This window comes from Manacus vitellinus, unplaced genomic scaffold (assembly GCF_001715985.3).
Source record: "Manacus vitellinus isolate BGI_N305 unplaced genomic scaffold, ASM171598v3 scaffold_57_pilon, whole genome shotgun sequence".
NCBI lineage: Eukaryota > Metazoa > Chordata > Aves > Passeriformes > Pipridae > Manacus > Manacus vitellinus.
In genome coordinates this window covers 1,295,356-1,367,444 of record NW_021940666.1, presented here as the reverse complement: position 1 = coordinate 1,367,444, position 72,089 = coordinate 1,295,356, and the positions used below count along the sequence as shown (strand labels likewise).

Sequence of the window (72,089 nt, the reverse complement as noted above, 5' to 3'; positions counted from 1 at the left end):
GTGATTTATCTGTGAAAGGAAAAATGGAAGTCAGAAAAATACATCCTGTCTTAAATTATCTTTGCTTTCTTTTATGTATATGGCAAGAATTCCAACTGTGACTTAAAAACAAAACAACACCACAAATTCTTACTGTGAAATATAAATTCTTAATTTGCATATTTTTCTTGTTGGCAGTGGCAAAGGAAAAGCCAAGGTTTAACTGAGAAATCAATCTAAAGGTGGCTAAAGTAGCTATCTGGAATATCTAAATGTAGGAATTAGCATTTTAATGATGGGAAAGTGAATGGATGCTGATAGCTTTCTCTGTATACATTCAAAACAAATTTCCTGTTTTATCCACAAGTAAAGAAAAGAACTTATTGCATTGCTTGCATATGTAAGAGTCCATTACTTATCTTTATCTAGGAAGAGAGATAAATGAGCAACTACCAGCTTTATGGAGTAATTTATAAAGTCTTGGTTCAGCAGAGTGGGAGTTCTAAATGTATGTTATTTTATATTTAAGAAAATGTCTTACAGATCAGAGGTTTTTATGCAGTTCTGGCACTTTCTTTATAGTAACAATGCACTCTGTCAAAGGAGTAGAAAAAAATTCTGCTATAAAAATGTCCATTATCAAGGGAACTCATAATTGGTTTTCATATCAGCTTTCCTTCTTAAAATACCCAAATGAACAAAGCAGATAATTGCAAAGTTCACAGAGCAGTGATTATATTCTGACTATGACAATCAAGATGCCGACAGACTAAAGACCTATTATATGCATAAAAGGCTGAATTTTGTTTACAGATGACAAGAAAGCTAACCTTTAAAAGATATTTATGCCACCCCTTAATGCATTCTACTGAGATTTACACATTTTGTTTGTGACATTTCAGCATTTTCTACACAATGGTTCCACAAGGTAAACAAACATGCATCTTACTGAAAGCAAGATAGTTCCATTGCCTTTTGTGGACCACAAAACACATCCTGATGCTCCTTGCTGAACTGTGCTGTATCTAACTCTTAACATGTCTTAATATCTTTCACTGTACCCTCTCATGTAATGGGAATTTGTCTGTAATTTCCTTTATGCAATTCCATTTAACTTAGATCATTCTTACCGTGCATTTCCATAGAGCTGTGTTATTTGCTCATAGCCCAAAAAGCTGTTTCCACTGGGCCACAATATACAAAATGGCCTTTGGTGAGGTTGTGTTCCAGCAGGATTGCTTGTCTCGTATGAAACCCAGAGTTCTGCCTCTGATTTCACCTTGCTATGTTTTGATAATGATGAGAAAAATGTTAATCCTTAAAAAAAAAAATCATTACTTTGCATTTAAAATTCATGAAGACAACACTACAATCCCTACTTTCTATTTTATATTTAGCATCAAAATATGTCATTCAGCTGCAATCTTCTGTCTTCTGCAGCTTTTGCTAAGAAACTAATACTTACTAAGTCTTGTTATTAAACTATGAACTTTGTCACTTCTTTTGGAAAGACGTTTTTCTAATTTTCAGCAACTTTCCTCATTTTCAAGGAACTTCTCTTTGGATCTTTAGTACCTTCCTTCCTATATTTTTCCAGGGACACATAAAGAATCAAAAATATGGAAAATGTAATATATCATACCAAATAAATATATCACACAAAAAAAACCAGTAAAAGACACAAAATAATTCTCAGACTTTACATTACCAAAACACCCAGACTATTCCGGCAGAAATGAGAAGTATTTCCCAGGCTGGAATCTACTCACTGAAAAGTCTGTAGAAAAAATTTCTGTGAATCTCATGGTAAAACAATGCCAAGCACAGCCCAAAAGGCAGGATTTAGAAACAGCATCTTCCAAATGAGGTGCTGAATGCAAACACAAGTGCCCAGTTCTTCTAAGAACATGTATCAGGAAGTCCTGGGGAGAAATCTTACCTTAATACATGTGGTGAGTTTTTCTTCTTGCAAGTAGTGAAAGAGGCTCCTGTTTTGCATAATTATACAGTTCTTTTAGTAAGTACTTTTTTTTTTTCTTTTCTAAATAAACTGTTTGCTTGTTTTCCATAATTAAGCTCTCTTTTTGTCCCTCTGGTAAAATGTAATCCCCTAAGGATATTAATCATGTAATGGTTGGACTCTTTTCACTCTCACCTGTCATCCTCAAATTATTCCTTGGTTACAAGCAAGTCTTCCTCCCTGTAGATCAGCCTGCTTCTAATGGTAAATCTCAATTTCATATTACCCATAACCAGAATTATACTCATGGTTTCTTTGATACATAGGAGATGCTGGAAATCTCCAGTTTGACTCCTACAGCCCCTTCGATGTATTAATTCTGCAATGTCTTGACAAGTAACAGCAAGCACAGGTAACATTTAACTGGTTTATTAAAGTCAAAGATGTTATTACCCTCTAAGTGGCACAATAATCAAGGCTATGTTACAATAGTCAAGCACAACATCCAAGTAAAGAGTAACACCAAATCAATTTTCATTTTTTATAACGTGTTTATAGTTAACTTACATAGAAAAAGTCATAGAGATGTTTCACACACCTTTGACATTCCAATGGATCTCAGTGAAAAGTAACTACAAACAGCAATCTCCATACTAACAAAGCAAATGAAGGCAGTTGAAACCTTTATCTGATAAAGTTCATCCTCACCCAAAGGATACTCTTGAGATCTCTTGTATTTGCAAAATACATTTACTGCACAGGACAGCAAACTGTGAGGAAGAAAAATACAGCTGTACAGACAAACAAATGCCACAGGGAAAATATGCCAAAGCTTCAGAACTTTTCCCAAGAAAATGTATTATAGTTCTTTGAAACCAGCATGGCAATGTAACAGAACCAGCAATAGAAACCAGCATGTGCAAACAGAAACTCTAGATTTCTCCTCTTACATGGATCATGTATTTTAAAATACAATGTAAGTTGCTTACTTGGCAAGTGACAGTACCAGTGACAATGCCAGCTGCCTTTGGAACCTCTTAATGGAGAATAAGGAGTGGAATCATAACTGCAAAAATCTCAAGAATAAGAGACTGTGAATGCACTATAAGGTCCCACATTCACACCAGATCTGTAAGTGGATGAGTCTTAAGGCTGTCAGTGAATAGGACTACAAGGAATGATAACTGCATGTTGTTTGTTTACAGAATGGATATTATTTTCATGAAGTTAAAGAATAGATACACTTTAAGTGAGGCACATTAAGCTGCACTAAGAGTTGCTTTATCATGAACTTTGATTGGAGCAGTGCAAGTCACTCCTGCATGGAAAGGTGAGTACTACCAATAGAAACAGCAGATTGCTTGCCTGAAAGGCACCTTAAAAAAAGGAATCCCTCCAAGTATTCACAGTAAGTATCAGCATAATTCCTGAATTAAGGAAATATTTTATTTTGCTCTTGCACTCAGCATTGTGAGTTTGTCCTCTGTGACTAATGTTTGGTTTCACTTTGAGTGACATTCCCAGGGCTTCATTTCCCAAAGGACTCACAGATTTGTCTTCCTTAGCTACAAAGTTAAGTTGTTCAAATATAGCACTTATGACAGATATGTTTTAGTATGTTTGACATGCTGACTCAAAAATAAACAGCCTTGGCTTCACAGCACAGTTCATTCATGGAAGAAACCAGCTCCCACCTCCTTGTTCTGCCCTCAACAGAAAGAAACAACCATAAAACCACACACCATTTGTGGCACCTACATTGTATCTGACACAGAGGTAGAACTTGTAGGGCACAGTAGTTTTGGCTTTTGTTCTACGTTTACTTGCAAGTTCACATAAATGGAGTCCTTTTCCTGCTGCCAACTTTGTCAACAAAATAAACAAAATACACAAATATTCCTCCCCAGTTCAACCCACCAAGTGCATATAGTCTAGCACCTCTTTCTTTAACCCAGGACTTAATTCTCTTCACATCTCTTACCTGAAATAGATTTACAATTCCAAATATTAGAGATTTCTCACATGCCAACAATATTCTGTTGCGTTGTTGTCTGCTACAGCCTTTGTGTGGTGGTCTAAGAATCTCAGTAAGGCAAGATTTATAATACTGAGGCAGTACCAGATAAAATAATTGAATCACATCTAGAAGAAAATGGGAAGTTTTAAAAAAACATATGCCTGTGAAAGATTTTATTTGTGTCTCTGTCTGGTTTTTCAAGCATTCCCTGACTTAATAAAATACGTTAATTGTCCCTGCAAATTTTAATGTACAAACAGTCTTTTGTACATTGGAGTGGATGTTTTTCTATTTCAGCCCCTATCCACAGTGATACTTCATTGCTTTGGTGTTTTGTTTTCCTTTTCTAGCTTGGGGCTATGTTATCCTCTTCCAGTTCACATTCTAAATATGAGGCTATATAATTCACAGATAGAGGCCATAAAAACACATATGTGTTGAGATACAATCTGAAGAGGACCAAAAAAGGTTTTGCTGGGAGAGCATTTTTTGTACTATTTTAGAAGAAGAAGATGAAGTATTACAGAAAGTCTTGAAGGAAATGTCACATGACCCTTCAGCACTTACTAATGTAGAGAAACATAGAGTGAGAGAAGCAGAAGAATTATGTGGTGAATATTAAAAAAATAAATCATGGATCGTGATGCCACAGAAAGCAATTCTGACTGTGGTCATGAACACAAGGAATGAAAATACAGGTTGGCTGTGGAGCATGAACCAGCAAAAAAAGGAGAGAAAGCAGTGATTCCAAAGATAATGGAATGAAACAGTTACCTCTGTATTCAGAAATTCAGCTGGGAGAGGGGAAGTCACCACGGACAACTCTGTATGCATGAAATGAGAAATGTCTGGGCCAAGTATGACTGGAGAAAAAAAAAGGAAATAATCAGAAATTTTGAGCCTGAGCCAAGCACAACAGTAAATTAACAGAAATCTGTTTTTTAGTGATGCACTTAGTAAAACCTGGCAGCAAATTGGCAATACAATTATAATCAACAGAAGCACTATCATAAGGCACCATTTTGACTTAGCTGGGGCTACAAGAAGCACATGTAACCAATACATCCAAGGATAATTGTTCCAACAATATTAATAGCAGATTTTCCAAAATTCCTATTTATTTTAGCCTTTAAAAGATCAGAACTTAGGCAGCATACTACAGACAGAAACAGGTTCAAAAGACAGATTGTACCTTCCTTATGTAGTGACATAAGGACAAGGGAATATTATTTTTATCCAGACTCTCATTCTGATTTTACAAACCTTGTGAAAGAATCAAGTTCCAGTTCTGAAGTCTTTGCATCACAGAAACTCCCACCATCATCTGAAGGACTTTTAGCAGATCACAAACACAAGACTCAGACTAAAACAAAGCAGTTTTAAAAAGAAAATTATTCTGTGAAATAATTATTATAGAAATTCTCTTTCACTATTTTTATGATTACTTAGAATACTGTGATATAGTACAAAAAAACACACAAATCCACAAAATTTAGGAGAATATAATTTTTAAAAATGAAATGCCTATTACTGGAAGCTTTTTTCCTTATCGAAGTAGCTTTTCACCATAAAGACTTCCCACTGATATTTCTTAAGAGGTCAGTTTTCAAAATGCAGCCATGTATCATACTCATACACCTGCTCATTTTAGTTGATTTGCCTGGAAGTTTGAATTAGACCCTTAGTGAAACTGTATTAGCTGTAGGCTTTCAGTTCTGTCTTTGTGATGTATACAGCCCCTTGTTCTTTTCTTACCTACTTTCTTCCTCCTCAATTTGCACTCTTTGCTTGATGAAGCCACTCCTTGCAGCTGAACTGAGGTGAGGGCACACATGAAAACTTTGTGTGTAAGTGGGCGTGTAGTTTGGTCACAAAATACAAAACCTCTCACAGGATGTTCACCAGGCAAGCACATACAATAGGAGACTCGAGATAATGAAGTTTAATAGTTTCCCATTGAGAATTAAAAGGTCATTACTTTGAACACAAGAACTGTTGGCATAAAAAGACTTTGGTGGTAGAGCATTGATAGGGTGACTCTTAGATATTCACATGGCATCTGCTGCTGTAATATATTGTAACGTCAAAAATATGAAAATATTTGTCTTTACAACGTTCCTCTGAGGTTAGGATATTCTACTGAACCTCATCTTACTGTGAGGAAATTCACTTACAGAGAAGCTAAGTGGCTTTCTGTAGTCCTACAGGAAGTTTTAACAACATAGACCTATGTCTTAATCAGAATGTTCACCTTTCACATAGTATGGCAGTCCCCCAACCATGGGGCCATTCACCTGCTTCAGCCACTGTGACAGGGAGCACAAAATGTGAAGTACAACAGGAACACGAACAGCACTTGGACTCCAACCTAGTCATAATTTATTACTGCGAGGACACAGAGCAAAATGAGATTAACAGTTCTCCTTAGCTTCTAACCTCGCAAAAATAAGCTACCAACATCCGAATGCACTGAGAAGTTTCTGTGAAATAAAGAGCAAACCGATCTGTGAAGGCATTTACAGCTTAATTAAAATTAAAATTTCAGCCTCTGGGTGCTGTCTTTCAAAGGCTGTAGATCAAGCCATCTTTGTGTATCTGTGATGTGCCCCAGATGGGATAATCCAATGTAGTACAAACTATTTAAAGGACAATAGCCTGTTGGGTTTTTTTATTCCCAAAGAAAAAAAACATGAAGAAACCACCTGGGGTAGAGTGAGCAGACTGCAGTGGTTTCCTCAGACCATTGCACTATTCAAAAATTCATTCACCTTTGAAGAAGAGCTGTCTGCCTTTCAAAATTACTTTCTCTGGTCTTGTAATCAGTTGCTTACAGACAGTAATGGAAGAACAAAATCTATATTAAAAACATATAAGGAGCCATATTTTCTCTCTCCCTGTGTGAAATGAGACTTGGAGGTGGTCTGAGTCCCACTCCTTCATGTGTACCACACAAATCAGATATGGCAGGTAAGCAGATGGTATGTAATTAACCACTTCATTGCTCTCTTAACCTTGTTCAGTAATTAGTTTGGCATTACTTGCAGGTTGCAGGAATACAGTTTATCATTTATGATTCAAGTAGCAAAATATTTGTCAGGTTCAAATCTAAATTTTAGCCAACCCTCCTCTTTGCATTGCATTCAGCAGTTATAAAATCTGTTATTCAAAACCCAAACCCAACAGCCAGAATTCCTGTGGGGAGTAAGTATCCTGAGTTTTCAGAACACCCTCCCTACCAACAAAGTCGTCTATCCATGTGTATTTTCATTTTTAGAAGAAAAAGAAAAATAAATAAGAGTCTTTTTTAATGATACAGTTCAAAAATTGCATTAAAAAATCCAAGTGCTTACTATCTGTGTATTTTTTGTAGTAACACTAGTTTTTTCAGAATAGGGCAAGCACAGGCCTGCAGTGGCACATGTAATTCCACTTCTCCAACAGCTGTGCCTGTTTCAGTACAGGCTGGAGTTTATTGGGAATCTGCAATATTCTGGGCATGAGTTTCACCTTCCATACCTTCTGAATTTTCACTTTCAAAGCACATACTCATGTAGGAGTTCAAACAAAACACAGAGGAAGAGAAGCAGGTTATCATGACATAAATGTGTTGTTACCACTGATTAGTTGGTTAAGTGCCACTATTTTTTCCTTTGATTCCTCCTTCTTTTTGTCTTGATCTTGAGCTGCCACAAAGCTACCACTATGCTTACCATCATCAATGACTAATTCTGCACAACCCAAGAGCAGTAATCCAAGACCAGGCATTGTCTTGTATAACATCAAAAAAAGGCTCACAATTCTTGTTCAGAAGCAAAACCTCAGAGAAACCAATGGGTGTACAAATATACGTGTTCACAGAGGTCAGTGCACAGTGCATGAGTGCAAGAACGAGGCATCACCAGCCTCAATTTCTGCCAGTGCCACACAGAATCAGACCTTGAGTGGGAGGATAGCAAGAGACCTGCCCATCCATCAACAGCTGTAAAACAGCCTGAGACCAAAACTCACAGAGTACCTTTAGCAGCAATGTGAATCTTCACTGCATCCAGAACGAGTGAAAATTTTGGATTCAGAGGGAACTTAATCCTCACATGAAAGGGGAAAATATGTTCACATATCCCCTAACACTCAAGATACGGGTCCTAAGAGAGCAAAAATATGCTAAATTGTTCTTTGAGAAAGAAATGTTTCCATTTAGATAAAAATGCTTCATGAAGGTTCTTGCTGTGGGAAAATGTTACCTTTTCCAATAAGGCATCTCTCTCTCTCCCATATGTACATTTTCATTCTCTTCCTGCCATCTTGAGATAGTCCAGGCAGTTTCCATATAGCCCACTAGACACTGTAAATCTCATAGAGGACTGGTTTTTATGACACATTTGTTTCTAAACTAATGCCAATGTCTGACCTGATCCCCTCCAGGCCCACTGATGAAACGAGATGACAGGACACGTGAGCTTTATACAAATCAGGAGTTTCCATGCGATAAAAACGATAACAAAATAAAACATTTTATGTGACACAAGCACCTCAAAACCTACTTTGACTATCAGGCACTGAAAGTGAAATGAAAAATGATGGATAATGCCACAAAGGGCTCACAAGGGCAATGTAATTGCAAAAACAACGCCATGTGGATGGAGTGGAGCAGAGCTGGAAGAGAAAAAGGACGTACCAGACAACAGTAAGACGACAATTAATTTGAAACATTAGAGGATACAAGCTGCCCAGTCATTATCAGATTTTCCTATTAGCCTGAGAATAGTAAATTTAAATAAAGCATATTAAATGCTATTTGGTTTCAGCAGTTTAAGATTATGCAACACCCTTCTGGGACATTACAAAAGGCAACAACAAACCTTTTTATGACCACAGAACTGGGCTTGTAGCTGCCACAGAAAAGCCATATATTACAGATTAATTTGGAAACCTGTAGATGTGTATAACATTTGTTAAAGCTGACACATTGAATGGAGTTACATAAATCTGTATTTCTAATACCAAATTCTAAGTAATGTTGTTTTGTAAAAGGGTTGACTTCATTACATGTTATTGTTACAGTGATGCTGAATTCACTTTCATATACATATCATGAAAGGAATGCAATTTACCTTGTGTTCACAAGTCAATTTTGCTGTGTTTTCTAGCTATAGATTAATTACTCCTTCACCAATGTTAGACAATATGTTTTTGTAATAGAACATGCATCATTACAAGACACAAATGGGAGCAAATGTGCAAGATAGAGGTTTAGATTGTAATTCAAAGTATACTTATTTTTTTCTGTGAGTGGAATACCAATTTAGGTTATTTTCAAGGTTAGATCATTAATGTGTCCTCAGCAAATCAATAAAGATAAAATCTGACTTCTACATCACATTAGCAAGTTGAGCACAAAGTCAAATGTTGCAGAAAGCATTTATTTCTGTTTACAGCTGCAGCTCATCGTTGAGCTCTAGTCCTTTTTTCCAGGTTTGTGACACAAACTTGAGAAGCTTTTTATAACATCCAGGGTTCTCCATCATCCTCGGAAATGGAAAAGTAGTGATATCTGCATGAAGCTGAAGAAGGGACCCTGTAAAGGCAAAGATGTCAGCACAGCAGACCCAGGAAAACTTGTGACCACTTCAATCAACCTGAAAACAAGTGACAAAGTGAGATGAACTGCAGTGCAACAAGGCTTTTTCCAAAGGATTAACTGAAACATTCCATTTGAACTCTCACTTAGAGACAGAACTATCTGAGAACTAACCAGTAAAAACAGTCAAACAAACTGGTAATTATGTCAAGATATTTATACAGGGGTCATTACACTGATAAGGCATAAACTCAGCAAGCAGAAGCAAAAAACTAATTAGATTAGTGCTCAACACATCCAAAATGGGCACAGAATTCAAGCTTTTTGACATTGTCTCCTGAGATGAACTGAAGACTGATTAGTTTACACAGCAAAGCCAATGTAAAAAAGATTAAAAATTTCAGCAGAGAGGTAGGTAGCAGGGACAAATCCTTGATAAAAAACAGCATTTAATCTTCTTTTAAAATAGAAATTGTTTGCCTATTACTTAAAAATTGCTTGCTTACTTCGCTTGTCTTGTTGCATTTCAAAGTTAAGAATAAATCAAAGATGTCCCTCTTATGCTACCTCTATTTGACCACACCTTAATCCTTTAAACTCCGTCTGTAAGATGTCACATATTCTTTATGATCAGAAAACTACTTTTTTGGGGGGGTTATATTTTGATAGATGCTCAGAATATATATATATATATATCACATTAATGTAGAGCCACAGTTTCCTTTTTTTCTGTCACAGTGGCTGAGTGTTTAAAAAAAAAAACAAAACAAAAACAACCAAGTTATAAGGAAATGCTACTAACAAAGAATCAAGGATATTCACTGTGATATCCACTGAAGTTTTCTGGGGAGACATGCACAAATTCTTCTTGGCTTTTCTCTCTACAGAGATTCATGCAGTTAAGTTTTACTGGCACGAATCTTCAAGAAAATTGAGTTTCAACATCACGGGGGTGCGTAATTGCAGGTATTTGCATTTATTCACATAAATAAGTTACAATAGAAATGATTTCTCCTATACTTAGGCACCTGTGAACTAATCAGAGTCAGAAGATGACTTGTATGTTATGAAATTTACCTCAAGAATCAATGTCAGCACAAGGCCTAAATAGCTCAAACTCCACTACTGCCTATATAAGGATAATTTCTTATGTAAGGTAATACTATTTTTGTCCTATATTTCCATTTAATGTGAAGGACAACCTAAGAGAAAACTGAAGCTGTAACTGGAAAAAAAGTAATTTTAAAGATAAAGGACTCCCTATCTTGGAAGTATATGATATATAAGCAACTGGTAGAATCTAAAAATTATACCATTCTTAATCTTTTCTCAAAATGCACTGGATTCTTCAGGTTGTGTATGGGGTGATCTATTTTCAAGCTAGGTTCTGTCAATCAAGCCTTTTGTATTGGTCAAACCTCTATAAATTTCAGTTAATTTAAATTAAAAATCCTTTAATAAAAACAAATATTTTGCAAAGATTTTTGAGGTGTCTGTTTATATTCAATTCAACCATTTATACTCAGGCTACTTCCTGTTTGAACTCCAACCACATAACAAAACATTCCATATTCATCTGATTTATTCTCAGATTGTTCCTGAACTAAACATAAAAAAGAAGTAGCAAGTGCTGAACTTGTAGCTTATAGCCCTGATAATTTATTTCATAGGCTCTGAATCAGATGCTGCAAATGCAAACCTCCAAGCATTTTCAAATTCCATTTGTGCTGAACAGCAGCGACGTGGACTCAGAATTCCAAAATACTTACAGGTCTTGCTCAGTACCAACTTTAATCATTTAGCTGACTCAAAATTCCTTTTCACCAATACAGATGCTGTGACAGACGAAATATTTAAATTTACAAAGCTAAGATTTTCCTTAGCTTAAAAATCCTGCTACTTCCCTCATAGCTACTATAATTTGGCTCAATAGCTATAGAACTGGCAAAATTTGTGATTTACTCTCTGGTTGCTTACAGGAACCTTTGAAATTATGTAATATGGTGGATTTTATTTCTTTTTTTAGATATGCCTCGTTTTCTGCTTCCCCCTCAGTTCTGCAGTACTGTTTTCTCACACCCAAATTATTCAATGCTATGTGGAACATGCAGCAATCGAAAAACAATGCTCAGTAACAGCATAATAAATTCAGCTCAGGGGTTCATTAATGAAAGCTTTCTCTACCCTTCCTCTCATATTGTTTTTGTGGTAAACCAAAAAGTATTAGTAAATATGTCTAATGTTTCCACTTTGGCACTGTCTCTGAAGAACAGGACTTGGTTCCAAATCTTCTAACATCAAATATTGATTTATCAATAAAAAATGACAATCAGAAGTAATGGAAAGATTTCCTTCAGAGGAAAAATGATGGTATTGTTTTTAAATGAAATGTTTTAATCTTATATGGTCAAGTAATCAGGTTTGTTCTTTAGAATTCTTGTGTGTTTCACAATAAGGCATCTAACAGAAGCTACCACAGTTTATAAAGATTAATAGTATAACCATTAAAAGAAAATCATCTAGGGAATTTTCATCATTGTCAGAAGGATACAAATGCATTCTGTAATAGAACTTTAAACTCATATATATTACCACTATAACCACAGAGAGCTAAACAGGAGTCTTGGTTATGATTTATGGTTTGTGCATAAAAACACAATTCAAAGGGCTTATCTAAGAATGGGCCCTAACTGTGCGCAAAAATAATTTTTAAAAAGTTGCTAGCACTCTGGAAAGGTGATTTTGCAAATGTAGACTTCTCTATCTAACAAAAAAAAAACAAAACAAAAAAACAAACCAACCAAAACAAACCTTTTTTTGACTAATAAGAATTAATTTCTTGGAAATCGATGGAACTATTTTCTTTGGAGAATCGTTTACTTCATGCAAAGAGATGAGTTGAACTTCAGATAAAATTGATAATTTATGATTTTGTGTTCAGAATGTTAATCAAAATGAAGAAAAAATTAAGGAAAACAGAGTGAACATTTTAAATTTCCACAGCTATCATCAAAAAGGACTCCTAGGGTTAAAGTATGAAATCTCTTGTTTCATTCTATTCAATGTCTTCACAGAAGAGCTGAAGTAGAATCAATGCATAAATCAGAGAAGAAAACAATACACCTCACATTGACCTTCCATTCAGATATTGTGGATTTCAAACGATGGAATACTGTGAAAATTGATACTTAAAAATAGATTCACTCATGTGAGCAGTCCCATTGTGTTAAGTAAACAAAATTCCCCTTTTTTAAAAAATTGGCCAAAGTCGCACAAACATTTTTAACCCTGTATTTTCCTTCAACTATGCCTACAAGTCAACAAAAAATGAGGATTTTTTTTTTGCAACAAGTCAAGCTCAGGGAGATCATCAACACAGTCAGAATTGAAGTATATCTCACGAAATAAAGATTGGTCTGGGTTGGACCATATTCATTCTGTGCTTCGGGCCTCCAACCTGCTGTCTTATGACACCACCATAGCATTTTATTTTCTAAATATTTGGACTAAATTTTTTTTTTTTTTCTAACAGAAATAGTGGAAAAATTCATGTTAGAATGTTTTTAATTACACTGTGGTAACTTTCAAAACCTCACACCCCTTTTGGGAGAATTTTTGAGTTTTAATGGGCACTAATCATGGAAGTGAGTCAGATTAGAATCTAGAACCTTACACACAAAGCCTGACCTTAGATCTATTTGTTTACATTCATATTTTACTTTGACTTTTAATTCTTTCAAATACTAAATTAAATGCTTACTTAGACAGAGAAAATGTTGTATTTCATATTCCTGATCGGAATAAGGGCACCTACTACTCTTCAATATTTGTGTACCTAGGCTTGTTTATACTGATTAATTGGAAAATCTGTTAAAAGAGCCTATTTTATCACGTTTTTCTTCATTATCACATCTTTTAAGCAAGAAAGCCTTGGAAATCTTGGAAAATAATCTGAAATAACTATTTCTTATCTAGCTCTAATTCTCCTTTAAAATGTTGTCATATTGCCTATGTTATGACTTGCAGTTTATGGAAAGTAATTCTGTTCCTTGATGTTCCACTAGACTCCATCACAGCTATTTGTGATTATGTGCTAATTGATGGAGTTGTTTTAGCTACAGACCAACAACATCAAGTCAGAGTGCTCTAGAACTGTGTGACTACAGACCTAAATTCTCATTCTGCTGACAGCAGATGCTTCTGTAAAATTCCAACACCTGGTAACATTAGAACTCATAGCTGAAAAAACTCGAGCAAGAGAGTGCAATGCAGAAAGCAATAGCAAACAGAACACATTTAATCTTTTCTTCTAAAGAATAAGCACCAAAAAAATGGCCTTTGAGGCTGAGAGTTTCCCAAAAATAATCTGCACTCAATATTAGACAGTTGTATGGGTCGGGTCTAATCATTTCTTCTTACTATGACTATTAGAAAACAAACAAACTCTTACAGTGTGTAAAATCATGATCTAAAGTTTCACAAGTGGCACAGATGATATAGAACCAGTGGACTATTAACAATGCAAAATAAGAAATCAGATGATCAAAGATTATGCCCTAATGGATCTGACATTCAGCAATCGTGTTAGGCACAATTTCTTTAGCTGTGGGAGGCTTTGTCAACATGAGAATAGACTGCTTTTCACATATAATGCTGTTCATTTTAGTCACAGAGGTAAAAATCCATCTTTTTCTGACCACTGATAACAAAAACAGATCTCAATATTCTTGTAATTTATTGCTATTTTTGGATGTCGGTGAAGAACTCTCTGAGTATAATTCTGAACTAAAACCTCAGAGTCACAAAATACTTTAGGTATATGGATTATATTACGTGAAAGACAATGTGTTCAATTTTCCTGAGCAAAATTTGGAAATGGAAGGTCCCAAAGTTAATTTTTGCCTCGTACAATGCAATCATAGTTAACGTTGGACACATAGTAATCTTGGACACGTTATGGTAACATCTAGGTAGGTATCTAACACACAAGTGAAGGCTGAAGGATTGGAGTGAATCTTGGCTCAAATAATAATTTAACAAACCCAGGCTGAGGTACTCACCTTGTAGCAAGGAGTGAGCAAAGGAAAGGAAATGCTCATTACAGTGAATCACACAGAATTACCCTTAAATAGCCATGCCTTTTCAGCAGTAGTCAAATATGACTATTATGAGGGAAATAATACCTCTCAAAGGCAACCATTGATTGCCTTTTCTAGATCACTGTCAGAGACTCCACTGAGCTGTCTGAAAGGCCTTCTCTTTGACTCAAGGCATAACAGAACTCACTGAAACAGGGGATGCAATTCACTGGAATAAACTGTCTCAAAATCAATCAGAAAGACTCATTCTGGGAGCTATGACTGAATATAGCACATTTGAAAGTTGAAAGAAATGCATCTCTAGTGTTTTGTTACCCACAATGAAATTCAGCCAGGTACTCATCCTGATTTTCCCTGGAAAATTCACTAGGAAAAGTGGACTCACAGAAAGAGAATCAATTTTATTCTTTGTCCTACTAATGGAAAAAATAAAAAAGTTTCATTCTTCAAAACTATTAAATCAGACATGCAGGCTGAAAACCTTAAAAAATAAAAATTTGATTTTTTTTTCTAAACCAAATTATTTTACACCCATATAGAGCCATGTTCTGTACTTGCAAGGTTTGATCTGACATTATATTCTGCAACTTGGAGGAGAACCAGGTTAAACCTGGTTTAGTGAAAATTTCACTCCCACCTTACAATTAGTTCGATCAATCATTTTGATTCCTCAATATTTAATGTAGTTCTTGCAGAATATACTAACATGAGAAGTCATTAAGTAACACAGGAGGTTTTATCAGTCATAGAATCATTAGGCTGGATGGAACCTGAAGAGCTGATGTAGTCCAGCCTCCTTCTCAAAGCTGAGTGAGACCAGGCCAGATTGCCTGGGGCTTGAAAATCTCCAGATGGGTCTTGGAAATCTCCAAAACTCCACAACCTCCCTGGCAAACCTGTTCCAATGATTAATTATCCTGTTTTTTTTTTTTCGATATACCTAATCCAAGCCACTCCTGTTTCCACCTATGAGCACTCTCCTTCTACCACCACTATGCACCTCAGTTAAGATCCTGGTTCCATTTTCCTGGTAACTTCTTAGGTGTTGACATTCTTTTTTGCCTGCTAATGGATGCAAAATTTGTATTTGCTCAGACTGCAAACAGAATAACTGTCGATGCCTATAAAGAGGGGAAATTACACTGCCTGAAATTTTACATTCTTATCCACTGATACTTCTAAATATTTTGTACAATCATATTTATATTTTAGAAATCATTTTTCAAGATACAAAAAAACCCCAAAAGATGGGGAGGAACAGCAAAATACTAATAATATTATTATAAAACATATAATAGAAATATTTATATTACATATTTTATAACATATAATAGACTATATTACAAATATTATTATTATAAATACAATAAAATATTGTTATTTAGTCTGAGTGGCAGATCACAACTAAAGACTAAAGAGCTTTCTTGTTACACATTCCCCTACCTGGTATCACCATCCCTACTTACATTACACCACCAGTAGCTGTGAAGAAAGGGAACACATCTTTAAACCTGGACAAAAATGAGGACCCTGGCAAAGCCTTGTCTTAAATGTCCCTGTAATTAAGACAAAAAGACAGAAACTATATGACAGATAGTAGAGAGATGGGTTTCTGAAAGGAACTGTCACAAACATTCTCAGTCAGCTATTGGAGAGGGTTCATCTCACAGCATCCATTCTGGGAACATTCCTTTCTCCATTATGTTGTAAAGAACACCTCAGGAGCATTGCTGGTCCTGGAGCAGCAGAGTATCTGAGGCAGATCTGAGCTTTGCCATCACCAGATACTGGGCTGCTGTTTTAATATTTCCATGCCTCGAAATTCAGTGCATTCACATTCCCCTGGCTAATTTCTTTGGGTTTATTAATTCTTCCTCCATTAATATTTTCTACTTGTTTTAATGAGTGAAAAGTATCCCTGAGCCTGCAGATAAAACTGAATGAATTTTTTTAAAATGTCAGAGCTCTGATAAAGGCCTGGTTCTTTAGCAGCCATTAAATAATTAAGAGGTTGCAGCAGCAGTTTCAAATGGCCCTTATCAACACTTGATAACTTATTATCACATCAAAACCATAAATCATGGGTAACCTGCATTTTTAGTGATGTTTTAGGATAGATTGTGAAGTTTAAGGCTGTTTTGAGGAAGACAAGGAAAATACATTGCATTAATAAAGAAGAAAAAGGAAAATCTTACTAAATTAGAATTAGATTCTACAACTGTAGGTTATTTCCATTTCATGCATCTTCCTTTACATTTGCCTACTATAATGAAAATCAAACTACTTTGTTAACATCAAACATGAATAGGCAGAGGCTTAAGAAACAGCATGTTTTGGTTTATCACCCCATATTCTTTCAACTCTTTTCTCAGGTACCACAGCCCAAAGCAGCCCAACTCCTGTGAAACTGGTGAATTTTACCCTTGGTAAGGGAAGGACAATGGATCATTTTGATACGTCTCTGTAGGCTCTGCGAGATAATAAGATGTGAGCCAGCAGAGGAGCAAGAACACCATTTACAAATTCAAGAACACACAACTCTTCGAGAATAATGGGAACTGTAAAGCTCTTCAGGGAAATGAATCCTTTCCCGTTCTGGTCTGTAAAAAAATTCTCAGTGTTCTAGTGTTTTCTCAATTCAGAGACTGAGAACAGCTTCTCCCTGGCTACAAAGCACTACCTTCATTTGTGCAAGTCGTCGGGATAACAGCACATCCACCGAGCCAGGGCATCCTCCACATCATGTCTTGTGTATTTGTGAGGCAAGAGCTCTGCAGGAAACCAGGAAACCCCCACCAAGGTCACAGACATCAGCAGGGGATCCTTCTTATGGCTGATGGCTGCACCCAGTGCTCCTCTGCCATTGTTCACCTATTGGGGTCAATGCAGCCAGCCTTCCCTTTTGGGAGAACATCCAATTACAAACAATACACTGGGAACTCCCAGAAACCCAACAGCAATTAGAACAGAACAAACAAACAACCCCCCCCCCCAAACATAATTATGTCACCTAGTTTGCACTAGTAGCCTTATGGCACTAGGAATGGGAAAGACCTTTCAGAAGCTCCGCGGTTTTTTGTTCACAAAATAGGACTTCCCTTCAGCTTTTGAGAATTTTGAATTAAAAGCATCCAGCTTTCCATCAGCTTTACAGTAAACCACAATTAGAGGAGGAACGGATTCAATAGTTTTCATTCTTGAGCCCTGGATGATATTTTTAGGTGTGAAAAACAGACCCACAATCCATCCAAATTTTATTCAGATTTTCAGTTATTCTGAAATAAGATTTTTTCGTAAAGAAAACCAGCTGTAACTATGACACAACTCTGCCTTTTCAGTCTTTTTAGCCAGTGAGGCCTAAATAATTTTTGCAGTAATCTTAAAAAACGCCATAAAGATTTGAAACAGAGCAAAACCCTTGTAGCTTTTTTCTTTGCTTCTCCCTAAGAACATGGTTAAAGATTCCCTGGCAAACGATGGTAAAGTCTAAATTCAAGTAGGGACATAGAAGTTCTGGAAACCAAAGTTGCTTGCTAAGAACCACCACAAACATAAAGCAATTGCCCATTCTTCTTTTCACCCTTAAGTAAGCACAGAAATCAAGGTCAGACTCTCAGGACTAAATGTTCAGCTACTGGCAGCCAGCAATTCCCTACATCCACACAGGCACGCTGGCTACCACGGCTGCCACCTCACTCCAGAGCTTAGGGAGTGTGGAGGCTGAGAAACCTTCAGATCAAGCAATGAAGAAAAAAAGTGAGAAAATAACATTGTTGTCTCCAAGCTTGCTAAATTGTTTTGTGCCCTTGCAGTCCTTTGAATTCCAGCCTTCTCAGTTGAAGAGAAACCCTGGTTGGATTACTACTGGTTATCGTAAGAGTACAAGCTGTACACTGCCCACAGCCACAAAGACATTCTTGTGCTAGAGAAAAATACTGCTGCAATGAGACTGAAATATGCACAATTTACCATGAAGAACTTGTAGAAACACTAATTACCAATTTTTCCTCTGAGCCAAAGCAGGTTTCACAGGGTATCAGAGTTGTACACAGATCAGGACAGCAACAAGTGCAATTTTAGCTCTGTAATTGAAAGAGGAGCAAGTCATTGCTAACAAGATAAGTCTGAGCTAAATTCATACCGTGCCCTCTATATACTCAAAACAAATTTTAATAGGAGAACCCAGTGTATCTCCAACAGGGAAAATGCCTTTCTGATATGAAAGAAATGTCTTATCTTCTCTTTCATTGTCTCAATTTTTTACTCATAAATATGAGGGAACATGAACCAAATGCCTTGTTTTAGAAGGAAAGAAAAAAAAAAATGTGTGTTACGTGATTTCCAGATGTGTTCATCACTAAAGGGCTTATCAGAATTTCTTCAGAGGAAAACTGTGACAGTGAAGGCAGATCCCACACCAAATAAAAAAAAAAAAAAAAAAAAGATCTCAAAATAGAACTAAGTTTAGGTGGCAATTATGATGAAAGGACAAGATGAGGAGGCTGGAGACAATGGAAAATAAATGATGAGTAGTCTGCAGACTTAGCACAGGGGAATTCAAGGGAACAGCACAAGATATCACTGTTAGAAGTCAGAAACAAAAAATGTATGCAGGAAGATCATCAGAAAGACATTAGAAGCAAAATATTCTAGAAACAACTGAAAGACTTGTCTTTGTAGTCTTGTGCACACAACCTCAGTGAAAAAAGTGCATTCACTGAAATTGCTGAAACAATAACTACATTTCTGATCAAAAGACTGTGATGTGTAAAATCCCCACAAACAAGGTGGAAGGCACTTGAGCTATAGTAAGAAATACAAACACCAAATCTACAACGTTCCTTAACTATTAGTCTTCCTGCACATAGAGGAAAGTGATGGCTATTCACAAGTTACTTGGTTTTTTGTCAGAGGAAATATTCCATCAGAAAAAAACAACCTGCACAATCTCCCTTTAAGGCAAAGAAAATTACTTCATCGTCAGCATTATAGTAAAAAACAAACTACGAAATAATAAAATTAGTGTGATTGGGGGACTGCCACTCTTCTGCCATTTTGCAGCTGCAATTAAAGAGATGAGACTGAAGGGACAGAGAGCTCTGCTGTGAAAGTCTCCCAGCTACACAGATTATTCCTCCTACTGTCTGAAAGCCACATGTAGGAGCATGACCCAAAGCCCAGAGACAAGTAGACACATCGTGGCACAATATCGCCCTAACTAACAAATGTATCATGCTGCTTCCTAAAGCCCAATGTTATTTCCAGGTTCAGTTCACTCATTAGCAGGTTTAGAGCTTAATTCAAGCATTTAGTCATCCTAATATGTGCTTTCCACCACATTTTTAGTGGGAAGGTGCATCTCTTTCAACCTTACTTTGTTGGAAAGCAGTTTTCTTGGCCAGTGTCTAAACTGTCACATTATACAGTGTTCAAGACTAGCAATGCACAAGCCAGTTCTTACCCTACAGCCCTGATCTCTGTGAGCATATCACCCTGCCCATGCCAGTGAACTCCAGGCTAAGTTCTCCATTTCCCAGGCTCACCTGGGCATTGCTCCAGTTTCCCTTCACCTGATTTAGCTGACCTGTACTAAACACAGTCTCCACCTGAGGAGGTCTTATCAGTAACAAAAGCATTACTAATTACCTGAGCATCATGTTTACCATTTTCACTGCCATATCACTGCTGAAACATAATTATCTTGCAGCTGATTAATATACCCATGTGTTGCTTCTTACTCAGTGATAGCAGAAATTTTTGCAATTAGCCCCTAACCACATGACCTTGCAATTTCGTCCTGTTTCTATCAGGACACTTCAAATTCACTTAGCTGGTGTCACCCCATCTTTGAATGAAATTATGTTTTCCAGACTTAAAACATCAGTGCATTTACCCACCATTTACAACAGGGTGAAAATGAAGATAGATGCATAAGACTGATGCTCACACTATTTTGGAGTGTCTCCTTCAGACCACTAGATCTGATATCATTAGAATTTTCATCATGGCACTGAATTTTTCCTCACTTCACAATTTACCTGCTACATTGCTACGTGCCACCTCATTGCTTATGAGAGTCAAGATGAACAAGGTTATCAGGCTGATCTACCACAACCTGTCTAAATCACCTTGGTGTTGTTCCTTTATTATATCCCTTATGGTTTTATTTACCTTTTTGGTTGATAAGCTCACAATCCTTGCATACCATTAATTCAGACTCACGGGAACACAGTTGTGCTTTTAGGCTTTGTTTTGGGGTGTCTTTAATAGGTATGTTATGTACAGTATTCTCCCCTCCTTATATACCACTCCAGTTTTAGCAGACCAAGTACAGAATCCTTGCTAGTAGAAATTTCACATCCTGTTTTTCTACTGTAACAGAGTGAAGCCTGTTGAGCATGACCACTCTAAAGGTATGTTAGGAAGTTCTATCATAAAGCTTTTTTCCCCCCTAAGATAGTTGTATTAAAGTTGCCATTTATGGAAATGGGAGATTTTTTCAGCTAATTGTTGAGGTATTGCTTTGTTAGCTGAGAGATCATTCTTAACTTTGCTGAGATGCACAGAAACATGGCAAGCTTATGGGAAAAGTTTCTGAAGCACAGGAAAGATTTCCATTTTCCCTCACACATATATAGATATAGATAAATACAGAAAGAAATATGTAAAAAAGCATAGATTTGATTCAATGACAGTAACTCCATTTAGTTGTAGTTTACTACAGTTCATTGCAAGAGCAATGGATGTAATAAACTTTTTCACCTAAAGCTTGCAGCCATTTTTCTCACATAATTTATTTCATTATGATATAAAGTCTGTAATTTGCTTGAGAAGCAGAATCCAATTACTCTCTAATTAAGAAAATTCATGTCCTTTGTTTAACTGGAAGGGATCCAGACTCAAACAGTTGAACATTCTTTTTTGTCACCATTAACAAAAAAAGAGTTCTTTATGTTTTCAGGAAATAGCATCAATTATTTCTTCTAGATTTAATTCCTGGAAGATGACTCTTATCTCAGATCTGGATAGACTGAGCATCAGGGGCAGTTTTACAACATTGTACTAGTCTCAAACTACAGTATCTATACATCATAAATATTACAATTTGCATAAACATTAAAAAATAACATGCAGATTGTATATGCAATTGTAAAGTTGCACTTTTCAAAATAAAGTGTTGCAGAGAGATCCTTGAACACCACATGAAGGCCAGACTTCCAAAAATTTAACCTGATCTCAGTGTGGGGTGGGAGTTATGCATTGATATTAAAATCCTGATCTTCATATGCACACTGGAAAACAGGCATATCGTGCCATTTGCACGTCAAAGTTCATACAAGCCCTTGAAATTCTGAGTCTCAACTGCTGCTTTTTGGGAATGCACAGTTTCTTTCCAAAGCTTGTTTCCATCCCCATGGATTGGTACTTGAGAATATCTGGTAGACATTATTTCTAAGGCTGAAAAGCAAGGATTCCTCCTTTCCCCAGTCTTTCAGTAGCCATAATAGCTTTGACTTCAGTTTCCTTATAAAGGCTTCACAGATTATTTAGGGATCAATGTCTTAGAAAACTGTGTAATAATCTCTCACAATTTCTGTTTTATGCTAAAACGGGATAGGAGGGAAGAAATTCAGCAGGGGGGGGAAAAAAAAAAATCATCATTCAAAATTCAGAACAGCTAAATAGGTCATTCAAGTCTTATAATAATCTCCAGTATCCAGGAGCAGGTGATGACACTGGTAGTCAGGAACAGAAATTAAGAATACAGAATGCTGACATTTTTTGCAGAGTTTATAGGTCTCAAACACTGGATTGTCTCTAGCACACATGATGCTCTATGGGGCAACCCTGAAGTGCATTATCAAGTGTAAAAAGGCAAAAATACATATGAGAATATGCAGAACAACTCTACAGTCTTAAAATATCTGCATTTTAAGCCATTCGAATAAAGTGGCTTAAATACTGCTTAGAATCCTTTAAATAGTACTGAAGGTAATGACTAGTCCCCTCATTGTGGCAACCAGCCTTTCTCTGAACTCACTTTGCATCAGCCAGCACTGGCTAATGAGTCGTGGTCTCTTCAGTTCACCAGCCCAGGAATTCATGAAAAACCTTCTTCTCTCACAGGCTGCAGGAGGTGACTATCAGCTGATTTCCTTGGCAGCTTTGCTCTGCTCATAGAGGTCCCTGTGACCTCATCCAAAGCCATAAAAAGGTTGTCTATAATGGGAGAATGGTTGTGGACGTAGGATGGAACTTTTCTCGGCCGATTCCAAAAGTACCTACCAAGCCTTCTGCGTTTTCCAGTCCAAACAGATTGATACCCAAGGCCTGAGATCCAACCCCTCCACCTTTCCTGCACCCAGACCTCTGTGCAGATTGGAGTGTTCAAGACGCTGAAGGATCTGCCTCAAGCATTTTCCAAGTCTGCCATGAGCACAGCAGGATTCCATGGGCTGCAATGGACACACCCGCTCCCAGCTCTTCTTCCAAGTCTGCATCTGTGGCACTGTCACATAACAGCCTTTCCAGGTTATTTAGGAAAGGATGTTTTCTACAGCAGAAGTTATTTGTTTCCTTACACTCCCTTGCTTATCAGCTCTCTTCTGAAGATTTTATGTCCCCTGCCTATGGAAACTGAGATGTGAAGCAAAAACCTCTCTTTGGAGCTACTAAATCACATGTGGCCAGCAAATGTGAGATTTCATAGTATTACAGACACTCAGAAATTTTACCAGAGAGATGGATATATTGACAGTTTCCTCCAGGAGTATCATTATGTAAAAGTCATTCAAATAGAAATTAGAATTCAAGAAGAGACATATGACAAACATTTTTCTGAAAATGCTTGCTAATCTTCTGGATGCAATAAAAAGTGATAAAATGTTGTAGCAAAACAGAATGGTAAATAGTGGACAACACCAACGAAGCAGGAGGCTGCAAAACAACCATTTTAACACAACTGAAAGTTTCCTAGTTTTTGGGGATTGAAAGCAAAAATAAAGCCTACTAAAAAGCAGACTTCCATTAGCAATCTGCTGAAAGCATTACACTGGAACACAAGGAGTACCAGCTGGAACAAACGTTATTCTTTTTCAAGGCTGAGAGGATAGTAAGATGAGCAGGGACATAGAAAGACCTCTTGAAGTTAGGAGGAATGCCCCTCAGTGTACAAGCTCTGTAAGAGCAGGTGGAAATGAGATGGAGAGGACTGCTATACTCTTCTGTAAATCTTCTTTCCCTATCCCAAACAAGGCACATCAGAAGCAGAAGGACTGCACTCTCCCTAACCACTGTCAGAGCAGTTCTCTGGAATGATTATGCTTAAGGTTCCAGGGCTTACAAAGAAAGGAGAGAGAAAGGCATGTTTTCTTGAGCCCAGTTCTCCATGCCTCTCATGGAGGGGACAAGCAAAATGGCCCAACACAATCAATATAATTGCATTTCAAGACTGCTGTATTATCACCACTCTTGCAGCGAGATTTCGGAAACTTCTTTTTGCCCAAAGGCTTTACTAGAGCTGGAAAGGACTGAGCATGGCAGGAGTCTGGCCAATGGCCAGGAGGCTAAAATTGCTGTTTCAGTTCCAAATCCTTGCATTTTGGTTTTTCTTGCCGCAATGCTGTAAAATCTGCTTTAGCCGGGAAGTAACTTTCAGCAAAGTGGGAACTTTTACTCAAGAACCACGAGATGGCACCACAACAAGCCATAAAACCTGTTTAATTATCAGCAACTCTGATCTTGCTCGTTTATATAATTAATAAAGCAATTGAGTAGGGCTGTTTCTTTTTCAGGCAGTACTACAGAGATTACAAATGGATCTGTGCTCAGCGACTTTTCAATTCCTCTAAAGCTGAGCAGCCGTTGTTTAGACTGATCCATTTCAAACAGCTATTTAATGCTGTGCTGAGACAGACACAACATAAATCAATATTTAAAAAGGTGATCCGTGCCCACTGGTATCCAGTTTCAAGGTAATTCTAATCACATTTAGGAACACACGTTTCATAGGCTGGCTCATTCAGCCTGTCCTACATGATGCCCTGTTTTTAACTCCCACACCACCATTCAACTCATCTGCCCATCCCAGTGTCTGGAATCCCACGCTCTCCCATTCCCACGCAGAACTGCCTCCCAAGACAGGCTTCCCTGCCTGACACTTGCCATGGAGGTAGCAGGAGAGGGTCCCAATCTCCTAATGGGAGAGAGAAAAAATGAGTTTCTAGGGCCCTTGGCAAGATAAGAACAACTCCAGGATCCCAAAGAGAACGACGACCAGTATTTTCTGATGTCAATATGGGCCAAGACTCTGGCTTGAGGTTCCAGCCATCAAACATGTTTCCTTTTCTGCAGTAAGGAAGCTTTCCATTTGCTGACATCATGGCAGGTACAGGAGTATTTATCTGACAGGCTGAGCAGCCCACAGATCCCACCACAGCACAGTCTAGTGCAGTGCATGCTCTCAGACATGGAAGGCTCCTCCAGTCTATTGGACTCTCCCAGGTATTTTTATATGCCCTTAAGTAATGGAGTGCTCCTGGTCACTACAATTCACATCCCTCAGATTATAATGCTGTTTCACCTCCCTGTTTCCTATCAGGAAGAACATTTCTAGGTTTTTCCCCGTGGATTGGAGAAGGCATGAAAAGATATTACGGCATGGCACAAACTGCTTTGTGCACTTTTCTACTCAGCCTTCGATGATCACCAAGGAAACAACAGCAAATCCAGAACCCTTTAATAAAATACCTTAAATAACACACTTCCAAATAAGCTTTCTAAACATGCATTTATCTGAACAAATATTGTGCCTGTGCCTTGTCCCCCAAAATACGTTAAGCCCTCAGACAGTAAGAAGTTCCCAATACTCTGAATTAAATGAAACTGATCTTCTGACTGCTATCACATTCCAGGTGTTTTTTTTTTTTAATTCAGGAACATTAAGGTGATGAGACATTTATGTTTCAATTTCTCATCATTTGGGGATTTTTTTCCTGTAATAAATTGACGACATGGCAATGCCAGGTCAAGTCCTCTAGGAACGTGAGCCAAACTGAATTGTGGTATTCAGAACTAGGACACTGGAGTCTGAGAGCTCCTACCAGAAAAACAAAGAAACCTTGGGGTCATGGTCTGACTAATGCCAGGAAAATGCCTGGAGGGATGAGAGATAGTTATTTCTTCCACCAGAGGAATAACCCTAAACTCTCACTTGTCACACACACTTTGAGCTCTGTCATGAGCAAAAGGAGCACCAGGGCCATAGTTCTCTTCCCCTCCCTGGAATTCTGCTTGCCTGCCAGAGCTTGGTTTGTTTAAGAAGTAAGAACAGTGGCATTCCCACAGCACGGTTAGTGAGCAGAGAGTATCATATGAACAAAACAGGCAGAATGGGAGAGAAAGGAGAGAGCTGCATCTTTCCCTCAGAACAGCAAACAGAGATCCTGCTGACCACATTGTTGATTTGCTTCAACAGTGTTACACAAAGTAAACAAAAATTAAGACTTCAGCTTAAGCCTGAACCTGCCAAATTTATATGTACTTTATTTAAGAATAAAGCCTCTGGTTTAAATTATTGTAATTGTCTTAAAAAAATAAACTTTCATCAGGAGTTCAGCCAAATGCAATACTTGTTTTCTTATTTCATCATTCAGTTGATACAACCTAATGAATAAAATCTGGTTTTCATATTAAGCTATATACTAGGCTGATACCTGAAAAGTTTTTTCTTTAGGCTTCCAATCTGTTACCTCATTAAAGCTCTGCAGTACTGATTCCTGCAGCAGTTTCATGAAATGTCTTTGCAAATTTGCAATCTGATCACAATCAAACTCCTGCAGCTCACAGTGCAACTCCATCACCCCATATTCTGCACAAAAATGGCTCCCTGCCCCAAAATAAAGGGTCCAGAGGACAGCTGAAAAAAATATGTTGTTTAGAATCCTTAAAAGCAGTTAATATTTTAGCTGGAGTTGGTCAGATAAAATGTTAAAATCACAGCTGAAGGTGGCTATGGCTGTATGCATTCTTTTCAACCTATTTTTCTTCAGCACTTTGACCTAAAATTACTGCACTTGCAAAAAGAATATGGGTCAGATATCTTCTGCCTCAGACTTTATTTAGAAACCCAAATAAGGTGGGCTTTTCATCCATTCTCCAAGTGTGCTGAATCGTTCTGCAGCCACTCGATTTTGTTATCAATGCAGACTCTCAGCAAGATTCAGGCAAGCCTTATGCTGCATATTAGAGCTGTAGTTTGAAAACAATTAGCAGCTCTGTTTTATGTGTGTGAATAAGGCTCAGTCCTGCCATATTTACTGTTTTAGAAGAAATGGATGCTTTTTCTGAAGTCCTTCCTAAAGGCCATCATAGACAAATGCTTGCCCAGCTTCTTTGCTTGGTTACAGAACATAACAGAAATACTGATGAAATATTAAAGGGTCTGAAACACTGTCTTTTTTTTTTAAATTTCTAGCTTTAACAAAATACAGACATGACAGATCAGTGAAACAACCCACCTAGAAAACAAATGCAAACATTCCTCACACAAACTACTAATGGCAGCCTCTGTCCTTTGCACTCCAGTCATTCTTTAATATTTGGGTCTTGAAGTATTATTTACATAAAAGTCTTCTTAAAAAATAAATGTTGATACAATCTGTGGACATTTGTGGTGAACACTGACAAGAAAGAAAACCAGGACTCCTAGTTCATAAATTTCCAGGTTTTTCACTCAGCAAGTCATATCAATGAAGGTAAATACCTGTTTTCTCTCAAGCACTTACTTTTTGTACCAAAACACTCAAATGCACTCAAATTTGATTTGACTTTTCTAGTGAATATTTAGACATGTTTATTTTATTTTCTTTTTGGTTATCTTTCTCCTGTTATCAACAGCATAATGACAATTCCATACAGACCCAAGAACTGCTCTCGTAGCAAAAAGGAAACCCTGGCTAATTATGTATCAGTGGAATGTATAACCTTATATATTGTCCTTGTTTTTTCAACTCTTCTGTAATATGACTAATCTATTTTATATCCATTACAATGCTTTCTTGTTGAAAAACACTAGTCATACTCAGAAAGCTTAAAATAAAGCAGTAGTGCTCAAGGGCAGTCACAGAATCAGAACTACTACTTATTCACACACAGAGAAGCTACTCCTAGGAAATAAAAAATATTTTTCATTGGAAAATTAAAATAATCAGGAACCAAGTAATATGTTAAAATGAAAGCATGACCACAAAAAAAAAAAAAAGGAAGAAAAGAGCATTTCTATCAAACATATAATTTTTAACCTTGATCTAATCTTGAACAGAATCTTAAAGCACATTTCCTAACAGATACTACTGGAGTTATCAAATGACCTTATGTAAGGAGCCAAGATCACACTGTGATGTGGTTTTGCAATAGCAAACAGACTAAGATTGCATACAAAAATCATAAGAAAATGCAGCTGGTTTAAATATTTAGAAATGTGATATAAAAATGAGCCATGAACAAACTTATGTGAGACAAAAACTGCAGGAAAGATTATTCAATGACAACATAAGCATCTGTATTGTTCCTTGCACTGCTCTGTGTTTATTAAACACTTTCCAGAATCGTTAGTTTCTGCTGCTGTTGACTGCAAGCAGTATTTCCACAAGACTTAGAAGGACTAACAGCTTGTGTAGATATTTGAAAATACAGAATGTATATGCTTTGTTCCAAGTAATGGTAACTTGTATCTCAAAATCTTTCTAAAATCCTATGCTACTAAATACATAGTCAATGCATTCTAGCATTTTCTTTATTCTCCTGAGGGTCAAGTGTTCTGCTTGCATAGGGGTGCATATACAAATTCTTCATTAATAATTAAGTCTTTAGCTGACACTAATTAGTTTCAACTATCTAACTATGTGCTCAGCAGGCCTGACCTACTTCACAGTTCTGCATCATTAGTGCTGGGAAATTAAAACAATATCAGTAAAAATTATATTGACCAATAGTGACCAACCTCTCAATGCATTTACCACTAAAGCCAATGAGGGTCTCCCCACTGACTTTAGCAAAAATAACAGTAAATCCCAAAGGCATAGAGAGAGGTAATGCAATGAAAAAAGTCATCTCCCACCAGCAGTAAGCAGCAAAAACAACAACAAAAGGGAAAAACAAAACTCCAGTTAATTTGCTTAGCACAGGCCACTGCTGCTCTGCTGTGAAATACAGGGAGCACAGACTTAAGCAAAGACTCAGAAGCAATTTGCAGGCTGTGTACTTCAAGGATATCAATTTAGTCAATCACCTGGGAGCAGCAATATACCTCAGGTTCAATTTGGACCTGTGCAGAAAAACATGTGGCCAAATAAAAAAAAAAAAAAAAAAGGGGAGAGGGAGAGTGCTCAGTCAAGACAGGCTGTGGGCAAAAGAAACTCGAGACATCACACCTACTCAGTGTGATGGCACTGAAGTGCCCAACTCCAACTCTTCATTCGGTTCTAGCACATGGAATGTTAATTAAGCCACAGGTTTAAGCACCTTTGACATGCCTTGAGACACACTTTCAATGCAAACCAGCTTTCATATGCAGAAGCTATTATCCTCAGAAACATATCAATTTAACAAGGCCTAAAACATGCAACCACAACCATGAATGTAACAAACCTCAGACCATGTCCCTTGACACGTTTAAATTTAAGAATATATAAGAAGTATTTAAGAATATATTACAAGCTAAAGCTAGTCTGCAGCTGGAATAGTTTACAAGTAAGACCTGTCTTTTATATCAGACATGTTTTTTCCCACAAGAAGGTTCAATACAGTCTGATATTCCATTACAGCATTTACCAGATTTCTGCACTCACTCCAGCAGGAGTAGAGCAATCTCCCTTGACAGAGGTCCTGACCATTAAGTGCTCCCTTAGGACCCTCCCATTCCCAATTATAATATAATTACAGGGTTCTGTGGCAACTTGAGCCCTCTCATGGGTCTTGCTATAGCTTGGATTCTGCAAAATGAACCCACTAATAAGTTAATTCCAAAAAGGTGTAGAAAGAGCATAAGGCTGCTTTGCTAAGGCCATTTGCAAAGACATTCCAGACCTATGAATTGCAGAGCACACGCAGATCTGTCTGAATCTTTCTGTATAGACATAACGCAGTATTTTTTGTTTTCCTAGGCTGTACACATAAACCACCGGAGAATTCCAGGAATAGGGCTACAATAATTCTTCTCTGACAGTCTGGGCAACACCTAGCATCCAGCCTGGAAGCATAATGACAGCTGCTAAATCCTGGGTGGACAATACTGCTTGGGAACCGGATAGATAAAACCATTACATAAAAGTTACTGTGGTATGTGAAGTGTTCCTTCCTCTGATATTATTCCCTAAATTGAAATATAAACCATTTAAAATGGAAAGCATTACAATTTCTCAAATAGATACAAACTTCAGTAACACAGAACCTACACATAATGTTCACATATATGTGAAAATTATAGTTGTTTGGATAAGTAATTTTGCTATTCCCTTCAAAACTACCATAATCTTTTTAATCTAATGGGAATATAAACTTGAAGGAGTAAGATACAATTAGCATATAAACATTTCCCAGAGGTATGAATTAATAATCTTAGAAAAGCATGTACTTACATAGCATCTTGCCCTTCATGAGAAGTAGTTCCTTTTGTGTATCTTTCTAGCAAAAGGTGTGGGATCAAAATCAAAATTAACCAACTAATTACTCACCAAATTACTGCTCCTCAAATGGCAGGCTGGGGGTTAATTGACTTCAATTTGCAATTTCCTGTTACCCTAAAAATGCATATTCATGTACTCTCCCATTGAATGTAGCTGAGCTGATAGCTGGAGAGTCAACCTAGAACTGCTGATTACAGAAACAAATGCCCTTGAAGTCAGTGCAGGACAAAATCTTCCCGTTAAAAAGTTTGTATTCTGTTTGCAATGTGGCCTCATGAACATGTGTAAAGCATTTTCTGTTAACCTTAACCTTCACTCACACTCCCCAGTCAACCCCATCACTTACACTGCTACAGCTGTTCCTCCCACTGTGGAACAAACTGATATGGATTAACAACAGTGGTGTCAAAGACAGCTGGATTGGGTTTGGTTTTTTACTTTTAACAGAATGATTTCCCTAATTTGTGTTTCCACAAGTGAGGAGGTTGAGTCAGCCAAAACAAGGAACTAGGGGAGGGAAGAAACAGCATGGTACAGACTGAACTTGCACTCTCTGCTTGTGAAACTGTGCTTTTAGTGGATGTGTATGACTTCTTCAAGTCATGAAACAGATCACAGCAACTGAGACATTAGATATTTTCTGTATTGTCCTTTGCAAATTGCATTTATTTAGTTTAATTTAATTTGCATAAATTACTTAGAACCAGTATAAATTACTTAGAAAAGACCAGATCCTCACTAGGGTTATAACAAATTGTAATCAGCTTTTGTCTGGCATTTCTGGAATTAGTGATTTACAGCAACTGAGAATCTTCTCTGAGAAGATAGACTGTGTTGACACCAACTGACACAAAAGACCACTATCAAACAATCACAGAGTTTATATTAGCACAGAGGAAAATGTCTGATTTCTTGTCTTCTTTATACATTTAACTGAGCTGTCTTCTCCTTCAAACAAAGTCATTATTACAGGAGATGTCCAGGGAAAATTTGAAGCTCACTTTCTAACTTTGGTGTGATATGAAATTCATTAACAAATGAAGGCATTGCAGACTTCATGGAAGCTGGAACAGATGGCCAGTCTGCAGGACCACAGGAAGGTATGACACACTTAAAGGCCTCATTTGTAAAAGCCACTTAGAAAAGTATCCCATCTGCTGGAAACTAATAGGCCAGTGAGAATTTCTTTTCAAGATAAAATGCTTTTAGCTATATGTCCTTGTCTAGTTTTCTTCTGTGGATGGATTTCTGTGAAAGTCAGACTGACCATACTAGAACAGTCAAAACAAAGCAAGACCGGCTGTTCTGGGCAGGTGATAGTAAATACGGTGCTGCTGTGAGTCATTTTCCCCAGAAGTGATACGTGAAACTCAACCAAGTTCTTTCTCTGTCATTATTCTGGTGAAGAGGCACACATCACTGACCTGTGAGTGCAGAAAAGGGCAGTGAGCAGGGGTACACTATCCACAGAATCTTTTATTATCATGGGAAACTAGGGAATACATTCAAATTGAGTTGTCATGGCTGTCAGTTAAAAATATTAGCATTTTCCCTGTAACATGATAATATTTCATCTGAGATCACTGACATAAAAACACAGAATCTGGAGCCTCATTATGACATCCCTATTGACCCTTTCCTCCATACAGACGTCCCTTGCACAAGTTAAAAAATGTGACCATATAGCAGAGAGGAACCAGCCCTGTACATACTGAGATAGAAAAACCACAGTGCTTTTAGGAACAGCAAGGAAAATTGTAATTCTTCATGGCTTAACAAAATTCATAGTACTAGCTTTCTTGAGCCACAGATCAATAAAGAAAGTACATACGCAGCTCAGTGGGTAAGACCTAACTCAGAGAAAAGCAATTAAGATTGATACTCTGAAAACCCCAAGAACGTGTTCATTAGGCAAGAAACACTGTAACAACATCTCCAACTATGAAGGGTCTTCCACCACCAGAGGACCAGCTTTGTACCCCAAACTCCAGTTTGAAGGCTGACACAGAACACAGTTAAAATACTTGAACTTTTCCAAAAGCAGGCTTTTCAACCTTTTTTTCAAACTGTGGAATGGCTCAGCCATTTCTAAATGCCACTGAATCAAATCCAGTGAAACTTCTAGAGAGACACTGTGACAGTAACCTTCACCACCACTTCCTGAGTGTGTTTGGCTTTTCTTTTTTCCCCTTAACAAGGCTTAATCTCACTGTCTGGCTGAACACTAATCCGCTTTCACCAGGTCCCAAATTAATGCCCGCTGCATTAATACACTGCAAATCCTCGAGGTATAAATTACACACAATTCAGTATAAAAGGGAAGCATAGGGCTTTCTTCTCACTACAGCTATTACTACCAGGAAGGCAAGCAGAACACAGGTAAGTTTTCATCAGATCCTGATCTAGAAATCTTTTTTCAAATTACAAACACTTTATGTAATTAATTGCTACTGAAAAATATATTATCCTTTGTGCTTTCTCTCCCTTGCTTCTTTTTCTTTCTCCTAAAGACAGGGCACATTCTCTGTACAGAAACTTAGATAAAAATATTTCAATGAAACCGGTATGGTATTCTGCTATTATTAATCTGCAAAGATTGCTGACATTCCATTTCGGTTCTTAGGGAAATCAAACTCTTTTAACAATAAACATAAATAGGATAGACCTATTTGATATCTCTGTTTTCACTGATGTTTCCAAAAGCTTGCTGTTATAGAACTACTACTACCCTGTTTCAATAAACATTTCCTGTTGAAAAAACTATACGTGTGTCTCTGGTACACATATATTTTTTTGCTTTATACACAGGATGAAGACAGTTAATTGTTACGTGCTGTTACTTTGCTGGAAAGCAATTTGTTGCAATGGCTGCCAGCTCACCAATATTACCATAGCAGTGGAAAGAGAAGAATGTGAATTCTGCATTACAGTGAACGCCACGTGGTGCTCTGGATACTGCTTCACAAGGGTGAGGCTCCTAATTTTAATTTCAGGCACCAGAATTAAATATTCCAAGTGATGTATGAACAACCCATTTTTCCAGTCCATAGTGAACACATTGGCAGGATGAGCCTTGTGAAAGAACAGCTTGAGTAACAGGAAAGTAGAAACACAGTCAATCTGAGGAAGGGGGAGGGTGAAAAGACATGAGTAAAACTCAGTTCTTTAACTGGCTGCTCACATTATGTTTATATTGTATAATTAGAGTTAAAAGTATGGCAGTGGGGATCTCTGCCTTGTGTTCCATTTGTGGTTGCAAGCAGACACTATGTAGACTCCTACTTTTTCAAATAATTTGAAGAAGAGCCAAGCAATTGACCTGAAAGATTGTCTGGAGACGGTATGACACAGATTTGCCACATCAGTCCTGAAAGGCAAAATTTAAGGATCTAAGCGAAATTAGGAGAGTCAGATCCAAACGCTTTTGACCTCTGTGGGATTTTCCTGTTTTATACAAATTCAGAATTCTACCCCATAGCAAATTTCAAAACGGTTATTTCCTTCTTGTAATTTCAGGATCCAGTGTACAAATATCCACCAGTATCATCCGTTCAGCAAACATGCACCTTCAAGGAGGTTGTGTACGAAACAGTGAAGATCCCTGGCTGTGGAGACCATCCTGAATCTTTCTATTCATACCCAGTAGCTACAGAATGTCACTGTGAGACCTGTGACACTGACACCACCGACTGCACCGTCAGGGGACTGGGGCCATCCTACTGCTCCTTCAGTCAGAGTGGAAGTAACCAGTGAAGGGTGCTTGAGGTGGCAGTTTGGCCTTAAATGTTCCCTTCTAAATAAAGGTACTGATCAGGCTTAAGTGGAAGATAAAAGGCGAGGCTATTTAGAATGCCAAGATTTAAACAAAGATTTTTAAGGCCAAAATGGAAAGCTACTACCTAAATTCTTCCTGGGGCCTTCCCTACTTATCCCATCAGTTGCCTTAAAATCATTTTCATACATCTACAGAATGCTGCTTCTAATTTCTTCTGCCCTTGCCTCCTCTTCCTCACAACTTCTTTATTTATATTCCTGTATTATCACTGCTTGGTTCACTTAGATTATTCTGTGCTATTCTATGCTTTCAAAAAGTTCCCAAGTTTCAAGTCTTTATTACTCCCTGCTTTCCATCTCTCCTCAGAATGTACTAACTTTAAAAAGCTTTGCTGCTCTGGTTTTATTCCAACCAATGTCTGTGCCTTTACTTTCTATTTGTTGGATTTGTAAACTTCTCTCAGCTGAGATCCTGACTGGTTTATTTTGCAAAATAGTTCATATAGTTATTATGCTATATAAATAATAACAGCATGTTTATTTAAGAGCCAAAATCTATGTTCAAATGTTGAATACCACTTGAATTCTTGTACTTTCTCAGTAAGGCTTGTTAGCTCAGCCTCAGTGCCACAACAGCACAAGTAAGAGGCACTGCAGTTCATACCTGGCTGACTTGAAAAAATAATCATCAGCTCTCTATTTTCACCTGAGTACAGAACGTAATAATGAGAATTCTTTAGCATTATTTAACACAGCAGTCTCACAAATTATTTAGGGATGAATCTAGAGGCACCTGACCCCAGTAGTGCAAACATGGTGTGATGATGTGCCTTGAAAGCAGTTCCTTCTGGCAGTAGTCCCTTCTGAGAATGGAAATTCAGAGAACTCTGCAGCAATTTTGCCAAGGCCAATACGAAGTTGGGGTGGTCTGGAAGCAAGCTGGAAGACTGACTGAATCAGAGCAAAACATTACCTCACATTATCGAGAATCTTGTCTGAAGCCTACGGAATGAAATCCCATCAGGAAAATGAAAATACACTCTTCTTCATCAGAAAGAATCGACTACACAGACACAGAATGGAAAGTGACTGGTTCAGCAGCAGTTTGGCACCGAAGGCTTGGAGGTTGCACAAGAGAAGCAAGAGTCAACAGCATCACAGTGCTGCAGAAAAGTGGGAATGTAAGGAGTAGAGCCTTCAGGACACAACCTACCTCCACCACTCAGTTCAACGGGACACGTTGAACTCACCTCGGCTGAGTGGTTATTTCCAGCTTTGAACAGAGAACTTCAGCGCATTGAAAGACTGGAGAAAACCCACAGAGGAGTAATAAGAAGGGAGAGAAGCCTAAACAACACCTTGGGAGGGAAAGATTTAAATAAATGAGGTTGGTTTGGTTATGGGAGGTAACACTTGGGGGAGGGGAAATATTAGTGGAACTTTTTAGATGCTTGAAGACTGTTACACAGAACAGGAACAGTCAGTTCTCCATGTTCAAAGAGAACAGAACAACCAGGGAAAGATTCAGAGTAGTCACTGGCAAATCTTCTGAAAGGTACAGATAACTAGACATTGAAATAAACTGTCAGGGGGTTGGAGAAGGAGGGAAGGAAGGAAGGAAGGGTGTGAGGTCTGTGGAGTAGTGACCACTACAGGCCATCAAGAACACATTGAACCTGTTTGGAATTGAGGCAAGGGAATGAGGCAGGAATCTGGCATGTCTGCTTTTAAGAGCCTTACAGACATGCTTGTTTAAAGGGAATCTGTGTGTTACTCTGAATCTCTCTTATGACAGATATTTTAACTTATTTCATTTTTAGCTTTTTTACTAAAAGATATTAACTCTTTTGATTGTATTTATAAGATTTATATGCATTTTCTTTGGTCTAGTGAAGCTTTAAAAGTGGTAAAGTAATAAGTAAATCAAATTGGGTCTCAGTTTAAACATGAGTTGACTTGTGTTAAAACTAAGCATATTATTCATATCAGCAATTATTCCACTCTAAATGAGAGAATTTTGAATTAAAATTGCAAAACAGAATAGCTTGTAGTAAAAAAGTATGGAAAAATGTTTTCAGCATAGATCTCTATTGTCTGTTGTGTATTTTGGAATAATAAAAATAATTTTATTGCACTTCCGTTATGTGTCTTAATAAATCAATTAAAAGACTCAAGAGTCCACCTCCTGACTTTACTATGCTTTAAATCACGTTTTCTTCCCCTCCTCTTACTTTTTTTTCATGCAACACCCACCTGAACCATATTTACATTATATGGCCAAATCAAAACAAATAAGACCAGTATATTTTAGCCTGATCCAATAACGTGATGATGAAATATTACACAGCTGTAACACAAGAGAACTGTGGATAAGAATAAAGATTATTATTAACATTTTATTTAAACTCTAGGGATTAGAACCTGTCCAGATCTGTGTCCACATATGTCACAAATTAGCTTTCATGTGAAAACAAAAATCATACAGCTCTCATTTTATCCATCAGAAAAATGCAGCACTCATTTTCATTTTGCAAACAAATCAATTCAGAACCTCGAATCTAAAACTATAACTAATGCAGTCAAAAGTCTATTGAGGTCAATATCAGAATGCTGACCAAAAAAATCCTAATAATGCATCACTACAAACTTCCAGAATCTCACTTTATATTTCCTACACGTACCAGGTACTGATGGTGAGGTAAATACCAAATCCTAGAGACTCCAAGAAGCAAAGAAAAGGATGCCCTCCATTTAAGCACTCGCCCTTGCCAAGCCAGTTGCAGCCTTTGGGAATACCTCTCAACCTCTATCCACTACCTAAACATCAGTTTACCTCAACCTCTTTCACAAAGCTGGGCTTTGAAAAAAATGGGTATATCATGCATCTGTTGTTCAAAAGTCCAATAGGGAGCAGCAAAAAAAATTATTGAATTTAGCTTCTTTTTCTAATCATAAGTGATCACACATGAAGCTCAGGAAACATCTCAGTCCCGCATGAAGCCTTGCTGTTAACATCAGCTTTCAATACATGCCTCTCTTTATATAAAGTTAGACTTGGTATTCTACTCTGAAGTAAAATCTGCTCCAAATCATGTCAAAAATTACTTATTGTTCAACAGACTGATGGCAAATATTTCACTCTTGGTACTTTCAGTGACAGCAATTCAGAAATTCTTAGAGGAGGCTGCCCTGAGTTGAAGGTATCATAGTCTATGTTTGATACCTTGTAAGAGAGACTTTATCTTTTTAAAGTTCAATTTCCATTCAGTGCCCAATAATTTAATTAAACTTACTTTTACATCAGCGTTTCTGCAAAGTTCTAGTGGAGGTACATGCAAGTCATGAATATCAGTGTAGACTGAGTTCCAAATCTGCTTATTATTTAAGAAAAATATTTAAGAAGTAATTTGTATGCTCTCTGTCTAGGTTTGTCATGATGAGTAAATGGGAACTCTATCAAAAGGTGAAAGTCTCAGTAGGACATGCTATTCTAAACACTAAATTGATGGGTAAGCTTTTAGAAACATTCCTAATACAGTCAGAAATAGATTTTCAAGAATATGTACCACATGCCTAACACTTTCCATGGAAATCAATAGGTAAAACGCTTTTCAACTTTAACAGAACTATCTACCAACAGTGAACTTTTCAAAAACTGCATATTTATTCTGGTTTTGATGTTAGGGTCTGTAAAAAGACCTTACAATATGCCAGACTTAGACACCAGCCTACAGAAACTAACTTCAGAGGTTGTAAAAAGTAAACCAAACAGAACTATTTATTTACTCCCATTTAAGTAAAACTCTCTTTTTTCTTGCACAAGCCTGAAAGCAGCAAACCTGGAAAACTGTAATTTATGACCCCCTGGTGAAGGCATACAGCACAGGGGCAATACATAGTGTTGAACTGTCCATTACAGACCTCTGAGAGGGACATTTGATGCAGGATTCACTTTGTTGTAAATAATTAAGTCTTTTAAATCCCAGATGTATAGATAAACTGCACAGAGATTATTCTTCTTTGCTGCCACATCTGTGGGCAAATTAATACTCTCTATCATTTGTTATGCAGACAGTTTGACCTTGATCTTCTGAGTGTCTGTGCCAGTTGTACTTGAAGCTCTCCAGACATCAAGATGGGAACACGACGTGCAGCAGCAGTATTCATAGTCCTACTAATTGAAATGACCATTTAATCCCACTGCATTTTCAGGTGGAAAGCACACCCTGATTTTACAGACAGACAAAGAAACAGACATTCCTCACCTTGAAGCCATTAAAAAAGCATCAGCATATTAGCATCACCCCGCTGTTGTCAAAGCTCAGCTATTATTCCCAGCCCAAGTAAATAATTCCTCCTGGCTTAAAGCAGGTTTACACTTGCCTTTTGAATTTTGCAGCATAACTGGGTTCACGGTACTTTTTACCATGAACAAGAATTATATATGTCCTCTCCCTATATTAACCCAACTGGTGTATAAGAACTTATTAGTCACTCACAAATCCTCAGACAAACCTAGCCTGAAACGGAGTTAATTACAAATGCTGGGAAACAGGAATTTCAGCAGCCTGGCTTGCACGTATCAACTTGAGACTGCCCTTAATTTGGGCTATTTGAATGGGAAGGGGAAAGACAGTTGAGCGTGGTGTTTTATATGCCACACTCCTTTCACCCTCTCAACTCAGTAAGTGTTTTGCTTTGCCACTATGCCATGTTTCGCCACACGCTTCATTTTCGTTTAAAAAAATACAACTATCGCCTTAGTCAAAATTACCAAAAAAAAAACTGTAAAAAAAAAAAAAGAGTTAAGCAGCTAATCCGAAAAATTCATTTGGAGATGGCAGCCTTGAGATTAGTGGCTCCCCTCCGCTCAGCCAACGGGATCTATAAAATTTTTCTGTGTCTCTCATGTTTCTCTTCAATTTATGTTATTAACATCAGCTATGAGAGCCTTGGTCTTTCAGCGTGACTTATACTGATAGATATTACAGCAGCTCACAAGGCTGCAGCCTCTGGGAAATAGAGAAAACGAGACAGGAGCAGGGTTAGAGAAAGGACATACTTTCAAGAAATCAAATGTCAGTGTTTCATTATGTGTAGGCGGGGAAGAGAAAGAATTAACTAGCTGTGCTTCACAGTAATTAACCATTAGACCTCTTAATTCACTGAAAAAAACATGAGAAACGGTTCAGATATATTTCCTGTGTTGTATTATTCTGTGTGAAACAGAGATTATATAGAGATAATATATAGACATTATTCTGTGTGAAAAAGTAAGGTAAATTATGAATCTAATATGTTTGCCTTACATTCAGCTGTAGTTACATATATGAAATATATATTTTTCAGTCAGGATATGAGTCTATCCCCTAAAATTCATCTTTCTTAAAATGACAACATTCAAGACATAAAAGCTAATCTAGAATTGTCCAATGGCTTGTAGACAAATCTTTAAACAACTAAAGGAATCCAGTTTTCCTCTTCTGTCATGTGTTTACATTTAAAGTTTCAATTCAAAAACTATCTTAGCTTTTATGATCTTCTTTTCTCATTATACAGTATTGGCAAGTATCTTGATGCTTTTGTGAATGCTGTGGAAATTCCCAGTCAAAATAATATGATAATGAAGAAAAAAACCTTCATTAGAAATTAAAAATTTAGAAAGAAAACTTTTGGTTCAGACACTGACGAAATTTATGTCACAGCGAGGCAAAGGGTTATGAGTCAGGTCTATGCCTTGGTAATACTTGCATTTCAAACAGGCATTTAGAATCATTACCAGTTAGGTAACACAAAATTAGGGTATGCACTTCAGTGAGCCCAGTGACTGAAAAATAACACAGACAGCTGGAAATCAATTCTGCTCCCACTTCCAAAGTGTACCAAAGACAGCTCTGCCAAGCAATGTATCAGTCCTTTCCTATATGATTTCTCCTTTTAGAGAAATACCTTAATCTTCTGAGAATTCTAAAAAAGAGCTAATGCTTTAGATGTGAGACTGATTTACACCGTGGGTGTGAACAGATGCAAACTTCACCACACAGGCTCTGTTTGCACAGTCGAGCCTTAAGACAAGGAGATCCTGATTCACAGGTGTCTAGATGTGTTCATGGCTTGTTATGTCTGTATCTCAAAACCACTATATACTGTGATGCTTAGTTCAGGGACAATGTAAAACCAAATCAGTGACTGTCTATGCATAACCTGGTTATTCAATATTGTCACTCAATATGTACAACACAGGGAGGACTGCCATTTTACTAAGCATTTCTCTAAGCGGAGTGCAGAAACTACCTTGTCAAATTCCAATATCCAGCTGATAAATTCATTAGAGATAATGAAGCTGTAGCAGTCTTCACCCCAATACAAGCCCCAAACATCAGCTCTATGAACAAGCACTCTAATTAATGGAAAGTATGTTGTCTCAAATGGTCTTATATAAGTATATAAGACCTCTCATGAGGACCAGCCTAAGAAAATTTATTTTCACCTATTTAACACTATAATATCTTATATATTTATTTTAAGATTAGGATAGCTAGTGGTATCAGAGCATTCTGATGCAGCATCTGAAGAATATCCATTTCATTTTGCTTGTACTGCAACCAATGTTGTTTTAATAATAAAACAAATTTTAAAAAATTGCACAAGAGCAAGCCTGGGAATGAACAACATCATATCAGGATAACTAACTCCCAAATGTGAATTTCAGTGCTCCAGAGGTTAAATATTCAAGGGCTTATGATGCCCTTAAATAATCCAGTCTACCTCCTTACAGTAGATGTCTGCTCTATTAAATATTCACAAACACTTTGAAGACTGGAATAGTGTCAGATCCCAAATTAGAAAATCTCCTTTTAATGTCCTCTTATGTTAATTTCTGCCACCTTATTTCAGGTAATTTCCCACATCTCGAGATAGGTAATATTGACAGCACAAAAAAGCATCTCATTCTTGATAACTCAGGATATCTCATGAGAGAAAAAAAGCAACCCTGCTTTTGATATACACAGCCCCATGGACTTCCAAATGGGAAAAGTGACCTGCCCAAGAGTATGGCAATTGATAAGGGAGACTTCAGGGCCTCCCAACTTCTCACTCAAGCAAATCAACATGAAAATACAATTTGAAGCATTATAAAATTGATAATATTATTATACCACACCAGTTTATTAAAAACGTGTCCTTGTACTTGATCTGAAAATAAAATAAAAGCTTATTGCCCATGACAGAAGGAAGAACAAGGGATGAGTGTCAAGTTGTAACTCTACTAACAGATGGAAAGAGCCTAATGTAGACCTGCCAGGGTTTGAAAACAGGGAACTGAACTGGGAAATCCCTTTGGTTTCGGCATGACATCGCTATATACCCTCATTATGTGATATGGTTCCAAAAACATTATGCAAACAGCTGTGCAAAAAGCACTGAAATCAGATCTTTCACACAGAGAAAATCTATGTTGTAATGGGATTCTCCTGCTTGAAACACATTACACTCTTTCAGTGAACATGTCTGTGCAACACAAAGTGTTTCCTGCTTGCCTCTGCTGAATCCTCATGTGAAATTCATGCAATTTAGTTCTTTTTCGACCTGTAAATTATTTCCAAGTAGATGTTGACAACTCGTGTTTGCGATGGTTAATGCAACCCCACAACACTAAAAAGCGAGACTCCTTAGTCACATTTCTTCCTCATGTCAATGAGGGGACACAGTATGGGATCTATTTTCCCAATACATTCCAACTGTTCTGTGAGTAGCAATAAGGCAGTAAACATTGTGACTGGGACTTATTACCATGAACATGAATGTGCTGCTGAACATTTGAAAATCTAACTTTATGTCAGTGAAAACAGAGAAACTAAAAGCACTGAAGACTGGAGATCTCTGGAGATCTCTTTAACTGGAGTTAAAAAAGTCAAGTAGCATCACTGTAGGACAGAGCAAAAGACCCTCAACCATTGCAAAAGAATGTAGCAAGAAACCAATCACAAAATCAAGAATGTTACTAGCAGGAATTAACCCCATAATACTCTCTCTAGTCAAGCATTCACTCCATGGCATTCTGGTTTGCCATGATTCCTTTTCCTTAGGGAAAGCCTAAGAGGTCTTGAAAGAGCATTATTCCAGGAGCAGATATTTCAAACTGGTCTTAAATTTCATATCTTATAGATATGGAGAGCAATGTACAGTACAAGCTTCTTCCCAAAAGAAAACCACAGGTAAAGGAAACATAAACTTGATGAATTAAACAAAAATGGACCATGTCCTCACACAGACTTTTCGTTACTTATCAACTGTTATGCAGTTTAATGGCTGGTTCTGGTGACAATTACTGCATCTCTGACTCAGCAGGTATGGACATTGTTAAAGGAGAAATACAACATTCTGGATCCAACAGCCCAAGAGAGACAAGGGCACTAAACACAGAGATGTGTACAGTCCCTCTCGTTAGGCCAGCTGGCAATCCCACCTAGGTCTCAGGAAGTTTGAACCCCACTGTATAAATTTTCCCTACTGTTTAGCAAAACTCCAAGAAAAGAATAGACTTCTTTGGCATCCATTTAATGTATCAAGGATTGTCACCCAGACAAATCTCACTGCCCTTTCACTTCCTTAACTGATGCTCAGGATTTTGGGTTGTGTTACTCTTTTTAAGACTTTTAGTAGGAAAAAACAAAACAAAACAAAACAAAACAAAACAAAACAAATAATAATAAAAAACAAAACAAACAAACAAACAAAAAACCAACCAAACAAAACAAAACAACAACAAAAACAAAAAACCAAACCACACAACAACAACACAAACAAACAAAAAAATCCCACAAAACCCCAACAAACAAACAAATGAAAAACCCACTGACCTTATTCGGATATTTTACATTTCTATTCAATTTTAATAAAACAGTTGCTTTCCTCTTCCTTTCCTTATCACATTTCCTGTTGACTAACTAGCAGAAAGAGGCACTCATTCACAATTTTGATCATGACATGGCTAACAATTCCCATCTACTTCACATTAAGTCCTTTGAAGAGCAATTCTAGTCAATTCTAGATGGACACATGCTCACTTTTGAGAACACATAATGCCACACATAAGCTTGAAAGTCAAGTTTTCAGTAACTGATAAATGGCAGTGAGTTTAGGTACCAAGAAGCATCATCAGTCATCTTCTGCTTAAGATGCTCAGTGGATGTTTTCGATGCTGCCTTTGAATTAACTACACATGTGTCTTTTTTAAAAGTCCTTAGCTTAAGGACATATAGCAAAAGTGCACCACGTAGCTATGAAATGCTCATATTCTGCAGTGAAGAAAAATCTTCTGAACAACTTAGAACTCTGGTTCTCTTTGGAAAAACCTGTTATATAAGTCCATCCAGCTAAGAAAAAGGTGCAATAAATTCCATAAAGACTTTAGCATTGGTATTTTTAAATGTTTCTTTAGCTGGCTTTCCACCTCTGCTGAGCACAACACTGAGTCTATTTTACTACTGCTTGATCAAAAATCACACAGAAAAAAAATTAAATTGATATTGTGACAGGAAAAAATGAACATATGAGTAATGAAAATCACAGGTTTGATTTCAATGTAGAACAAAAGATAATTTCCCCTTCACCACTTCAACTTGGCCAGCTTTTGGTATTTATTGAGGTCAGTGTTTTGATTTCCAGTAATGTTTTTCTTTGCCTGGATGAGAATGACCTTTATGTGGCACCTGCACTAAAGTAAAATTCATTGGGAAACCAAGGCCAGACAGATTTTCCTGGTGAACACTTGAGTTTCCAAAACAAATCACATCGTAATTCATTGTGAGCAATACTTTCAGGAACACAGCCCTAGTTATCTAAATTAAAATCTCCACAAGTCAGGTTTCCTAAATCTAATTTACTCTTTATTATACTAATGTGTCCTCAGGTAGCTCACCAGAATAAGCTATGAGTCTGTGTAACAGCTGCTTGAAGTTCAGCTTTGAAATTCCACCTAGCTTGTACAATCCTTCCTAAATGCATCATTTTTTTTTATAAGACAAATTCTAAATCACAAACCAGCCTTTCAGCATAAGGACACGTTCTCATTAGCATAAAGAGTGGCAATGGGTTCATCCAAACCAAAGGTCTTAAGCCCAGGTTTTTGGTGGTGCATCCCTCCACTCTCCCCTTTCTTCAGGCTGCTCAGCAATCTCAGGAATATTTGTTAAGGCCTTAGCCTTAATTAATGGCCCCCAGGTAATTAAGCTCCCCTTGAGCTTATCAGAAACACTGTCTGTTCTCAGGAGTTTCTGTTGCCTAAGGAACATCTGTTGTCTAACAGAACAAGGCTTTGAAGCCTTGAACATTATTTGCCTGAATCGCAGCCAGACTGAAACAATGTTGTTGTAACTGGACTTCTGAGGAAAACTGCAGCAATTACCACCTTGGATTATGGCCAAGATGGGGATTGACAGATGACTAAAGCCAAACATCTTGCAACTCATAAGTAGTGTTCCTAAGTGAGGCTCTTTGAGCGTTCCTGGACCACAGCAGGCTGTGCCAGCATCTCCCCCTGAAGGGGACATCTCTTGGAGTTCACCAGCCCTCAAGTATGGGATACTCATAGGACCATCAATGAAAGCTGACATGGCCTTTGCTGATACCCCAAACTCCTTGAGGCTGAACCCTCTGACCAGTGAGAACTGCAAAGGCAACCAGCATACTTCACTGAACTCGAGGGCAGTTTAACAGGCACACCTTTGCACAGAGCTCTTTGTGTCTGTGTGTGTGCAGAGCAAGTGTAGAATAATGTTGCCTTCTCAGATCTCCAGTTAAGTTACTGCTGTGTTTATACAAATCCTGCTGAATCATTTTGTAAATGTTAAATTAGTCAATGATTAAGTGCTGCTAAATCCTTTAACCATAAACTCTTGACCAAGTAGGGGTTAAGTTTGGATTCTTCTCCATCAGATTAGAAAGCAACAGGTCCACTGTGAACCCTGCAACTCAACGGGTGTGTCTCTCTTACCCTTTTGCATCCTTACCCCTTTTGTGCCCCCAGTCTGCATGTAAATCATTCTAAACTGATTTCAAGCTGATTTCTTTTCATATGCCTTATCTACACAGTAAGTAATGAAGTGAGCCTTGCACCAAATTTTAAGCCTCACTTTTGCAAACTTACATTAAATCTGCTCTTGCTAATAGCTTTGAGAGTGATCCTTTAAGTGACCTAAACTACTCATTTGCACCAAGGTTCAAAACTCACTTATGAGTGGCTTCCCATTATCTTTTTAAGCATCCTAAAATCTGTCCAACTGCAGAGTAATTTAAGGACACCTCTGGGCCATGTCCCTTCCAGGAAGTTGAGAAGAGATGAAACAGAGCCAGCTACTCTCTAAGTAGGGATGGTAAGATTCTCCTTTAATATGATAATACAAAAGTACTCTGACTTTAAAATGTACCCCAGCAGTAAGGAGTTACTTTCCTTTTATTTCAATGGGTAGGGATCTTACCTTAGCAATCTTCCACTGATCGTTTTTAACCCATCAAGGACACAGAAAGACTGAAAGTTCATGTGATTCTGGAGTGGAGGGAGTTTTCCTTTTTGTTCCCATAGATTTTTTCTAGGAGTATTATTACTTTCTGAAATAACAGATACAGCACTCAGAAAATAATCTTATAAAAGTGTCTGGAATACACAAAAAACTAAGATATTAATAAAGTGATATAATCACTTGCTCAGCTCACAGAAGCTTGCTAACGAGCAAGCTAGACTGATTTATCTGGTGATTTTATACCCCAGGTTGTTTCAATATATTTCCAAAGGCAGTGGTAAAGACTCAATATTTGAAATCCTATCAGTCTTAGCAGTTGTGACTGATCACATGAATCAAATAGCATCATTCTTTTTCAGCTGAAGAATGTCAGCTCTTACAAAGAATCTTTGGTGTACCACCAAGCACAGGTATAAATTTGAAGTTTCCCAGGTATGATAATTCCCACATATAAACCAGAAATTCAGCTCCTTGAACTGCCAGATGTAACATTGAATTACTTAAATGTATTTTAAAATATGACAAATCTAGCTGAGCATAGCTGAAGCACATACAGATCAGGGGAAAAAAAGCAAACCAAACCAAACCAAAACCCCAAATCAAATAAACACAGAGAACTTGATGCTCTTTTCTAATTAGTGGCAGGGTAGAATACACTGAACAACAGAGATACCAGGCACACCATACCACCTCTGCTAAGAGGGCATTTCATACTCACAGAAACAACATTTACCTGTTTACCTGCTTTCACTCAAGTGAGGGATGCAGCTGTGGTTTGCTAAGAAAACAACAGAAAGCCAATGAAGAATTAAGCATTACTGTTTGAGCTGTACTACAACTACTACTTCTCCAATCTTCTGTGTCTCATTGTACAAGTTTTACCTGCAGAACATCCAAAGAACATATCATACCCCATGTGATATTGTGCTACAGTGACACATTTGACAAAAGGAAAATGTAAAGATAGAGAATATTTATTTGTCAGTGACTACGTTAAAATCAAATAGTAAAATACATGGAAAAGTAAAAATTTTTTGCACTTTCTATACATAATAGATTTATGAAGATTGCTGCTGCACAAATCATCGGCCTTGCTTGCCAATCCAACTATATCATTGCTCTTTGCAACCTTCAGCTGACCATCCCTTCTCTATGGCAATAACCATAAGGCACTTTCAAGGCTCATTATGACTGATCCCTCCTACCCATCACCTCTCATCAAGTATTTAGAGGCCTCCAATCAAGCTATAGTGACAGATCCCATCATCTTCCTGTTAATTTTTTAGACAAGCATCCCTATACTTCCTGTCAAGTTAAGAGCTGACACATCCAGAAAGGCACTTTCTAGCTCTCCTTCGTATCTTCCCTTAAAATTTTCCTTTGCTATAATACCAAGAAGTATTGTGTTGTATGAAAAGAGATACTTAACCTGTTGATCAAGAATATCAAACTGTCTCACTCACAACCTGCCTGCTAACCTTTGTGTTTTTCTGAACCCATGAATTATTTACCCCTCTTGACAAAGCTTTAGAGCTCTGCGGTGTATTCTGTTTATTATGACAGGATAAATGTGCAGGGCTCCCTCTGAGGAAAATGGAAAGCACCCTCCAAACCCACAGAATATGTTACTCATTTTAATCTAGATTAATATAACACAGCTCCACAAGATGGCATTACACTACACTCAGCTGGGGAATAGGAACCACTGGCACACACTCCCTCTCTTGCCTGCTTGTGTCTGGGAGGATTCAGGGCTCACTGAATCATCCCTAAAAAACCAGCATGCAGAAAACTGACATCCCTGTCTCTGTTCTTGAAAGTCACATGAGAAAACACATACAGGCAATGAAAACGCAGAGCATTAAAAATTGGAATTTTTCCTTTCAGAAAATATGGATTACTCACTTCATAGATGATATTTTATAGAGAAACAAACTACATGTGAGCAATCTCCAGGCTCACTGTCAGTGCAGAACCAGTCCAGTTACATCCTGACCACTGCTGCTCATTCAGTTCCCACCAAATACAATTCTCCAGCTGAAGCAAATGTTTTTCATGCAAGTTCACTGGCCCATAAGAGCTGTGGGGTGTCACTTAAATACAGTGAAAATTAGCATAGCACCAATATGGGGACCCAGCCTCTCTGTGCAATTAACAAATGTATGTGGTTAGCTAAAGAAAAAACTGCAGTGTAGTTTGGTGTTCTCCTGATAGTCACATAAACACCTCGTTGACTATTGCCAGTGCAGCTGATGCATAGTAGCTCTGCAGTAAAACCATGGCATTATGAAAATTCAGGGCCTACTGCAGATAAGCCAGGATCACACCAAGATTAAGACAGTATCTTCTCAGGGGCTTTGGCAGGAAAGCACTCTTGAAGGATGCATGCAGAAGCAGAGTCAAAATCCTGCAGTAGGAGGAAGATTGATGAACTGCAACATCTCAGAGGCTGAGCAAGATAATCTAGGCAGCCAGAACCATTCCAGGCCTCTAAGTCCACATGCACTATTTCCAGATAAAATAGATTTGTATCAAACCTGTCACTTGTTTAGTCATTGTCCTCTTCGATGGCACATAGAGTCATGGAATCAGCAGTAAACTCCCACTGCCAGGAAGTCTCTTATCTCCCAATTTAAAAAAAGCACTAAAGAAAACACCTAACTAGTGTATTCTCCCTCTTTCCTGGAGATTAAGTGATGGGAGATCCTGTTAAAACAAATACCCATGACAGTTTCTGCTTTTTCAGTCTCACTGAAACACTGCAGGCCAGACCAAACTCAAAGCCACCTGCTGATTTCAAGGGGCTCTGGAACAACACTTAGCCGAGGAAGACTTTTCAATTATCTCCTTAACAAGGCACTCAGTTGATTAACAGCCCTCCACCTGCTACTCTAATGGGAATGCTTTTATTTTTATGCTTCTCAGAGCATCAGATATGCTTGTACAATCATCTGCAAGCCAACTTTAAGGAAAATCTGTTCACTAGTTCATTTACGTTGTTCAGCTGTTACAGAAGATCCCAATAACTTCACTGTGGACAGATCCTCATTTCAGGATCAAGCTATCATTGTAGCAATTGAAATGCTGATCCTAACAGAATAGCTGATCTTTTAGAGTGTGTCTCTTTCTGGGCATCAAAAATTTACTGATGGTAAAAAAAAAAGAACAAACCAAAAAACCACAAGAAAATAGTGTGAAAAAGCAATATCTCTGAAGACTTTCTGAACTGAACAGAGGTGAAGGAATCTTAATAAAGAGATCACAGAATTTCCATAAACTTCAAGATACAATATGATCTCACTCTTCAGAAGATATTTGCTGGATTATAAAACACTGAGAAGGATACTAAGGGGCAATTGGTTAGGAAGAAGTAAAAGCTTATGAAAAGGGCAAACAAAGGCTAAATACAACAGCACTATATTCCCCACTAGGTAGAGCAGAATTTTAATCTGATCCTCCTTTTTTTATGCCCCCATTCAACTCCACGATTTCTTTTTTCTTTTTACTACAAAAAGACTGCAGTAGTCCCTATTAATTTATTTCTATATCTAAATTGCAACAATAGTCAGAACTGCCTGACGACACCAAATACTTTTTTTTTTTACAAATTTTAAACCTGCTCAGTTTAAAATCTATCATCACCTCTCATAAAATTAAACATTCAGTTTCAAAACAGAAATCTGCTGCACAACTGCTCATGCTTTGGTTTTGCAACGTGACACCACATGGAATTTTAGAGTATCGCTGAGAAGAGCTGAATGGAAGAAGATTTGTCAAACACGCACAGCGAAGAGGTCATTGCTCTGTTTTGTCAGCTTCTAGCCAAGACTAAGCATGCTGCTCTGGGAGACCACAAAGTAACACCTCACACTCATGGAACACCTGAATGTGACTGCCGGCACACCTCTAATTTGTTCATTTAAGGACAAAGTCAGCCTACGAACGAGATATGACAGCGAGTCAGTGCTTCCATCACTTTATCCCTGTAATGGGTCTTGTACAGTGCACTTCAAGAGCATTTGAGCTGCCTTCTCTTTTTTGTGAGCTTTAATGGCATTGCTGAAGACCAGAAGAGAGGGGGATAAAGAAAAGCTTGGCATAATGAATCATAATTCGATGTAAGTGAATACAGCTTTCCTCAAAGATTCCTGCACACAGAGAAATTATTCTTCTATACTAACTGCTGTCAACAATTGCTTTTCACTGCAAGAAAGAGCCACAGCATTCTACTCAAGGGTAAACAGATCTCTGTAGGGAGACTTATCTAAAAGCATGATATGCACGTTTTGAAACCATTTGAGATGAAGTTAGTACAATGAACAGTCAGAAAAATTTCTCTTCTATTTGCATTACTGTGTTTTAGAAGCACATACCTTGTTCTTGAGTCTTCTCATCCTAATTTCTTCATAGCTAAAATGTTAACTTTTGGGTAAAAAAAGTGGATCCAGACTCTAGAAATGCAATTTCTTAGGTTATGATTGTGGAACATTTCAATATGAATAAGGTATTGTATCATTTTATTTCCAAATTCCATTAACTACTGTGAAAAGCTCAATAAGAGCCACAGCCTGAGCCTCTGTTTCCTCTAATACAATGACAGTGTGATTTATACCCAAGCCCTTCCCCCAGTTCTGGGCATGCATTACCATCACATGTAAATTTAAACAATTTAAACTTTTTTGCTTCAGTATGTGAGCCAAACTGAAGTTGGTAAGTGTACTCTTAAAACAGCTGCTCTGAGTTATCTCCGAATTGCTTTTCACTTGCTACCTAGTGTTTTCCTGAGGCAGTTGTTTTAACACAATAACAAGAGTATTGACAGAGTTTGATACAACCACTGGTCTTGTCTAATGTTTAGTCTTACATGTCCATATTCTGAGCTCTCCATGTTCATAAAATTGAGCCAAAACACAGGAAGAAAAAACAAGTGTACCTTGACTGTCAGAAGGATCAAAGCCAGATTTCTTATACATGATAATTTTATCAAGTGAAATTAACTGGAGGGGAAAAAAATTGCAGTAACTTCAGAGATCTGGACATTTTTGCTACTGCCATTTATTTTGCTTCTGCCTTTTTTGCTGTTTACATATCTCTTTCAGTCCTTTCTTTCCCAGTCCTTAAGTCTTACTAACTTGCCTTCTCAGTTCATCTCTAATTTAGGTTCTCAATAAGTCTTCAATGTTCCTTCATTTATTCTGACCTAGTCCAGTCTACTCTCACATTTTGTGTTTTCCTCTGGTACGTTTCCCCTTCTGTTCATCTTACTAAGTTCTGGCATAAATTCCTTCTGCTTTAACATCTGCTTTAGCTTCTCAGAGCAAAACACTTTGCAAAGCTCAAAAGCTTTTCCCACAGGGTTACGCTGTACAGGCATCATCCTGTTTGTGCTTCTGCTTAAAAAATTATAGTTCAGACATCATTTGGTGCTTGGGGAGACAAGAGTCTGAAGAGGACTGGATAGTTATACACTTTTTCCATGCAAATGGCTATAACATAGCACAATACCTCTTTCCTGTTAGTCATGGTGCTATCTGGAGAGTAAAGATGAGTAAAAACAAGTAACACCCATCCCACTTGGCAGCATAAATAATCCATTCCCAAACACAAAATCTTTCTTTTACTTTTTTATAGGCTTGCCATCATTTTCTGATGCTTTCTGCTATTACAAAACAAACAAACAAACAAAAAACTACCAGTGCTAGGGCACAAAACCACACTGAGCACAAACTGTTGAATACAAGTCTGACCTATCTCCAGAACATCCATCCTGATCCAAGCACTGTACACAGTGACCATATTTCACTTCACAAAATTAGCTCCCCCCTCCTTCAGCAAAGAATGTACCACTGTGTAGAGCACAAGTTACCTCATGGGAACAAACCCAGAACAAAGCAGATGCTTCTGTGCACTTTGCTGCATTGGACCACTCCAAAGAGTTCATGGCTCCTGAAAGAAAGAGCACTTACATTCAGAGACATCTGATAAATATACAAAAACATTAATTTATGAGAAGATATTCTCCTGAGACAGAAAACTCTGGCTCTTTTTTCATGTCCCTTACTTGAGAAGCCACTAATCTTAGGATCAGCCTGCACACCAAGGTTTTTCAATTGTCTGCATTTTGTAAAGATTCAGATTAAAATCCAGGTCTCAAACATCTCTCCAGTCAGACCAATATGTAACAATAGTGTAACATTTCCAGCTGAGAAATTCTAAGGGGCTATGAAATATTAACAATGTCAAGTAGCCCTCTCAGGGAGAAATTTTCTCAGCCTGTGTCACTCGGAATCTATTTGCTGACCTGTTTTCTGGACAGGTTTCCTAACACCTTGACACACAGAAATTGTAGCCCATAAAAACTGTACTTGTACATATGACGTGCACATTCACTTACAATTAGACACCTATGCAAAGTGAAGGAGTTTTGATATGCAAAGGACTGTTTCAAGGACTTTCTAATATTTAAAAATCCATTGGAAAGCTAGTGCATGTTTATCATTTAGAGTAAGAGTCACAGAGACTTCTAAAATTCTTCCACTCATTATAGAGCAGTACCACAAAGAGGCTGGATGAACATAATGTGCATAAGCTTCAAAATAAAGGAAAAGAAAAACAATATAACCCACTGTAAACATTGAGATTACAGAAAAGAAAAGGAAATTACACAAAGGGAAAACAACATATTGGTCACAGTCCATTAAAGTGAATAATTAAGGAAGTGTTCCAGTGGTATGCTCATAGACTTAAAATGAGATGAATTCAAGACAAAAAAATGGCCCAAATGTTTGTCTCCTGTAGCTGGAGTGTAATAAAAACAGGAAAACAAAGCAAAACAAAACATGTTCAGAAAGGAGAATATTCATTTCAAATACCTGAAAAACCAGTGACACTACACAATTATGAATATTTTTTAACTAAAACTGATGTATGTAACTCAGTCCTACCCTGCTCTTCAGAGATTTCAGAGAAACAAACACCCTGGACCAAAAGCCTATGACAAAAAATTCTGAAGTATAATTTGAGAGTAAATGTTCACCAAAGATCTGATTCTATGGTGGCATTTTGACAGCGTGTCAGTTCTGCCCAAATAGCAAAGATGTGATAAAGTTACAAGTAAAAAAATTAGCAAAAGATTTACCTCATCAGAACTAGTTAAAATGCCATAGCTGAGAAAGGAAAATAAGTCAGATTTCAACTGAGTAAGAGAAAAAGGTACTTTCTCCTTTGAAAATAAAAACTGGGAAAGTACCAGGAGATGTGTTCCAAGCAATCAGCAATTGTCTTACAATTGGAAACCTGAAACGATGTATAGATGAACAGACACCGGCTGGACAAGCAGATAAAGGGAATCTTTGTTCCTGCTGAAGAATGAGAATTTGGAGTCTTGATCCAGTGGTATCACTCCCAAAATCAGAACTGTTCTTTGCACTTCAGAATTGCATGGAGAAAACGCCAGAATCAGAATGAACCACATGACATCCTGAAACCATAACTTCTTTAGGATTTCCATCACCACTGAGCACATTTTTATCAACTATGAAAAAACATGTGACACTTCCTAACATAACCAGATTTGGAGGAGGCTGGATGGCTCAGTAACTACAAAAACATCTCAGTGAATTGCAAAAAAAGTCCCTATCATCAAAAAGAAGAGATTAAATATCTTGCTGCTGATCACAAATAAGACTATAAATGTACATTCTATCCTTAGACACACAGCAACACTGATGATCCTGCATAAGCAGAGCATCAATACAGTGCCCTGACAACAAAAAACTGGTACTAACAATCAAAGTATGAATAAAAAAAGAGGGACAAAGCAATTCAATTGCCTGAGAATGACATAGAGCTGATCCAAAGTAAGAAATAGAAGCAAAAAGTCCTAAATGATTTGCTAACTATAAAGTTCAGGAAAACTGTGGACTTGGCAAACATAAACTGATTTAAATGGTGAATAATTTATTCTTCCACAGTAAGTGTGGTTATAGATCACAGTAAATTCACATTATTGACACAAGAAACAAAACCTTTGAACAACAAAGATTTCTTGGAAAATAAGGAATGCTTGTATCAGAAAAAGTATTGGGGAAAAGCAGAACTTTGTCAGAATCAAACCAGATTTATGTGCTGCAACTGCCTCAGAGACGGACATGAGAAAACCATTCCAGATAAAACGATAGCACACCACTGTTGTGAAGCTGGTATTCAACTTACCCAGGGAAAAACTTAAAAAGAGCATTTGAAGTTGGCAATGAAAAGAGAAGAATATTAAGACACAAATAACTGATCACAGTTCATAGTATGAGCTGCCTTAACAAGTTATTTGAGGATATTCTAGAAGAAGGTCTTCAGATATAGTTCAAAAAAGACCCTGGAACCTCAGAGCAGCTCACTACTGAGCCTACACCGTGGCCTAAAGCAGACTCCGACTTATTCCAGGAACCAGGGATTAGATACACACATGGAGCCTTCCCTCAGCACTTTGTGGGCACTTGGTGACACACTTAGAGGCCCTAATGACCAGGACATTTCCCTGTTGGCACTGGAGTGACCCTAAAAAAAACAGAGAAACAAGCAGTCTCAATGCCACTCCCTCCACAAAGAAACTTTAACTGCAATGTTGCATGGTATCACCATCTTTCTTGTTCTTTAGCTTTCAATAAAGGCATAAGATGAAAATTTCTAATTTGAAAAATCAAAGCTGTCAAACTAAGAAACCTTTTCTAGGTTTTCTTTAGAATAGTTACACTTTTCAGTTTGGTAACAGCTTTGTTTTGTCAGCTGCTGGTATTAACTCATATTCATTACCTCTGGAAGCTGAGATGCACTCTTATGTTGCTTGGATTCAATAAAAGCTATAAAGAAAACTGTAACTGTAAATTATAAACTACTGTACAGCTCTCTTGACAAACTGTAGACTGACTCATAAATTGCTTTGTTCCAGCATAAGTACTAACATTGTTTTGGCTTTGACAATGAAGTACATCAACAAAGTGATCTTAGGCTGAACATGTTAAAAACCACTGTGTTTAGACTATTTGCAGTGCTTGCTGGTACCTGCTAACAGACCTATCAGCTGCAGAAAAATGGACCGTTTTCTCTCCAAATACATAATGAGGCATGAAATCCAGAGGGCAAACTGTGTGGTTTTAGGTCAGCAATTTGTCACAGGGCTATAAAACTGATGGACAACGTAACAGTCTCCCACGCCTAAAGAAAAAAAAAATCACTCTCTAATGTAAAAATAGAAAAGATATAAATAAATTTGATTTCAGTAAAGGTTTCATGGGATAACTGTCTTATATCTATAAGGATTTCAAGGAACCATGGTAATTCCCATAGCTACAGCTGACAGAAAAGTCTGATGCACAGTGAGTCATGGAGCAGAACGCTGCAGAACTGAAGAATTACCCCCTACGGAATTTTGTGCAGCGCCCAACCCCTGCAACAGAGGAGGATTGAAAAAAACCTCAGCCCACAGACACATTTCTTGTTCGGTTTATGCATACACCCAGCTGCTGTGACCATTTTAATACCAAGACTTTATGTTTGATAAGAAGCTGTGCAACACATGTGCTAAGCAAACATAAGAGTCAGCTGCTGACATTCCTTGTCACAAACACTTCAGGACTCGCTGTTCCATGAGTGCAAGCGAGGAAATGTGGTAGGACTGATGTGTTAGGAACAGAAAGCTTAGCAAGCAAAGATACTCTTGCAGCAGGGCCTCACTAAAGCAGCAAGCCATACTAACATGTGTTTCCCATGTGAATGATACCATTACAACTGCACCAATAAAACCTTGCACAGCTGCCCTCGAGGCCATAAGTCTGCGCTGAGACCTGTGAGGTGCTACTCTTGCTTTTCTACTGATCTGCTTCAGGATTTCAGCAAGCCACTCCTCTCAGTGATATTGTTTAGGACCTTCTCAATCAGATTACAAATTGATGACTGTTAAGATAGACATGATTTGCCCTGGAAAAATATCCTTTTAAAATATGGTATGTATCACCCACCCACAGTAGCTGATACCGACGTATACTTTCGTGCCAGTATAACCATGTCAACAGAATAAATTTTTTGCTTGAATAAAAATGTCACAGAAAATTTCTCCCATTACAGACAGTGTCATACACGAGAGTTTCCACAATATGGCTAATAATCAATGCTATCAATTTGTGCTGGATAGGTTTTCCAAAACTAGGACTTAACTAGATTGCTTTTCACTAGCTGGTGGCTGCTGTAGAACCAACACTTCTAGACCTAAATGCTGTTCATTTCTTCTCCTCAGATTTGGTGTTCTGTTAAAGGCAGCCTTGCAGAATAACCATGAATCAAGCCCTACTATTCAAAAGGTAAAAATCATGGGAGGCTTCCTAGAATGATGGATGACCCATAAACCCACACTTACATTCCAACGTAATGCCTACTCACAGGCATGTATCCATTATTCAAGCCCTTTGCTTCCTTGGACTTCAGGGTGCATTGGGAAGAAGTAACAGATAAATAGACAAATCATTCAGCATACACCAGCAAACAGCAGTTTCCCCTATTTGATTCACCAACTGTCAGATTAACAACCTTCATTTTCCCTCAAGCCAGGCACGGAGAGGACATTTTTCTTCAGAAAGGGCAAATCCTAAATTCCTTGAACACCCTAACCTGTTACCAGTGAGTAGGCATTAGCTGTCTTAGGTCTGTGCAAGTATTAGCTGCTCTGTAAGAATAGAAAGAGGCTGAATGAGATTGCTTTTAGGAACAGCAGAAACTAATGTCCCTGCTTTTTGAAACAGAAATAAATTCAACACCTTTACAGATGGGTAAAGAATACTCCCAAACCATCTGAGACAGAAATGTTAGAATAAAATGCTGTCTGCTGGGACTTCCTAATGAGATACAAACCTGGCAGAGAGTGCCTGCACCAGTTCCAAAGGGCAGCAGACATCCATGTTTCTGAGCACGTTCTCTTCAGGCCCAAAGCAAAGAGCACAGTGCAGCAACAGGGTGATGCCACATCATCTGTGAAGCTGCTCAAACAAGAGGGGCAGGCTGGAAGCAGCAGCCAAAATCCTCCTCAACACAGAAAAAAAGGGAAGATCTCACTGAGCAGACAGACAGAATGTTCCAGGCAATAAATTTATAAAGACTACCAAGGAATCAGCCGGGAAAGGGCAGAAGATTCCCAAAGAGGCATTCCAAAGTCAGATGCCAGTAAAGTAGATGATTCTCATCATGACACAGCAAGAACCAAATTACTGAAGAGGATTTTATTTTTTTTCCTACCTACAGAATTTCTATTATTTCTATTACTCAAAAACTGCAGCATGATATGAATCCAAATATTCAACAGTGTGTGTCAAAGTTTAAATGCAAATTTTTAAAACAATCAAGTCTTTATAACATTGCCAAATTAGAATAAAAACAAACAACAACCCAGCCAGAAAGTAATTTAAGACAGTATTTTCATACTCTTATACCCACATCTTACAAAAAAACCCCAAACTTATCAGCATGCTACAAAATATCCCAAGGTACTTTTTAAGATTTTTTTTCCATTAGTTTTATGATGATATCTAGACTTTTGACAACTTAAAGATTTGGTGTGAAATAAACAGCTCTGTTTGCACCAAGACATTAGTTCCTGACTTTCAGATAAAATGCAGCACTTGGCATCACATTTTCTACAAGGAAAAGCTCATGTAGGGTACTTATTTACAACATTGTGTGTTAGTGAATGTCTTTTTGCTTGTGTTTGAGTTTGTGTGGGCAAAAGCATGAAATCAGCACTTACCCATATCTGTAATAAAATGTATTGATTTAGGTGTCATTCAAATGAGCCTGTAGGTCTTTGTGAGGGGTAAAGACAAGACAACAAATGGCAACACAAAAGAAAAGACCAGTTGGACAACGTAAATTTAATGGTAATAAAATAAATTCTCTGAGGTCCTTTTCTTTCACTCTTCTACAAGTTTATGTTTTTGTTCCACAAGCAATATTTAAACAGGTTAATATTTGCTCTCAGAGTGTATGTTCAGTCACAAAAGAAAGAAGTCCTCTGAGTTGGTGATTCCCACAGCATAAGGGAATATACAAGCTATAAGAGTGGTAGCTTCCAAACACATCTTAGCATTTCAACCAAAATTGTCACCTATTTCTCTCATCAAATCTTTATTTCTTATTAAAAAGAGCCTAGTAACTCAAAATAATCCTTTCTAGTGATACAGTCCCCTTTCTGCCTTGAGTCTCCCTATTTCTTATGCCTGAACTGCTCCTTATACAGAACTTTGCCCCTTCACACTGAATTTACTGGGATATTCCATGGAAGGTTTTCTTTTTTTCCATTTAGGTGAAATGGTCCATACCAAAACTGTCAAACTTTTTCTGCCTCCTTTCCCTGCTACAATCATTCTCTATATCTCTGACTTTATGTTTTTGAAAGAGTACACGAAAATATTTTAAAAGAAAATAGTAAAAAAATTCAAAGCAGACAACATCTCTGCCTATTTAGTGTTCCAGCATGTTTGTTAGGAGCTAGACACAGAGAGACGTTTGCCTAAAAACTTTAAAGAAAAGAAATAGGATTTCTAGAATATAAACTACATTAGATGCTGGTTTCCTTGTCAAATATGCCAAAAATGCACATTTTATTTCCATTTAACACTTAAGTTTAGAAGAGACACTTCATGAGATAGTGATTCTGTAGTAGTGGAGCATCTTAATCTGCTTCACTTTAATAAAAAAAAAACCAATTTAACAGCATCCTCAAACTTGCTTTGATTGAAGAAATTAAATCAAGTCGCTGACCCTCCCCAGCATTTTGCTGGTTTCTAGACCAGTCTACCTGGATATTATGTAGATAAACTGAATTTCTGGAAGTTTTCTATGGATAAGGTGTAAGGTCTTAAAACTATGGTGTTCACATGACAGGCAAAGTTATGAAAAACTTAAACTCCCAAGCTTCTGGCAGAAAAAAACTATCAAAATACTTATATGTGCTTTCTCATGTAGTCCTCTCCTGTAAAAATTTTTGCTTGATTACCTTGGAAATTTGAGCTGAGCTCCCTGGAATTTATGATGTATTGAATGCAGTTCCAATACCATCTTTCTTCTGAGTCTATCTCAATGTTTTTTGCAGGTCAGAAACAAATCTGTCACTGCTTCAAACTCTGGAAATCAGGGCAACAGAAAGACACAGCAATTTTGAAGTGATGATGTATGTCACTACTGCTTTATACAGTTTTTACACACGAGTGAACTGAGGCACACACTAAGCACTGAAACTTAGTGAGCACAACAAACTAGGGTACAGAGAGTATGACTTCAGCTACTCTTCAAAATCCATTAAAAATTACCTTGACATACATATTCCTCTGTAGCACACGCTTTGACAGATTCCAGATGCCCTTATGAATGAAAATGGCATATGGAGTCAACCTGCATTGGCAGAGAAATAAATTTAAATTGCTGTCCAGTATTACCAGAATATATGAGAATATTTTTACCACATCTAGTACAGCTCATGATCCTGTTACCTTTCATCTGCCATATCTAAAATCCTTTTGCTCTAAACCCTAAAGTTCTCCCTCATTAGGCACCATTCCATTTGCATAGATAAAAGTTAACTGATCAACCAAAACCTGTCTAAATCCATGGATGGTAGACTTGTTACAAGTTAATTCCCAGATAACCTCAACCCTGAACCTAGCCCTATACAATCAGCCTCACAGATTGACACTAACTCTGAAAAAGTGAATACACACACCTCACTGCTCTTCCTATATTTATTTAGAACAAATTGATGTCACCACCTGTATCTCGAGTATCTCCTCTCATGAATTATTCCCCTTCATTAACTCCACACATTTCATCCTAAGCAACACCAGTCAGAAGAAGCAGCCTTATTGAAACCCTCTTGAATGATAGCTCCTCACAGTCTCTTTGTCATCACTGAGCCAATGTATGACCTAAGCAATAAACATGGAATTTATAATGGTTTTCTTTAATGGTCAGATGGAGAAACAGAAAATGGCACAGCCTACTTACTGTTACTGTCACATTGCCACTAAAGCTTTATATTCCTGTGCTTTAGCCTTCTGGGTATCTCCTGAAGCAAGTATAAAATCATTTCTCACCTCCCCAGGCCTTTAAGACAATGATGCCACCAATTCTTCAACTACTGCTTGAGAAGTCCATTGTTCTGAAGACATTCATGGGATCATCAAGGTTGGAAAACACCTTCAAGACCATCCAGCCCAACCATCAGCCCAGCACCACCACCACCACTGTAACCCCTAAACCACATCACCTGGTGCCACATCCAGGCACCTGCTCAACACATTATAGAACTAAAAAAAAAAAAAAAAAAAAAAACTCTCAAACAAACAAACAGAAAGAGTAACAGACTTTTGAGTGACATTCTAGTGACCAAAAGACTGTGTTGGGTTTTTCCCATTAAATGAAACAGCAGATTTGCGAGGATTTTGTTTTATTTAAAACAAATAACAGCTTCAGCAGTGCTGATTTTGGGGCCGGGAGGGGGGAGCGTGTCTGTGGGACCTGGGGATATGAGAGATAAAATACAATTTTTATATACATAGGTGCATCGTGAAGTTGCAAGATATCCAAGTTCCAAATGGAACTGGGTGTCAGGGTCTTTTTCGTCCGGATAAGAGAAATATAAAAGTTCTTAAAAATTAAAATCTTTCAAGGCCATGTGGAAGTTTTGTACACAGAGGTTTCTTCTCTCTCTTTGGGCTAAGAACAAAGGAAGATCCATTGTTTTTGACAGAGGACACCTTGCAGCCAATCAGAAGAAAGGGAATGACCCTTTTCAGAGAAAAGAAACCTTTTTAGGCAAAAATGAATATATTAAACTTATCTGAATAAGGGTGGAACTATAAAATGTGTGGTATTTAAATCCAAAGGGTCTTTCTCCCCGAAAAACTCGGTGTGAGACTAGACCCAGCACGCTGAATAAATTTTTTCGTTTCGTGAGTTTATGCCGTCTTTCTAAATTTAAAAGAGGAATTTTTCCCACAGGAAGGACACCGGTCATTTCCGGGGAAGGCACGGAGATCACTGCTGGAGAGGGCACAGGTCATTCCCGGGGAAGGCAGAGGTCACTCCCGGGGATGGCAGAGGTCATTCCCGGGGAGGGCACCGGTCGTTCCCGAGGAAGGCATGGAGATCACTGCTGGGGAAGGCACAGGTCATTCCCGGGGAAGGCACAGGTCACTGCGGGGGAAGGCAGAGATCATTCCCGGGGAGGGCACGGGTCACTCCCGGGGAAGGCAGAGGTCACTCCCGGGGAAGGCAGAGGTCGCTCCCGGGGAAGGCAGAGGTCGCTCCCGGGGAAGGCAGAGGTCGCTCCCGAGGAAGGCAGAGCTCATTCCCGAGGAGGGCAGGCACCATCCCCACCCCACCGCCCTCACTGCCGCCTCTCCTCCGCCCGCGCCAGGGGCCGCTGCCGCGCCGCCGCCCGCCCGGAAGCGCCGCCATGCCCGAGGGAGGGCGGTTCATGGTCGCCGCCGCCGCCAGCGGGCACGGAGCCCGGGGACGGGGAGCGGGACGGCGGGACCGACCCACGGACAGGTACCGGGGCCGCCCGGGGGGGCAGCGGGAGGGCCGAGGCCGGGGCGTGCCGTGCGAGGCCCCGCGGGGCGTCGGGCCCCGCCTTTCCCTGGGGCTGCTCGTACCGCCGTGTAACCCCCCTTTTCCCTCCATCCCACGTTTCCGCCGGCAGCAGGAAACCCGGGAGGCCCGTGCTGTATCCCCGGCCGGCCGCCCCGAGCCCTCTGCCCCAGGCGGCCGCGGTCGGTGCCGTGAGCGCCGATTATCCGCTCCACAGGTGCAAACGCAAACCTTCGTCTTAGCAGTGTGGGTCGGGGGTTTTTGTTTGTTTATTTGTTTTGTTTGTTTGTTTTGCTTTAAGCTCCTTCCTGTTTCCCCCGAGGAACAGCAGCTGCGTGCCCCTCCCAAGGGCGGGGAAATGCGGTGAGGCTTCCACCAGGAATTTCTGCGGGTGAAGTGGATGAGAGGCCTAACTTTACATCCCCCAGCACGGTGTCATTCGGGCAAACCGGTGTGCCCCGGTGTGCCCTCCCTCAGTTCAGGACAGGGCTTGTCACGCAGTGCAGTCAGCTGTCACAGCAGACACCTGCCCAGGGTAGCATTGCAATAGCTGTTTTTGGGGGGGATTTTTCCTTAGGAGACTAGTTGGGTTTCTTAATAAGGACGTCTTCCAGAAGTTCTGACTTATAATACATCCGGGAATTTTGAAATTCGGGTCATCACTTCTGTGTTGGCCTCGTGTGTTTCAGCCACACAGGCAATCCCCGCCTCGCACGGCGGGAATCAGTCAAAAGTACATGTTGGCACTGAGGTAGGTTTGGTGCATACCCTGTGAGTCTGATAGCTGGCCTTTTAAAAAAGATCTAAAAAAAAATATCATACAAAGTCAGTGCTGCAGTAAAAGTGTATAAATAGGCAAGGGCACTGGAACTTTTATGTAGTAAAACTTAATCAGTGCTCAGCAGACACTGAAAATAAGAATTTTTCTAATTTGATTGATGTCTACTCTTCTTATTTGTATTAGTCAGTGCAGATCTGAAAAGCTCGAAACTTCAGGAGTTAGCTCAGCATACAGAAATTGGAGTGAAGAAATGCTCAGATAGCCTGGTAATTTAGGACTGGATTAGTTCTAGCTCTGAAAATAAAGGATTTTGACCTGAGAAATTAGTGTTAGATATTAGAATACTTAAGTCTTTGTATTTTCAGATCACTTGCAAAAAAAACAGAACCAAGTTTTCATTGTTTTCAGAATGAAACACTCCCTTTTCTGCAGACTCACAGGTTTATAACAATGTGCCTCTACACTTGGAACTCCTTGTGCCTCTATTATCACTGCTTTAATTTAAATGTGAAAGCTGGAGCATTCTTAACAATGGGCTGAGAAAACTTTTATTTAAAAATAATTGCTTGGTTATACTCAGTTCTGTCTCAAATTAGATATAAAATTACACTTCAAGACAAGTTTACTAGCCTGAGTAGAACCCAGCATATCATTTATATTTGCATCACCTAAGTCAGTAGACAATACCATGTCCTATGCAAGACCTTTAAATTACTGCCCGTGGAAATGTGTTGTGTGATTTCTTCAGAAATACACATCTGTTTGAAAAACACTGAAGTATTAAAATCCAAAGTGGATTTCTGCTCCAAAAACCAGTGGCTTCTCAGATTAATTTTAAAAATCCTATGAACTTACTGTTCTCTTTCAAACTCTTGCACTGCTGTGTTCATGTTTCTGTGTATTGGCCAAACTTACACATTTCATGTCATTAGATTGTGCCTGACGCTATTTGCTTTCATTTTATTGAAAGTAGCATCCAAAGACTCTTGTCCATTAGACAAGTGGGTGATACTTTGATTGATTAAAAGGCCATATTACCCTGTTCAGTGGTTAGAACAAATGTGTGTGTGTTGTGGTTTAACCCCAGCTGGCAACTAAACACCACACTCCCCCACAGCAGGGGGAGGATCAGAAGGGTAAAAGTGAGAAAGTTGTGGGTTGACATAAAAACAGCTCAATAATTAAAAGAAACTTTTTAAAAAAATGTTTTAAGGGAAATAAAAGGAAAACCAAAAGAGAGCAGAAAGTAAAACCCAAGAAAAACCAAGCAATGCAAGTGGAAACAATTGCTCACCTCCAGTTGAGCAATACTCAACCATTCCCAGAGCAGTGACCCCTCCCCACCAACCTCCACTTCACTGCAGAGCACAAGGCCATGTGGTCTGGAACGTCACTTGGGATCAGCTGTCCTGGTTCTGGTCCCTCTCAACTTCTTGTGCCCCCTGCCATCCCCTCACTAGTGGGGTGGGAGGCAGAAAAGGCGGTGACACTGTAAGCACTGCTCAGCATTAGCTAAAATATCACCAGGTTATCAGCACTGCTGTGGTCACAAATCCAAAACACAGCCCCATACCATATACTGTGAAGAATTACACTCTCTCCCAGACAAACACAGTACATTGCTTTTTTGTTTTTTCTCTTTTGCAGAGTAGTGTGTGGGTGAACATGAACATCCCAGTTAGGCTGAACTCACTGTACTTAGGGTTCCTGGAGGATTTGAGAGCACAGGATTCCTTTCTTTTGGTAGAAATTTGTTCTTTATGTTGCAGTAGAAAAGAATGTAAGGTGGGCTCAGGCTCTTATGTGTTAGGGCTGGTATTGGATTAGCAACAGACTTTGGCCTGGGTGTGAGACCAGTCTGCAACAGCTCACTTTGTGTTTTGTGCCTGAATTAGTGTTTAAGTAACTGCCCAGTATGTACATCAGACACACACAGCACTCAGCTGCAGGGAGCTGCACACATCTAGAACCACCAATCTTTGTGCACACCCCAGATTGGTTCTTGAAGAGGCTCAGGTTGATTCAGTGTGTTGACTTGCACCTGGTACACAGGGGAGGAACACACAGGAGAGCGGTGCCGGATGGGAATTGCTGACTGACATCAGCCAGCCTGTGCAACCTACCTTCAGCAGCCTTTTCCCCCCCTTAGAAACTACCTGGAAATAGGATAGGTGAGTTTTTTGGCCATCAGCAGTCTTTTCCTGTGGGCAATCTGAACAACTGGTCTAGACTAGCAGGGATTGTGCTAAGAGAGGGGGCCCTGACCAGAGCAGGCTGCTCATACCTTGCTCCCAAATTGTTTTTGTGAAAGTAATGCTGCTAAACATTTTGAATAGATGCTTATTTTAGCTGGGAAAAAGTGCCTCTAAAAGGAAGATGAGGTGCATGGTTTTAATTCCAGAATAAATTTAATGTCTTTTTAAGCTTATCTAGACTAGGAGGCTATAATTTCTTTACATGTTTGTTAAATTACTTAAACCCTATGTGTCAAGCTTATGGGTAAAAGTTTGCAGTGCAAATCTAATTGATTTTAATTCTTCCTCTAGGGTGATCTTCATAGAAACTCCTAAAGAACTCAAAATAAGTGCAATAAGTTGTTCTGAGAAAGTAAAATGGATCCTTGTTCAGTAGGAGTTCAGCTTCAAGCTACCAATGAGTGCCATAAGACCTACTACACCCGTCACACTGGCTTCAAGACTAAACAAGATGTATCTTCATCTGACCTGCTCTTGCTTCAGCTTAGGACTGGAATAACCCTCTCAGAGAACAACACGATCTGCTTCCACCATGCGAAAATTTACATCGAGAGATTCGAAGACTTACAGAAATCGTGTTGTGACCCCTTCAACATACACAGAAAACTGTCCAAGAAAAACTTACGAGCCATCGATATGGATGATGCAGCTTTTCTCAGTGCCAAGTTTGGGAGGCAGTTTGTACCTGGTTGGAAGTTGTGTCCCAAATGTATGCAGATAATAAATGGAAGTGTGGATGTTGAACCCGAAGAGCGACAAAGAAGAAAGCTTGATCCGGACGTACGTATATGGATCAGTTTTCCCATCCCCCCCCTAAGTCCTGCAAGCTGTTGGAATTGGGCTTTGTACAACTACTACATAAAAAATTAATTTTTTTATGATAGAAATAAGAAAGGATTTAGTCTTTTAGATACGGGGGAGTTTACTGTATTTAAACCTTTATTTGGAGGACCTTAAAAGTCCTCTTCTCTAATTAAATATTATGGCCTTTAAAAACCTGAAAAATTTTGTCTACTAGGGTGACTTACAACTCATAAGTTCATGTAAATACCAGACTGCTGCTGGTATTTTAAGCTGTTCTTCAAGTCTTGCAAACAACAAACTGAACACTGCAAAAGTTGTTTCTAGGGATGTCTCTTCAGTTTTAAAAAAAAAAAAAAAAAAAGGCAATTTTTTCTAGCAGTTCATTGCCAAATGAACCTGCATTGAGGTGAATTAGGTGTACTCTGGTTGTGGTGTCTGGGCTGTGAAGGCCACGGTGTTTGGTCAGGGGCAGTAATGAACTGGTGTGGGAGGATAGTGCTGAGCTCAGAATACAGCTGGTGCATTGCTGTACACAGATCATCAGTAGCAGGGGCAACCAAACCAAAGAGCTCCTCCACACATGCCCTGAGCAGAGCAGAACTGCACTCTAGGAACTATTGCACAACTGTATTTTTCAGTTACGTGTCAGTATGATTAGGAGGCTGATAGGAGTGAAATTTGAAAGCATTGATTAGAGCTGCTACTACAGAGCTTGTATTGCTGAGTTCTGAGCCTGGTATAGTTCTCTAGCATAAATATTTTAAGACTTAAGAGTCCTAGGTCAAGAATTCACCTGGGTTATTACAATATCATGGCTTGACTGGACATTTTCTTAAGAATGTAGGTTTGTATTTATAATTAAAGGCCATTTTCTGTCTTTCCTCAGGGACGTACAGCCAAGGCTTTAAAGTCTCTGCAGTTTGCTAATCCAGGGCGACAGACTGAGTTCACTCCTGAGACCAGTAAGAGGGAAAAAAGAAGGCTGCAATCAAAAATTGCAGCATTCAATTCAGACAGGTAATCTGTTTGCTGTATTTACATTATCTTTCATTTCAGAATAAAGTATCCTCTATGGTCAGTGTCTCTGTAGCATTCAGCATTATCTTTGTGGGTCTTTGTGTGTTTATGGGTTGCTAAAGCTCACTCTCATTCTTGAGATAAACAAACCAGAAGATAAAAGGTTGGCATGCAAGCAATATTTCAGGCAATTAGAATATAAACAAGTGTTTGTGAGGCATGACAATACTACACAGATCATAGATGTAGCTATTCATTTATGCATAAGCTAAAATTCTGATGATAGGCTAAATTTGAATATGTTAGACTACACTTAAAATATTGGAGTTATCTTTCAGTAAGCTCAGTAACTACACTTGGTAAACAAAAGTGTGCAGGTTAGGACCTTGCCTTCCTTTTAAAGAACAAAGTTAGCATCCATGTTGGATGCTAACTAGATTAAGTTATAACCTTCTAATGTGATTGATTTAAAAAAAAAAAATCACATTTTTCTAAAGAGGAAAGTTGAACTTTGTTATTTTCCACTAAAACTTTGGACCAGTCTTGTACTAACAGAAGAATGGTAGAAGTTTCAACTTTAAATAGTCGTACAATATTTGTTAAAGCATGCAGTAATTATCACATCAATGCCTTGCCCCTGTTCTCCACCCAAGTTTAAACTCACAAGACAGACACTGGATGTGCTGCTCACCAACTGCACATCGTTTTCCTCTCCATTTGCTGCTTCTGCTTAGCTTGGGCACACAGTGGGAATACAATTAGGGCTGAGAAATGTTGTCAAATACAGTAGGGTAGGTACGTCTTTTAAATTAACAGCGCCGAAACGAACACCTGAACAAAGCAAACTCCCCTCCACAAATTTAGCAGCTTGGCCTCAAAATAAGTGGATTTTGACACGGAAATAACTGTTGTTTTTCGTTATCCAGGCAAGTTATACCAGCCAAGAGCAAAGTCTACGACAGCCAGGGGCTGCTGCTTTACAGTGGGATGGACCTCTGTGACTGCCTGGACGAAGATTGCCTGGGATGTTTCTATACTTGTCCCAAGTGCGGCTCCAACAAGTGTGGGGCGGAATGTCGCTGTGACCGCAAGTGGCTCTACGAGCAGATTGAGATAGAAGGAGGGGAAATAATCAGAAATAAGCATGTTGGTTAGTGCACGTGTGCATTATTTAATCCTGAGTATGTTATTCCATGCTTTGGTTAAACACGGCACATTCATCATTTGGTAATTTAATGAAAGCCGTTGGAATTTGTGACAATCCGCGAGATTAATGTGCTCACTTTCACAATCATTTTCCATGTGATTATGGAGATAATTGTGCATTGCATTCGGGCTTTTTAGTCATCCAGGTAGGATTCTACTGAACAATCACTGTATTTAAACACAAGGTGCTAAATCTTAATGTGATCTACCCTGAGCCCCTCACTGTTGTTTCATGAAATGTACCATCTCCATGTGTCCCTCATTTTTTCCTTCTCCAGATCAGGATCTCATGGGTTTTATCTGTTTTATGTGAAATACTGAAATTTCTCAATTAATTTACATGCAGTATTAATAAAGCTCTCTCCAGTATTAATAGTGAATGCTGCATCTTTACTATAGAGTATCTGATTAATCTGATTAATCCAATCCTGTCCACTTGGAAAGGATTCAAAAGCATTTAAGTGTTCAGATCTCATGCAGGCTACTGGGATTTGAGATCAAGTTGTCCTTATTAATTCAAGCCTCACTGTTAAAATACTGAAATTAAACTGCCAAGGCATTGTAAAATATATTAAAGTATTAATTATGGCACAAAAGTTATTATTTTCTTGGTTTCTGTATAACACAATGAAAATAATTTTGCTCTGTTTGTTATCACTCTGTAATTGGACTGAACTAATAGTCCAACAGCCCTCTACCCTTTCTTTTCCTCTTTTTACTTGTTTTTAAGGTGAAGGTTTATATGCAGCTGAAATAAATTTCTGTTCCCACACCAAGGATATCTAGACTGTTACAAAAAAACCCACAGTCGAATTGAAATTATCTTTAGTTGATACATTATCTGTCCTCAGAGTATTAACCTCTTATGATATAACAAGGTTTATGGAAAAGAGATTTTACAAGTGAAATCTTAGTAATATTGTTATTCTTGCTATTTTTGTTGCATTTTGAATGAATTTCCTATTTCTGTGCTAGACTTGGAAGATCTGCATGTTTTATTTGTCACATTTATTCAAGAATACTGTTAGCTGTTGATTTCTAAAGACTTACTTTGTGAAGTTGTATAATCTCTCTATTTCTTCAGCATATTTTCTTCTCTGGTAAGTGTCATGAACATTGCATCACCAAAATCCAAAGTTGCTTTGAGTTGTACTGACATCTGCTGGTCCTAACAGAGTATAAGCACCAGCTTATACTACATTTTTATTAAATCTGTTATAAAAATAAACAGACTTCCTTTTTGTTTGGTCTGAGTATTGGCTGTTATTCCAATGGATGTCTCCTTGGCCCTGTATTCCAGCCACATTTATCACAAGAAACATGATGGGAGTTTTAGGGAGGGCCACACACCACACTTTTCTAGATGGCAGCACCACAACTGACTAATAGCCATGGTTTCCCTTACATGCCAGTGGCATTTAATACATTTTACTTTGTTGAGTACAGAGCATGGTTATCCTGACACAGCAATTCATCTTGTGCACTTGACCCATGTTTGGAACTGCTTCATCTCTCAAGCAACTTTTTGAAATAGGTGAAAGTATAAATAAATAACCTCCCTGAATGTGGGAGGGTAAAAACTGGTCCAGTCTTGTCACTTATGTGTATTTATTATTATTTTTAATTAGACCAGAGTCAGCAGCACCCATTCTTAATGAACTTAACAGCTTTCCAAGTATGTGATGAATATAACTTAACACTTAAAGTCCACAGCTAGATTTTGGATTCAGGAATTACCAGTAACTTAAGTTGCCTAGAGCATCAGGGGAGGTTTAGATTGGATATTAGGAAAAGGTTCTTCCCCCAGAGGGTGGTTGGGCACTGGAACAGGCTCCCCAGGGCAGTGATCACAGCACCAAACCTGACAAGAGTTCAAGAAGTGTTTGGACAACACTCTCAGACTCTTGAGGATGGTGCTGTGCAGGGCCAAGAGTTGGACTTGATGATCCTTGTGGGTCCCTTCCAACTCAGCATATTCTGTGATTCTGTGATCCTGTTATTAGAACTATGTTTCTCCAGCCCCACTGAGTCTCTGCAAAGTTGGTATATCCAGTCCCTCGTTTTACAGGTGCAATAGCAACGAATATTTTCCCAAATAAATCACTCAGCTTGTTTCCTAACAAAATGCATAGGACTGTTGTTTGACTAAAAACCTGGGTCAAGTACTGGGTACTGTTGATTATTATCGTGGCTACAGGACACATAGGGGTTTTTTTTCCTAGTAAAAAGCCCAACTTTTTGGTTTGGGCTGTTCACTTACCTTCCTAACATATTTAGGGCATTTCCATTTAGCTGCATTTCTCTATCATGCCTAGGCTGTAGTGTGTAATTAAGTTCAGTAGTGTGGTTTTATACAGTTCCACGTGCCCCTCATCTATTTTTCTGTTAAAAGACATTGTTGCAAGTCAAGCTTTGCCATCATGCTAGATTTTAAAATGCTTACAGCTGTGAATTTCTTCAGGTTTTTTTTCTCTATATTTTTATAAACACCACACAAGCTATTATCATCTAAAGTGATTGCACATGGCTCCCAGTAGCATGTGTACTTCCCCATCTTTCAGAATTACTCTGCAACTAAGCCTGTTAAACAACTGATTTCCATGCCATCCAATAATTCAGGCCTCATGACCACTTTAAACTCTGCATGCAGTGAAGAGAAAAGCCAACTGCAGGTACACCTCAGTGGCCGTGTTAGAACTTTCCTTTTGGTATTGACTGCAAAAATGGTTGCCTAGACAAAGTTTACATATTTAAAAGGCAAAAATCAATGACAGTGAAAGCCTCTGGTTTGTGAATAATACATATCCCGTGGGTCAATTTGAGTTTATTGAACAGAAGCTCCAGAATTGTGATCTTGTGAGTTCAGTGTTAAGGATTGTTTTGGTTTCTTTCTCACACAGAGCAAATTTCACATCAAGTTTAGAAAATAGCCAAATTTACCTCTTCTAAAGTCAGCAAGGGTTCTTCTGTGGATCTTGTGCTACCACACAACCCTGTGGTCATACCCAAGACAGGATGTGCCCTTTTGTGGAGCTGAAAGTCTAAAACCAATTAAATAACCCCTGGGATTATTTTTGTTTAATACTCAACAATATAGTACAGCCAAGTAATTAACTCAGAGAGGGTTTATATTAACATTTTCAGCATTATGCTACAAAAAGGCATTTATCTTTGGGAGATACATTATAACCTTAACCAAATTTGTGCTTTGTCTTTTAATTAATTAAAATCATAAGTTTACTAACTAACATAAGGCAGCTCCTAACTTTTTGATCTTTTGGCTGACTATTCAAGACATAAGAAACAGCAAAAAGTGGACAGACCTACACAAAAAAAATATGATTTTATAAATCCAGGAGTCAGAATTGAAGCTTCTATGAGAAAAGAAGAAAACTATTAAGGTGACCAAATAATTTTTTACTTATTTTAGACCTGTTTTTATGTTCTTTTTAGCCTTTTCTTGTAGGCATTACCCATATTAGCCACAATGGGCCAACAGACAACTGCACAAAAGCTCTCACTGAAACCCCATAGTGACAATACTACACAGAGGTGTTCTGTCACTTCTTGAGTGGCAGAAACATTCCAGCTTGCTGGGATCAGCATTAAGGCCTTGGAGTTCTCAGTCTCACGAAAAAGCATAAACAATTTCCAGTTTTAATTTTGTTTTCCCCTAAGGTTAGAGTTACATTTTTTTGTCATATTTATGTCTCAGTAAATGCAGTTTTGGCATTTTTCAACTGATCTCGCAGTGGAATATGGGATGTACTGACATGCAGTAGCTTGTCCCTCACGGTCCAGATATTTTTCCCCAATATTTTTAAGTTTAGCAAACATTCTGAAATTTTTATTCACCTTTATATTGACTTCTAACCAGTTAATATCATACTAGTGACAACTTATTTAAACAGGCAAAACACTTCTCTCCAAGTTATACGTGCTTTTAAATCATATTATTACTAGAGGAACAGTTTATTAAAATTATTATATTTGAAGATCTTTAATTACAAGTTGGGTCTAATATTCAGCAATGTGGAAGCCATAACCAGAACTATTTCTGTTATTCAGTCACTGAAATTAGATTCCAAATCTAGTTTCCAAACACATATTAAAAATCATTGTGGGGAGGTGCGAACGGTTGCAATTAAACTATGCAGTTCACTCTTTGCAGGAGTTGTGTTCAAAACCCGGTATCCTGCTCTGAAAGAGGGGATTTTACATTTTCCAAGTTCTTGGTACCCAGCAGAGGGCATCAGCTCACTGCAAATGTGGCCCTGAGCTTCTCCGGGCTGCACTCGGGGAAAGATGCAGCCCCAGAACGGGAGGATTTCATTGACAGACTGAGAAATTAAACCCGGGACAGGAGAAGTATCACCCAAATCCATGAGGCTGCGATAGAGCAGACTCAACTACAAGATTAACACTTCAGAGAAGATGACTTGCTTATGGGACTTTATAAGAGCTTCACACCAGCCCCCCAAATATCTCGGTGACTCCTAGTTGTTTAAGAGGAGAGCAACACAATTTTCGCAGGTACATTTGCATTTTGCTGTGAAACCTTGGTTCGGAGCTCCTGCCTGAGCATTCCCTCAGAAATTCAGTATTGGGCAGCCAAGAAACCCCCTTCCCTGCAGGGCCCTGCACTGATTAGCAGGGACCTTCCTGGCATCCACAGTGGTGCTGCTGCCAGTGTTTGGCAGTATTTTAGCAGAGTAGCTACAACAGTAGCCAGAAGCAGCCTAGCATGAGGTGTGTTGGGTGAGGAAAAGTCAAGAGAGGTA

General features: G+C 38.3%; 2 protein-coding genes across 2 annotated transcripts; both read left to right on the top strand.

Moving 5' to 3' along the window:
• The first annotated feature begins 33,128 nt into the window (after positions 1-33,128).
• On the top strand, positions 33,129-34,072 carry FSHB (follicle stimulating hormone subunit beta). The gene is made up of 2 exons (XM_008931464.2): positions 33,129-33,287; positions 33,836-34,072. The coding sequence occupies exons 1-2, from the start codon at positions 33,129-33,131 to the stop codon at positions 34,070-34,072; spliced, it is 396 nt and encodes a 131-aa protein (XP_008929712.2).
• Positions 34,073-61,125: 27,053 nt separating this feature from the next.
• On the top strand, positions 61,126-67,277 carry ARL14EP (ADP ribosylation factor like GTPase 14 effector protein). Its single transcript, XM_018081858.2, has 4 exons — positions 61,126-61,206; positions 64,573-65,061; positions 65,972-66,102; positions 67,029-67,277. The coding sequence occupies exons 2-4, from the start codon at positions 64,639-64,641 to the stop codon at positions 67,255-67,257; spliced, it is 783 nt and encodes a 260-aa protein (XP_017937347.1). The 5' UTR covers positions 61,126-61,206; positions 64,573-64,638; the 3' UTR covers positions 67,258-67,277.
• Positions 67,278-72,089: the final 4,812 nt, after the last annotated feature.

What these genes read in the sequence shown, in the direction of transcription:
- FSHB (XM_008931464.2), top strand. Translation starts at nt 33,129, where the DNA reads ATGAAGACAGTTAATTGTTACGTGCTGTTACTTTGCTGGAAAGCAATT. An exon ending in CTGGATACTGCTTCACAAGG is followed by an intron (nt 33,288 to 33,835) that starts GTGAGGCTCCTA and finishes TTGTAATTTCAG; the next exon opens with GATCCAGTGTACAAATATCC.
- ARL14EP (XM_018081858.2), top strand. Translation starts at nt 64,639, where the DNA reads ATGGATCCTTGTTCAGTAGGAGTTCAGCTTCAAGCTACCAATGAGTGC. An exon ending in GAAGAAAGCTTGATCCGGAC is followed by an intron (nt 65,062 to 65,971) that starts GTACGTATATGG and finishes GTCTTTCCTCAG; the next exon opens with GGACGTACAGCCAAGGCTTT. An exon ending in GCAGCATTCAATTCAGACAG is followed by an intron (nt 66,103 to 67,028) that starts GTAATCTGTTTG and finishes TTCGTTATCCAG; the next exon opens with GCAAGTTATACCAGCCAAGA.